The 72089-nt window shown below is 33.9% G+C and overlaps 8 protein-coding genes across 8 annotated transcripts in view; 7 read left to right on the top strand and 1 right to left on the bottom strand.

Moving 5' to 3' along the window:
• Positions 1-7887: 7887 nt before the first annotated feature.
• On the bottom strand, positions 7888-11671 carry LOC110703068. The gene is made up of 4 exons (XM_021880827.1): positions 11455-11671; positions 9932-9997; positions 8802-9331; positions 7888-8724 (listed from the first exon to the last, which is right to left on the bottom strand). Exons 1-4 carry the CDS (start codon positions 11669-11671, stop codon positions 7888-7890), a joined length of 1650 nt encoding a protein of 549 aa, XP_021736519.1.
• A 3693-nt stretch (positions 11672-15364) lies between these two features.
• LOC110703069 (F-box protein At3g07870-like) lies at positions 15365-16578 on the top strand. The gene is made up of 2 exons (XM_021880828.1): positions 15365-15893; positions 16061-16578. Exons 1-2 carry the CDS (start codon positions 15365-15367, stop codon positions 16576-16578), a joined length of 1047 nt encoding a protein of 348 aa, XP_021736520.1.
• Positions 16579-21637: 5059 nt separating this feature from the next.
• Positions 21638-22858, top strand: LOC110703070 (F-box/kelch-repeat protein At3g23880-like). The gene has a single exon (XM_021880829.1). The coding sequence runs from the start codon at positions 21638-21640 to the stop codon at positions 22856-22858; it is 1221 nt and encodes a 406-aa protein (XP_021736521.1).
• Positions 22859-27100: 4242 nt separating this feature from the next.
• Positions 27101-28378, top strand: LOC110703071 (F-box/kelch-repeat protein At3g23880-like). Its single transcript, XM_021880830.1, has one exon. It carries the CDS (start codon positions 27101-27103, stop codon positions 28376-28378), a length of 1278 nt encoding a protein of 425 aa, XP_021736522.1.
• Positions 28379-39222: 10844 nt separating this feature from the next.
• Positions 39223-40080, top strand: LOC110703072 (putative F-box protein At1g33530). The gene has a single exon (XM_021880831.1). It carries the CDS (start codon positions 39223-39225, stop codon positions 40078-40080), a length of 858 nt encoding a protein of 285 aa, XP_021736523.1.
• An 8178-nt stretch (positions 40081-48258) lies between these two features.
• LOC110703073 (F-box/kelch-repeat protein At3g23880-like) lies at positions 48259-49546 on the top strand. The gene is made up of 2 exons (XM_021880832.1): positions 48259-49314; positions 49490-49546. The coding sequence occupies exons 1-2, from the start codon at positions 48259-48261 to the stop codon at positions 49544-49546; spliced, it is 1113 nt and encodes a 370-aa protein (XP_021736524.1).
• Positions 49547-53078: 3532 nt separating this feature from the next.
• Positions 53079-54402, top strand: LOC110703074 (F-box/kelch-repeat protein At3g23880-like). Its single transcript, XM_021880833.1, has 2 exons — positions 53079-54140; positions 54313-54402. Exons 1-2 carry the CDS (start codon positions 53079-53081, stop codon positions 54400-54402), a joined length of 1152 nt encoding a protein of 383 aa, XP_021736525.1.
• Positions 54403-70569: 16167 nt separating this feature from the next.
• The window catches only part of LOC110703153 (F-box/kelch-repeat protein At3g23880-like), a 1907-nt gene continuing 387 nt past the window's right edge, over positions 70570-72089 (top strand). Inside the window, exons 1-2 of the mRNA XM_021880897.1 lie at positions 70570-70882; positions 71013-72089. The exon at positions 71013-72089 is cut by the window's right edge and continues 387 nt beyond it. Of these exons, the coding sequence (XP_021736589.1) occupies positions 71039-72089 (1051 nt within the window). The 5' untranslated portion in view covers positions 70570-70882; positions 71013-71038. The remainder of the gene's footprint in view (positions 70883-71012) is intronic.

The raw sequence follows: 72089 nt of genomic DNA on the forward strand, positions 1-72089 counted from the left end.
CACTTTTCATTTTGCACTAACTTTTGCACAGACATCAAGTTGTGTTTGAAGACTGGGACATAGAGAACATCCTTGAGTTTTAGCCCATTTTCTAGGCTTACAACTCCTTTATGAGTGATTCCTGATGTGTGACCTGTAGGCAAGTTAATTTTTGCTTCATTTCTGCACTTCTCTGCATTCTCCAACACCTTAAGATTTCCAGTCATATGGTTTGAAGCTCCTGAATCAATTATCCAGGTTGTGCTTGCTGCATTTGCATAGTGACAGCTTACCATTCCTGCATATGTGAACTCTAGTTTCACCTGATTTTCCCACACTTGGCCACATTTTCACCAACTGTTCCAGTTGAGCAGCATTGAAAGGCAAACCAGAAGTGCTACTGTTAGTACTTCTAGTTTCAGTCTGCACATTTGCAGTTGTTCTACCACCTCTACCAGTTCTTCCTCCTCTATTGTTTCTACCACCTCTGTAACCTCCTATGAATCCACCTCTACTGGTGTTTCCTTTGAAATATCTCTGAGATTTCGGATGTCCTGGTGGGAATCCTTTCAAATACCATCATTTGTCTCTCATATGTCCACCCTTTTCACAGTGAGTGCAAGTAACCTCTCCTGTCACACCTTCACTTCCTTTACTAAACATTGCCAAGGGTTCACTTTCCTCCTTTACAGCTTTTAAGATCACCCTTTGATTTTCTTCCTGATGCAGTGTGTTACATGATGAATCTACACTTGGCAATGGTGTTTGCATGAGTAAATGACTCCTCTGTTGACTGTAATCATCATCTAATCCATTCAAAAACTGAAAAAGCTTATGCTCATCTTGATGCCTGCTGAGAGCAGTGATGAATGCAGATATCTCCTCATTTGTGGTGGTGATAGCTGGTAAGCTAGTCATGCTTTCCAGTTCCTCCCACAAAATCTTCAATTGAGTATAATAGTCTGTCACACTCTTTCTAGACTGTTTAGTCTCATATATCTCTTTGTTCAACTGATACTTTCTAGACCCATTTGCAATTGCATACCTTTGCTCAAGTTGTTTCCAGATCTGTGAGCAGTTGCTAATGAACATAACAGATTTCTTTATTGAATCTGATACATTTCCCAGTATCCAGGCTATAATCGTATTGTTGCAGGTATCCCATGTTTCCTGTTTCACTCGATCACTAAGATCTCTTCTTACTGTTCCTGTTACAAATCCATATTTTCTTTTGGATCCCAGACTGATTTCCATCGATCTTTTCCAAGATCTGTAATTGTTTGAACCTTCCAACTTTTCTATGCTGATAGAGTTACTTCCATCAGATGGATGCAAGTATAAAGGACTTGTAGTTTATATTGTGGTAGACATAGCTATTTAATCAGCAATAATACAGCAGCTCTATTTATAAAGGTCTAAAATTTATGAGATTGTAATTTTCTTACAGATCCAACACAGACAATATTTATAAGAAATAAAGTTCTAAGCTTTAATACACGAATGCTGCTAATATACTAACCTCGTGCTCTGATACCATGATGATAATCAAATAATAAAGACACAAACTTTGAAGAATAGCAACAAAGTTTCCCTGTCATTCAGGATCATTTTCATTTCATGATTTTTGTGTGTCAATTTCTCTATGACTGCTGCAACATTCTCTCTGCCTTATATATGACAGCTACCAAATTAACCTAGGGAATTGGCTCACAAGCTACCACTAGGAAGATTACAGCTCACCACACTCTAGGACAAAAAACTAAAGGAATAAAAACAGAACAGACAAATTACAATAACAACAACATATGGAAATACTACTGCCCTATTACTGCATATTATTGTTCTCTATTTCATCACCACTTATTCGATAGATTAGTTATTCTTAAAAGACTAGATGATGATTAATAAAACAAAAATCTTGTTTTCTTAATAAGTCAATCTCCAATACTCTAAAAAATTATCAAGATTCTAGATTTTGTAAAAGATAGATTACAGTTCAGTTCAATTTAACAAATCTAATGAAGGGATAGTTGAAGTAAATATTTTTGTGTTAGAAGGAAAATACAGAGTTGCGAATTTTATAGTTGATTTTGCACATTTTTATTTAGACGTAATTAAGAGCGTAACTAATTTCCTTAATGAGTAAGGATGCAGTTAATTTAAACTTTGGAGCGTCCTAAAAAAAAAGGTTAGACTTTAGAGCCTCTAATTAGTTTATTATATATAGTCTTCTCTTGACTTCTTACATACTCTATTTTCTCACTTCCATATTTCACGCCTCTTTCCAAAATCCTCATCCAATCCAAGGCTCTAAACTTATTGCGCAATTCTTACAAAAACTTCGGGTAATTTAATCCGATCGCAAATTCATCACCATTTTAATCTAAACTATCATATCAAAACACGTTCAATTTTATTATTATTTTTTTTTCTTAATTATTTTAATCCTGACCCAATTCTAATTCATCAATTTCAGGTTTCAATTCAATGCAAGAAGTAAAAAAATCATTGAAAAAAATGGAGCAAACAACAGCAAAATCAGAATCCGAAACACCAACTCTTCCGGATGATGTAATAGTAGAGATGATTCTACCTAGACTTCCGGTAAAATCCTTAACCCGCTTCAAATGTGAATTGATGTAATTGATGGTGGATTTGAGGTTTAATTGTCACTATTGTTGATGCGCTTTAGTGTTGGTAAATTGAAGCGGCGTGGATTGAAGGTTGTGGTTGCGTTGGTGACTGAAAATGGTGTGGATGTGCGGTTGAGAGCTGGGCGGCGGTGATTGACTGCGGGGCGTGAAGGATGCGGCAGACTGAGCTGCTGTAGAATTAAGTGCGGTGGGTGGAGTGGTGAGAGGGCTACTGGTGGCTGCACTACTGTCCAACCAACGGTTAGAGGTAGTTGTTTTGCTGCTTGGTGGTGTGGCAGCGGTGAGTTGTTGGGTTGCAGGCGGCCGGTTTGGGAGTTGTTGTTGGTGGTGTAAAGGTTGGGACACAAAGGGATTTTCATAATTATGATTAAGTAATTCTTAAAAAATACATGTATTCTAAAGAATACATAATATAAATACAATTTAAATATATTATGGACCTTAAAAATAATTCAAAATAAAAATCAAAATACTTAATATGGGCCAATTAAATTTCGCCATATCAGCATATTGTGGTGTCATTTTTTAAGAATGACATTGTAGATTTTTTAATGGATATAGAGGTTTAAGATTGAAATTTCAATCATTATTTTGTCTTTAAAGTCATAATATTCGTAAGTGTTCGCTACAAATTTATAAAGATGAAAACTAATATGGTTTGATTGCATCATTTACCTAACCACCATGCTCAAAGGCGCCTATTCACGAGACTTTCATGAATCCAGGATGCAAAATCAATGGGTGCCGGAGCTGCTTCCAATTGCTCGGGAAACCCATCCAAAAAGCAGAAAAACGATGTATGTTGTTACAAATTCCTAAGCTATCTTAACAAAATCTTTCGTACTCTTCATCGTTTTTATCACAAGTATTTAAAAATCTTCACCACTATTCGATACATTAGTTATTCTTAAAAAATACTAGATGACGCTTCAATATAACAAAAATCTTGTTTTCTTAATAAGTCGATCTCCAATACTCTGAAAAATTAGGAAGATTCTAGATTTTTTAAAAGATAGATTACGGTTAATTTTAACAAATCTAATGAAGGGATGGTTGAAGTAAATATTTTTGTCTTAAAAGGAAAATACAGAGTTGCGAATTTTATAGTTGATTTTGCACATTTTTATTTAGACGTAATTAAGAGCGTAACTAATTTCCTTAATGAGTAAGGATGCAGTTGGTTAAACTTTAGAGCGTCCTATAAAAAAAAGGTTAGACTTTAGAGCCTCTTACTAGGTTAAAATCCCGTGCAATAATGTACGGTTGTTAAATATTTTTTACAATCAAAATATAAGGTATATAAAATATATCCAGCAATATTTTATTTAGGTATATATAGGATAGGATAAAAAAAAAGATTTTGCAATAAAAAAAGAGATAAGTGAAAAAGGCGGGAAAATTTTTCACAAGGTATTGACAAGTGTTATAGATGGATTTGCTATTAGTATAGGTTAACTAGGTTAAGTCCCGTGCCATGCACGATTATAATTAACTTTGCAACAAAAATTATAAAGAATGATTTTTTTTTTTTTTTTTTTTTTGAGGGGAATAAAGAATGGTTGTTAATTTAACAATAATTTATCCAAAAAAAAAAAAATTTGAGACAAAATAACTTGAATTTTAATTTATACCAAATGCGTAAAGGTTATTATTTTGAATTATTTTATATAAAAAAATTATTTAGTAATAGAAATTTAGAAGCTATTAGATTTTATATAAGAAAATGAAATTCTAAGCTTAGGTTAGTACTCGTGTATGTCTGAAGAAAAAAAAAAAGGTTAGGGCCTGTTCTCATTAACTGATCTTAGCCGAATTGAAATAAACTAAACTGAAATGAAATGAATATTTTATACACTACTAGAAATAAGCTAAATTCCGACGGAAAAATTCCGTCGGAAACACCCTGAAATCCGTCGGAAATAGGGTTTCCGACGGAATTCCGTCGGAAGAGGTTGTCGGAAAATATGTTGTAGGAAAAATGAACTTTTCCGACGAAAATTCCGTCGGAAACAATATTCCGACGAAATTTCCGACGGAATTATCCGCCGGAAAAATATTTTCAGGTACTGCAACAATCCGTCGTAAAATTCCAACGGATTCAATTCCGTCGAAAATTTCCGACGGAATTTCCGTCGAAAATTTCCGACGAAATTTCCGTCGAAAATTGCTTTTATGAAATTTTAAAAAAATACGCCGCGCCACCACGGGCACGGCGTATCACCACCTCCAACCACCAAAAAACCCAACATCAGCAGTCCATAACCACCCCACCACCCACAACCACCACATCTACTACTAATAACCACCAGATCAACCACCCACCGACAACCTCCAACCACCCAAAACACCCCTGTTAACCCCAACTACACCCACTTCCTAACCCTAACCTATCCACAACACCACCCCCACCCATACCCAGATCCACATCACCACCACCACAACCACCCTAACCTATCCACAACACCACCACAACTTTACCCTCACCCTGACCGAACTCTAAACAAAACACCCATACCCCACCCTCACCCATACCCAGATCCACCCACCTAAACACCCAAACCCGGACCCGACCGAACCCGACCCCACCTAAGCCCAGATCTCACAGCCACCACAAACCACTGCAAATGCTAAACGCACGCACATCAGCCACATCCACCACCACCACCGAAATCCATATTTATAAAAAAAAATAATCGGAAACAAAAATAAAAAAATTAAAACATAAAACATACCTGAAATTGAAATATGCTTCGAATTTCAACACGGAAACGGTTTAACAAGGCAAAATTCGGCCATGAAAAGTGTAGATCTAAACTTTTCATGGCCGAATTTGGCCTAAAAAACCTTTCAAGTAGTTGGTTGATGCCGTTTGTGTGTTGGTCGTTGATGACGGTGGTGTTTGATGACGGTGGTTGTGTTGTTGATGCCGTGGTGTTTGATGACGGTGGTTGTGTTGTTGTTGATGCCGTGGTGTGGTGGTCGAAAGAGGGGAAAGTACGGAGAACGAGAGGAGGGAGAACGAGAGGAGAGAGAACAGAGAGAAGAGGAAAGACAGAGAGGAGGAGAGGAGATCGAGAGAAGAAGATAAGAGGGAGAAGCAGAGAGGAGAACGAGAGGAGAGAGAAGCAGAGGAACGGAGAAGAGAGAGAGTGGAGAGGAGAAGAGAAAATAGGCGCTTCTCAAGTTTTAGGGTTTTGTAGCGGAAATGGTTTTTTTAAAAAATAAATAAATTATGTTCCGACGGAATATTCCGTCGGAAACTTACGACGAACTATCAATCCGTCGGAAAAGGTAATTTCCGACGGAAAATTCCGTCGGAAAATACAAAAATTCCGACGGAATCGATGAATTTCCGACGAAAAAAAAATACGTCGTAAATTTCCCTTTTTCCGACGGAAAATTGGGTCCGTCGGAAGCAGTCCGTCGGAATTAAGCTATTTTCTAGTAGTGTATAAGAGAAGGAAATTAGGAGCTGAACTGAATTGGATTGAATTTCAACGTATGAGAACAGACCCTTAGTACTCGTATACGAACTCATATACATTCGTTCTTATATTTTTGTTGACACACTTTGACCGGCATTAAATGAAAATTTAGTTGATTTTATATTACTTTAGGATATTTAGTATTCCGTAATCAACTTTTAAAAAATATATTTATAGTGAGTAGTAGCAGTTTTTATTTTAATTTTATTGCATAAAATGTGTAGAGTAATTAGATTGAAGTTTTCAATATATGGTTAGTTAAAATATTTTACACTATTCATGTGTCATCATTTACTTAATTTATTTTACCAATATACAATAAAAATATGATCATATAAAATGTTGTTGGATTTGGCATATGTCTGATTATATATATATATATATATATATATATATATATATATATATATATATATATATATACATACATACATGTAAAATCATAATTTTCAATAATCTCTAATAAAATATGTTGATAATTAAAGTTGTGTCTCGGCAAATGTGCAAATCCAATTCTAGTCTATAAAAAACGGAGGGAGTATAATATAATAAAAAATTTTTGTTAAGTTGTTTGTATAGACGTTGTGTATAATTTTAAGATTCATACAAATTACGCGACCAAAATGATTTTTCTATTTTTAATTAAAATAAATTTTATTGCCAAATGATTAATGTTGGAGCTTGGACGAAAAAATTGATACTCCTTAATATTATAATAATATTGGACAATGATATATTTCAATACCTTATTTTTAATCTATGTTTGTATATTTGTAACTAAAAGATTTTTTTTTTTTTTTTTGAAAACAAGCAAGCGGGATTTTATTATAATAGATCCATTTCTGCCAAAGTTATTAAACTTTGGGGAAAGGAGGACATACAAATACGTTCCGATGAGTTATAAGTATCCCAACGGGCCACATTGTGAGCAAGAACATTCCCGCTACGCTTAACATGAGAGCAACTAAAGGAAATAAACAAAGAACTGGAAAGAAACACATCTTCATAGAATAAGAAAATAGGAGCAGCTCCCTGTTGCCTTCCACAAATTGCCGATACCACTCTCTGAGCATCACTTTCAAGGACCACATGGTCGAAGCCAAACCTCCTCGCCAGTTGGATGCCATAAGCAGCAGCACCAGCTTCTGCAAGCTCAGGGCTCCACCTCGCCATGACCTTCTTTACCGCAGCCACCAAAAGCCCTCCAGCAGCATCACGAATAACCACTCCAAAGCTAGCACTCACCCCTTCCACAATATGTGCATCAACGTTTATTTTCACAGCAGGGGCAGCAGGGGGGATCCATCTTGCATTAGATACAGCAGTGCTAGGGGCAGGGGCACGATTACTAACCTTCACATTATAGCTCACATAATCTGCACATAGTTTTACAAATCCAATAGCTGTACTTACGGGGTCAGTCACTTCATTCTCGCTAAAAATAGCCTTGTTACGGCAGAACCACGCTGCCCACGCCAGTGCACAGAAGCAGCTAAGCATGGGTCCATCCAGTTTATCACACAGCCATAAAAACAAGTCAGAGAACGAATTTAAGGGGGCATCATTCAATAAATCCAGAAAATTGCTTTTCTCCCAGATTTTTGTGGCAGCCTTGCAGAAGAAAAGTGCATGAATATTAGTTTCCACTCCCCCATTACATATTGTGCAGCGATTATTGGTTCGAATGTGGCGCTTGTATAGAACATCAAGCACTCCCAAACTCCCCATACATGCTCTCCAAATAAAATGACATAACTTCGGGGGTCCTTTCAAGTTCCATACATATTTCCAGAGCTCAGTGTTGTCACTCCCATGGAAGAGTTCCCACGTTCGCAAATGCCCAAGCCTACGAAGCCAATACCCTGATTTAACCGAGTATACCCATCCTTGGTCGGCCACCAATACCTCATATCACACTGCCACCTCCTAGACAAAGGAATGTCAAGAATGGCTCTCTTGTCTCCCTCATTGAAATGAGCATCCAACACCCCAACATCCCAGCAGCCTCCATTAAAATCAATCAGCTCACACACACGAAGGTCCGGATTGTGATTTGGCAGAGGGGTTGGTACATAGAGCTGTCCTTCACCACGAACCCAAGATTCCTCCCATACCCGAATTGAGACCCCATTCCCAACCCTCCATTTCAATCCATCAAGAAGAAGTGATTTTGCCCCCCACATGCTTCTCCAACTATAACTCGGATCAAAGCCCCTTAGAGCCTCTAAAAAGTCAGAATTTTTATAATATCGAGCCTTCAAAATAGCATGTAGCAAGGGGTTACCTTCTTGAGAAAGCCTCCAACATTGCTTTGCAAGCAAAGCTTGATTAAAGCACTTCAAATCACGGAATCCCAATCCCCCCATAGACTTTGGAAGACATAATTTCTCCCAACTATGCCAATGCATTTTCCTATCCACCCCGTTCGAGCCCCACCAAAATCGAGCTAAAATGGAGTGGATTTCATCAATAAGACCATCCGGGGTTTTAAAAATATTCATCATGTATGTGGGAATAGCTTGAGCCACGACTTTTATCATTACTTCCTTCCCCGGGCGAGATAACAATTTTTCCTTCCATCCTTGAAGCTTCTTCCAGATTCTCTCCTTTAGACATGCAAACACGGCTTTTTTTATCTCCCTATTATAGTCGGCAAACCCAAATATTTTTCATGTCGAACTACCTCTCGAACCCCAAGAGCTGCCACAATCAAGTTTCGTTGGTCCAAAGACACACATTTGCTAAACGCGACTTCGGTCTTGCTTAGATTAACTTTCTGACCCGATGCCCTTTCATACGTATTGATTATATCAGCAATTTTAGAGCATTCTTGCAAATTTTCTTTAGCAAACACGATACTATCATCAGCAAAAAAGAGGTGAGATATTCTAGGTGCCCCTCTACAAATTCGAACCCCACTCAGAAGCTTATCATTCACCGCCTTAGAAATAAGAGTTGAAAAAGCTTCCGCACATAAAAGAAAAAGGTACGGAGAAATGGGATCACCTTGTCTTAGTCCACGGGACGGAGTGAGGGAGCCTTTGATCTTGCCATTATATTTGAAGGAGAAAGAAACACTGGAAAGACATTGCATTATTCGAGCTATCTTGAACCCAAACTTTAACATCACACTTTCCAAAAAGCACCATTCGACCCTATCATAAGCCTTGGTCATGTCCAACTTAAGAGCCGCCGTCCCATCTTGCCCTTCACCTTCATCGCATGAAAAACCTCAAAAGCCACAAGAGCATTATCAGTAATTAATCTCTTCGGAACAAAAGCACTCTGTTGTATGGAAATAATCGACTCAAGGAAAGGCTTTAGTTTATTTGCAAGGGTCTTCGAAATTATCTTGTAAAGCACATTACATAAACTAATAGGTCGATATTCCGTTATACTCTTAGGATCATTGCATTTTGGAATAAGCACAATACAAGTTGAGTTCACATCATTCAACAGACATTACCCCTCCACCAACTCTTCACAAACCGAATTACATCCCCACCAATAATATCCCAAAATTTATGGAAAAAGAGGGCATGCATACCGTCGGGTCCGGGCGCCTTATTAGGATGCATCTGAAATAAAGCTTCCCTAATCTCTTCTGCACGGAGTAGCTAATTTAGTACTCCTCCGTACTAAATTACTGTACGTATAGCGTACGAGTACATAATGTTGGATAAAATAAGAAACAAGTTAACAAGAAACATGTATGTAATTAAACAGTATTACATGAAAAGTAATTAAAACGAAAAACTGGAATATAGATCTTAACAGAAAAAAAAAAAGAAAAAAGAAAAAAGGCAGCAATACAAGCAACAACCACTTGATGATCAGCTGGAAAAACTACAAAACCATATTTATGATCAGTAGGATAACCTACAGAACCATGGGCATAACCATAACTTGATTGTTGTATAATAACAGGTGGTGGTGATGGTGTCCGATGGCCTCAGTCACCAAATAAACCACCAGACGAACAGCCAATGCCATTGTCGAGAACGGCCGTGACAAGCGTTGGCTGCACTACCATGATCGGTTGAAATTAATTAGTACAAGCTGTTGTAGAATATTTATAATTTAATTTAGATATAATTAAAGAGACGTGGTTTCTACGTACACCCATTTCATAATCAAAATTAAACAGACGTGCATTGGTTTTGTCGATCAAGTCAATGGCTCAATGCATTATGCATGCTTTCGAATAATATGGTGTACTATAGATTATGTCATTATCTTATGGGATCTCATTAGATTCATTAGGATGCAAATTTTCTAAATATATACAAGTAGTGCGGATTACATTTGTATAATTTAAACAAATATGTGATTTAAGATTTTAATGACTAAATAAGAGCATTAGAGATCACATGCATGTGAAGAACTTTATGAAACAGGAAAGCATTATTTTATTTACAATTTGACACTAACAGTCCCAGTTATGATTTACCTTCTTTAAAAGGCCTTAATTGTCGTTAAACAATTATGAGCAGTCCTAACTTTAGAGGAGTCCTTCTCAAAACAATCTCAATCAAATTTTTTAACCAATTTGACTGATTAATAGTGGCACTATGCATGCATGTCCTGTTTTCGTTATTAGGCTTAGTTAAAAAATAAATAAATAATCCTTCACTTCTCTAAACTTCCACCCCCTATGTTTAGGTCGTTGTACTGTGTTCTTTTCATCTTAAAACTATATCATTATTAAGTAAAACGACCGCTAAATATTCAACACACGTGGCATTTTTACTTGTTTGTAGGGTCATAATATGCTAGGGACTTTAAGAAATGCCATCCCAAAGTAGGTATTGTCATGAGTTAATAGATATATAGTTGGGATTGTTTAAAGAAGATTGTCCATAGCTAGGACATGTGGTGTAAATTATCCTTTTATTTATTACTAGTGTTTATACACGTGATGTGTGATTTTAATTAATTTTATACTTCTTTAAGGTCATTAGTAATAATTCTTCTTAAAGAACTGGCTATACACATCGTGCGCGTTGGATTCCTTAGTTTCAATAAAATATTAATCCACATATCAATCAATTTACGCTAATTTTAAAAATAATAATCTTGTCATCATTCATCAAATATCAAATAAATTAACAAAAAATAAATAGTAATCAATGAAATCATATTGTACACTTGCCGTAATATGCTGTATAGTAAGTAAAAGTAACACATATATAATGTTGAATGAAAATAAGAATTAAGAAACAAGAAACATGTAAACAATATTACATCAAATATAAAATGAAAGTTTCCAATATAAATTTAAGAGAAAAGAAAACGGCAGCAATACAATTATGGTTGTCCAACACGCACTTGAGCACCTGCTGGATAAACTCCGCCTGGATAAACTACTTCGCCTGGATAAACTTGAGGACCATATGGATCATATACTACTGGTACCACTTGTTGTTGCTGTACTATTACTTGTTGTGGTGGTGGATCCCTCTGGCAAGCTCGACCACCAAATATACCACTAAACGCACAGCTAATACCGTCGGCTAAGCCGCCGGCAAAGGCCGTCACAAGCATTGGCTGCATTATTACCACGGCTATCAATAACACCACCATACACTTTGTGACTTGACTCATTTTCTTTTTGTTCTAGCTTGTTATATCAAAGATTGATTGAATGAAGTTAATTAGTGGATCGAATTGGATCAACCATTTATAATAAGGCCAGATATGTTAATGTAGAATATTTAATCAAACAGTAGACGTGGTTTCCACATCCATTTCAACATAATCAAATTAAACAGCTAGACGTGCAGTAGCTGTTCCTCATCCATTATAATTCATAATAATGCATGCTTTGAAAATTAATTTCTAAGTATATTTCAATATTTGTGTGCCACTGAATAATTAACATGCTCTACATGATGGCTTTTAAACTTTTTATAACTAATTAATTTAACATGCGTTTACTCTTGAAGCTAAGCAAAGGTAGGCCTTGGTCAAGCCTTGGATGAACTTAAGCAGTTACAAGATTAGAGTTGAAGCGTCCGAATTGAATACCACATATACAGGCACGTAAGCGATTGGTTAAGTTATACTCCGTACTAGATTAATTTATCCAGGTTATTCAATACTCGTATAATTTTTTCCTCGTACTTGAGGCTTTTTCTACTATTTGTATAATTTGGCCTGATCTAGTCAGAGCGAGTTAAAACATGAGAATTGTATACCAAATTTAGCTAACAATTTATCATTACTTAAAGTTATACTTGATTAAGTTATCCAGATTACCCAGTTAATTATCTTGTTGACTTGGATTCCACCATCACTAAAACGTACGTACTCCGTTCATTTTATCACTACTCTTTATTACTTTATTACTCCGTAGTAGCAAGTTGTTACTCGGGTAAACTTTTATTTTTTTACTCAACGTCCATTATTTTTTTGGGCCCGTTATAAGCTGGCCACACCATGTAGCCACGTACAAAAAGATGTCAAACTTTTATTATTATTAATTTTTTTATTTTTTTTTTATAAAATACAAAGTGTTTTTTTTTTTTTTACAAGACTTGGTGTGAGGAACAAAGTCAACTATCAACGTTTACTGAATGATGTGTCATTGTGTCCAAACTCCAAAATCAGACCAAAAAATAATTGTAGTTGTTACGCCATCATCTTCTTTCAGCTTTCTTCAACTTCACTCACTCCCATGCGCTTCTCCAACATTCTTTCCTCCAACCTATTCACTAAATCTCCATACTTTACACTTTATACTTGATTCACCTTCAATTACAAAATCATAGTTGAATCCAACTGTTCGACCCCTTGATTTTCGGATTCAGATACCTTGTTTAAGGTCAGTTTTACTCTAATTTATGCTCAAATTTACTGTATTTAGTATGATTTATGATATTTGATCATTGCTTAGTTAGTTGAATTAGATACTTTGGTAGCTAGGAATCAAGATCTTACTTTCTGGTGTTTGACTAAACCCTTGAAATTAGTACTTTTACTGCAACTGATGATTAGGGAGACTTTATAATCATGTGAATTTGTGGATTTGAGCAACTGGGTTTTGCAAGATTAGGGGTTAATTGCATTTTCTGAAGTGGGTTTATTTCTATTTTGGTTAATTTGTATGAATTGAGTTGTTGATCATGAGGGTTTTGCCAATTTGGACTCTACATGTATTGTTGTTAGTGTTTCTGTTGATTGGGGGTTTACGAGTTGCGAATTTGATTTGGATTTCGTGGACGCCGAATCTGAGGTGGAAGATGATGCTGTTAGAAGAGCCCCCCAATATGATCGTTTAGATGAAGTGAAAAAAGCATGTTCTAAAGTCATATCTTCTGCTACTGAACTGAAAATTGATGACAATGTAATTGATAGGATTAAGAATGAGATTTTCTTTAATAATGGAGATTGGGAGCAAGAAGGAACTAATGCACCTTTGTTGCCATTTGATGATAGACCACCGAGAATGTCATCTAGTTATGATTATGAACTATACAACGCTTCTCGTTTGATGCCGCCGTATAAGCTTGTATCTTTCAAATTGACTGATGTTAGCAGTGCTCATCGGTCTAAAAGGACTGTAGCTGTCAATGGCTATCTTTATTTTGTGATTACCTCTAGTCTCCCTTTGGCAACTATGAGTGAACGAGTGCTTAAAGGCCCAGAATTTTCCATGTGGAGCCAACATTCTCAGCTTCTTATTAGTCTCCAAGGGGTATATGCTGAATCAAGAAAAAATGGTGGGGAGAAAATGCTGTGTTTGTTGGGTAGCACCATGCTGCCTTCCCGTCAGCCTGATTCTAGTGATTCAGGCTCAAGTGACAATCAGCCAACTCTGCTGCAGGATGAGCAAATCCTAATCGTTCTTAACATTCCAAAGAAAGCTAGTCTAAAGAACAGGGCCATTCAAGGTGAGGTGCGGAGTTTGAACTCGAAAACAAGTCCAAAGTACTTTGATAAAGTTAAAATCACATCTCAGATGCAGGCTAATGCTCGTGACTATGAATTTAACTCTGATGAGATTATAGCAAAGGCATGTAATCCATATCCATACTCGGATACTTCCATAAGTAGCGGCATAGAGCCCTACAAGGGTGCTGATTTTTGTTCAACACTTAAAAAAAATTCCATTAATGGGGCTTTTGTAGTTGTGCCTCATTGGCAATGCAATGGCACTGATGAATTTTGTAGCAAGTTTGGTCCTTTTGCTTCAGATAAACAAATAAACAGTACAGATGGAAGCTTCAAGGATGTGAGAATTCTTGTGCACAACATTGTCTGTGTAACTAAAAAAACAAGGATGTATTTTTTTTTTTTTTTTGTTTTTGAAAACAAGCAAGCGGGATTTTATTATAATAGATCAATTTCCGCCAAAGTTATTAAACTTTGGGGAAAGGAGGACATACAAATACGTTCCGATGAGTTATAAGTATCCCAACGGGCCACATTGTGAGCAAGAACATTCCCGCTACGCTTAACATGAGAGCAACTAAAGGAAATAAACAAAGAACTGGAAAGAAACACATCTTCATAGAATAAGAAAATGGGAGCAGCTCCCTGTTGCCTTCCACGAATTGCCGAGACCACTCTCTGAGCATCACTTTCAAGGACCACATGGTCGAAGCCAAACCTCCTCGCCAGTTGGATGCCATAAGCAGCAGCACCAGCTTCTGCAAGCTCAGGGCTCCACCTTGAAATAAGTATTATTAATAGTATATAGAATATATGTTAAAAAAAAAGTACTACGTATATTAATTGAGTATGATTGGATTAGATACGTTGTCAAAATAGAAATAAGTATTATTGTAGCTTATAAAATGGAAGTCAGTAAAATTTGGCAAAAAAAAAAAAAAAAAAAAAAAAAAAGGAAAGTGCAAAAAGGAGGGAAAATTATTAATGACATTGTGACAAGGGTCATCTTAGATTCGCTTTTAGTATAGGTTAATTGATAGATAGATTAGTTTATTATACATAGTCTTCTCTTGACTTCTTACATACTCTATTTTCTCACTTCCATATTTCACGCCTCTTTCCAAAACCCTCATCCAATCCAAGGCTCTAAACTTATTGCGCAATTCTTACAAAAACTTCAGGTAATTTAATCCGATCGCAAATTCATCACCATTTTAATCTCAACTATCATATAAAAACACGTTCAATTTTATTTTATTTTTTGTTTCTTAATTATTTTAATCCTGACCCAATTCTAATTCATCAATTTCAGGTTTCAATTCAATGCAAGAAGTAAAAAAATCAGCGAAAAAAATGGAGCAAACAACAGCAAAATCAGAATCCGAAACACCAACTCTTCCGGATGATGTAATAGTAGAGATGATTCTACCTAGACTTCCGGTAAAACCCTTAATCCGCTTCAAATGTGTATCAAAATTTTGGCTTACTACACTTTCAAGCAACAAATTCGCAAAAACCCACCTCAATATTTCATCATTATCCAACACTAAATCCCTCATTTATAAAGAGATTAATTGTTACCGAAGGCATAACGGCCGCTTTTTATCCTTTGATGAATGCAACAATATGAAAGAATTTGTCAACTTAGAGGACAGATATAATGGCCCGAGGTATGGACCTACTCCTCGGGCTACTCGTATCGTGGGCTCTTGTAATGGTGTTTTGTGCTTGTTTGATAGCGATTTGTTTGAGTTTGTTCTGTGGAACCCTGTAACGAATCATTACCACCTTGCTGGTGGGCTTGAACTTAATTATGTGCCAAATGATGATGTTACCAGTGTCGGATTTGGTTACATATCTTCTATTGATGACTATAAGATAGGTTGTTTAGTACATTCTGATGAGGGGGTGTGTCATGTTCATGTTTATTCACTAAAAACTAGGGAGTGGAAAGAAACGGCTTGTTTAGAGGCAAAAGAATACGTGCCTATAGATCGATGTTATTATTCGGCCTTAGTTGATGATATTATATACTGGCCTGACCTCCAGAAGCTAGAGTTTATAGGGATGAGAAAAGTCACATCGTTGGGTTGAACTTAGTCAGTGGACTATTGACAAAAGTCCAATTGCCGAATTTACTTACTAGGAATTTCGATGCTAAAGTATTCGAGATAAAAGGGAGTTTGTCATTGTGTTGTACCATGTATGATCATGGTAGACGACATACTACACGAGTTTATGATGTTTGGACTTTAAAGAATAATGGTGACGGAAATTCTTGGGAAAAATCGTTCTCAATCAATATCAAAGGCTTGACTTTACTTTACATATTTGAGACGGGAAAATGTTTGGTAACTCGAAACTCAAACCAGCTTATGCTATTTGATCCTAATGAGGCAACATCGAGTTCATCGACTGAAGGTGATGGAGAAGTTGCGGCTATTTGGCAGCGACGCAAAAGATCAAGAGGAAATTTGTCAAATTTCTATCACAAAGCTATAGCAGACGTCTGGAACTATACAGAGAGTCTCATTTCGCCTTGTGGTATATTTGCGTGTGGTGAATGAAGATGACGGCAAGACTGGAGAAAGAGTTGAAGAAAATGCTTAGGAGCCGAGGCATCAAGCATACAATTATATGTATCATTGTAATATTCGGGTGGTATTGTATGTTCTTAGCATTGTCAAAACAGTTTTACAGTTCGGGTTCGGTTCGGTATTAAATCGGGTCGATTTGAAATCGGTTTAAATGTATGCGGGTCAGTTTCAGTTCGGTTTAAATAGTTATCGGTTCAATTCAGTTTCGATTTATATAATTCGTTTGGGTTGTAAACGGTTCGGGAAGTAAATGGTTCGGTACAGCCGGGTTGCGGTTTGTTAACGGTTCGGTGTAAACGGTTTTTATACCGGTTCAAACAGTTTCGGGTTGGAAACGGTTTCGAGTTAGAAACGGTTCGGTTCTTTTTCACTTTAGTTTTATTTTGGTTCGGTTTGTTGACGGGTTCGCCTTTTATATGATTTAACGTTATTTGGATTAGTTCCATTTCACGTTTACTAAATTATGGTTCAGAACGGTTTTTTATTTCAAAAAGTCGGTTTTTAATCGGGTCGTTTGGATTCGGGCAGTTAAACAATTTTGGTTTGAAATTTCATAGTACTTGCTAACTAACCTTTTGCTCGTTAGCAAGTTTTATATCAATTCGAGACTTCATCACTTCATATTTAGGCATTAGGCAGTTTATTATATACAAATTCTCATCGATTTTAAAAATACATATCATGTTATTTTCAAGTTTAGTCATACTGATGTTACTAGTTTATTACGAAGTAACGTAGATTATAAAAGTTTAGTGTATTAATGAATTATTATTGTTTTACTATCACATTGTTAGTTGCTTCTTATTCAATCATCTAATTGATGTGTCATAATCATGATTTGATGAGTTATTGTGAGATCAAAATTACAGTTTGATTTATAGACAGTTCGGTTTATTAACGGTTCAGTGCAAACGGCTTGCACTTTGTTAACGGTTCGGTGTAAACGGTTTTTACCTCGGTTCAAACGGTTTTAGGTTGGAAACGGTTTCGGGTTAGAAACGGTTCGGTTCTTTTTCGGTTCGATTTGATTTTAATTCGGTTTAAAATTGGTTCGGTTTGTTAACGGGTTCGGTTCTTATACGGTTTGACATTATTCGGATCGGTTCGGTTTCGGTTTTACTTAAATACGATTCGGGTCGGTTTTCGGTTTTACAAAATCGGTTTTTAATCGGTTCGGTTTTCATTTGGGTCGGTTGGTTTCGGACAGTTAAACAGTTTCGGTTTGAAATTTGACAGCACTATATGTTCTCAATTGTATGCTAATTGCACCAACTTGTTTTTGGTCATAGGTTTATTATGTAGCTTTAATTTGAATAATTTCTATGTTTTATTAGGCGCAAAACTTATTTACTCTCTCCGTGTTTTAATAAGTGTTATACTTTGACGGGCACATAGTTTTAGGCAATTTAATTGAATTAAATTAAAATAAGAGGTGAGTGGGGTAGTTAGTTGGTGTATTAAAAAATTATAAAAGAAAGATAATGTAGTTAATAGTTTATTATAAAGTAATAAATGTGAGACTAAAATAATAATAATAATAATAATAATAATAATAATAATAATAATAATAATATAAAAAAAAAGTAGTAGTAGGTTTGTGTGGATACTATGAGACAAATGATTCAATTATAAAGCCTAAGGTTAAAAGTTCAACTCTCCAATCCATGCCAAGTCTAGTCAAAGGCCCAGTCAACGGGGCAAGCCCACTTAGGCCCAATCCTCCCATTAAGCTAAGGTATAAAAGCCATCACTCCTCTCTCTTTACATTCATTCACTTCAACGCTCAAGCAATTAATACTTTTGCATAGCCCTCTCTCTCTAAACACTGCACTAACTTTGGCATCGGAGGGGCTTCCTCGGCGGGCCAGCCCATAACTGATTCAATTATGAAGCCTAAGATTAAAAGTTCAACTCTCCAATCCATGCCAAGTCTAGTCAAAGACCCAGTCAACGTGGCAAGCCCACTTAGTAGGCCCAATTCTCCCATTAAGCTAAAGTATAAAAGCCATCACTCCTCTATCTTTACATTCATTCACTTCAAGGCTCAAACAATTAATACTCTTGCATAGCCCTCTCTCTCTAAACACTGCACTAACTTTGGCATCGGAGGGGCCTTCCTCGACACAACCCCGAGGCAAGTTTATGTGTGTTTACTGTGCAGGAAACCCTCGGCCCATCCACCACTTGGACCGAGTTTAGCCTTCAGCCCACTAAAAGGACTTGTCCGTATGTCCCATTGTTTTCACCTGAAACAACCATGTTTGGTTCCATAGTTTCTAAATGATTCATGAAAACATCAGCTTAGCTTCTTGGCCTAATTTATTTATTTACTAGATAAAAGCCCGTGCGATGCACGGTTCTAGTAAATCTTTTTAATTAATTTAAGATTTTTTTTATATGAAGATCATTCATCGGATATTTGAATATAATTCCTAATATCATAAGATATTTTTTTTAAAATTTTAACACTAAAGTTATCTTTCGTAGGTTTATTTATTTTACGTGGCGCTTGAATTTAAAATGCCAAACCTTATTCTTTAATTTTTCTTAATATAAAATAAATGACAAATCATTTTATTTATTGATTAAAATAAGTCCTTTGCAAATGCGTTTTTTATATACTCGTTTTGTTTCAAAATGTTAGTCTCATCTAAAATCTTTTAACTATTAAAAAAATTAGGAGGAATCTTCTAAATTTCTCTTTTTATATAAGGAAAAACATAGTGATATGAGATTTAATTTTATTCGTTTCGATGAGTACATTTTTAATATCTAATTTTTATAATATTTGCTAGGGAGAGATTAAAGATATTTACGATTAAATATTTACATCCATATATGTAAAAAAGATAATTATTAGTTTTATAAATAATTTAAATTTTAATTGTTCACTATTAGTTATTTTTACCTAGGTGGCAAAATTCTTAAATCTTATTCGTCACTTTTTCTTAGGTGGCGAGTGAATTTTTTAATTCTAAAATAAATTATTAATCTAAAATTTCATTGATCAAAATAATATCTTTTCTTATGTGGCGCGTCGAATGCTTCCGAAAAATGTCTACTTTATTTATATATATATTAGATTTATTTTATTTATTTATTTATTTTATGAGAAAGGGTAAAACAATTACGGCAAAGTTACATCCTGAGGGTTATCACCCCTATTTAGATTACCAATGTCACTAGCTAAACTATTAATACATATATTTGGAGAAACTAGTATAATACAACGCTGGTTCAAAATATTTAGAGTATCTCTAGCATTCTTAGCCAGGTTGTCTGTCACTTGGTTCTTGGCCTAATATAATGCTAACAATTTGTTTTTAGAATTGTATGCTTTTTTTTGGGCTTAGTCTAAATAACAGACTCCTGATTCTAATTGTAGAATGTATCACCATAAATTTATTCACCTAAATCTTCATTATCAAAGCTGTAATAAAACGAGAATATCATATGTACTACTACTCCCTTCGTGTTTTAATAAGTGTTATATTTTGATCGGCACATAGTTTTAGGCAATATAATTGACTTAAATAAAATAAAAGGTAGTTGGAGTATTAAAAATTAAAGAAGAAAGATAGTGAGGTTAATAGTTTATTGAAAAGTAATGGATGTAAGAGAAAAGAAATAAAACTAACACAGTCGTATTTAATAAAAAAAAAGTACTGTTGGGTTTGGGTGGGACCGTGAGATGAGAGAGATTATATTTAAATATAGCTTTTTGCTTAAAAAAGGAAGTGTAACACTTAATAAAACTAACACAGTCGTATTTAATAAGTGTAACACTTACTAAAACACGAATGGAGTATATGAGTGTCAATTTGCAAGCCGCCGGTAAGCTCATCAAGTCATCATTATTAATATGTTTTGGACCTATGATTTTAGGAAGCATCTATTTTTTCTGTCCAAAAAAATAAATGAAGAAAAAATTAAGCATCTATTTAATGTGTCTAATTATAAAAATTAAAGCTAGTAGAGTAGAAGAAAAAAAAAATAATTAATAAAATAAATAGGGAAACAAAATGATGAAATTGAGTTAAATGTAAAAGCAGATGACTTTTTTCATTCTGAAAAGATTGATGTTCTCATATTAAATCTTCATAAAATATTATTATCCAGTTGAAAATATATGAGACATAGTCTATCATGTATTCATGTTTAAATATTTGATAATAACTTTTTTATTCGTAAGAATTTTGAGGGTGGTGTTACAATCTTGTTAGAGATTGTTATTACTAATGCCAAAAATTTTGTTTTTTGAAATTGACATTTATTTTTAAAGAAAATTGTAGTATCATTTTTTTAAAAAAGTTGGAATGTATTTCTTAATGGTTTAAAAATATTTCGTGCTTTTCAAATCTTCGTCACAAGCATTTAAAAATCTTCGCCACTATTTTGATAAACTATTTATTTCTAGCTTAATAAATAAAGTAGATTACGTTATATACAAAACAATTTTTTTATTTCCCTACTTAATCGATCTCCTATATTACGGAAAAATTAAGAAGATCATAGCTAGGTTTGGTTGAAGATTTGCCATCAATTTAGACAAATCTAATTTGGGGATCGTGGGAGTATCATTATTGATTTAAGAGGAAGATACCATCGCGAATTTAATAACAATTTTTACATTTTTATCTACGCGTAATTAAGACCGTAACTAATTTTCTTTATCCATAAAGATATTTTAGGTTAGAGACACTCTCATATCTTGGGCTCTTGGTCTACTATATATATACTCTTCTTTTATCTTCTTACACACTCAGTTGTCTCATTTCAATCTTTACAACCTCCTTCCATAGCCCCAATCTGATTCAAGGCTCTAAATTTTCTGCGCAATTGTTTCAACCTTCAGGTAACTTAATCAGATCTGAAATTCATCCCCATTTTTATCTAAACTATCATTGAATTAAATTGTTATTATTATTGTTATTATTTTTTTAATCTAACCCAATTCCTCTTTTCAATTTCATATTCATCAATTTCAGGTGTTGATCAAATGCAAGAGGTAGAAAAATCAGCGAAAAAAATGGAGCAAACAACAGCGAAATCGGAATCCGAATTACCAACTCTTCCGGATGATGTAATAGTAGAGATGATTCTGCCTAGACTTCCGGTAAAACCCTTAACCCGCTTCAAATGTGTGTCAAAATTTTGGCTTTCTACAATTTCAAGTAACAGGTTCGCAAAAACCCACCTCAAATTTTCTTCATTGTCCAACACCAAATCCGTCATTTATAAGGAGCTTTACAGTTTTCGAAATCGCGGCTCTTATTTATCCTTTGATGAACGCTACGATATGAAAGAATTTGTCACCTTAGATGATAAGTATTCTAATAACAATGACCCGAGGTATACTCGTCGGGCTCGTGTCGTGGGTTCTTGTAATGGTCTTCTGTGCATGTTTGATAGCGATGTTTTGGAATTTACTCTGTGGAACCCTGTAACAAAACAATACCACAATGCTGGTGGTCCTGAATTTAATTATGTGCTAAATGATGATGTTGCCGGTGTCGGGTTTGGTTACATACCTAGTATCGATGACTATAAGATAGGGTGTTTAGTACATTCTGAGGAGGGTGTGTGTCGTGTTAGTGTTTATTCACTGAAAACCGGGGAATGGAAAGAAACGTCTTGCATAGAAGAGAAAGGGTTCATTTCTATAGATCGACGTTATTACTCAGTGTTAGTTGATGATACTATTTATTGGTCCCCGATAGTCAGAAGAGAATCTGAGGATCAGGAAAGTCATATCGTTGGGTTGAACTTAGTTAATGGACTATTGACAAAAGTCCCATTGGGAAATTTGCTTACTGGGTATTTCGATGCTAAGGTATTCGAGAGGAAAGGGTGTTTGTCATTGTGTTGCAATTCTGTTGTAATTGGTAGAAGACGACGTACTAAGCATGTTTCTGATGTTTGGACTTTAAAGAATAATGGTGACAAGCAATCTTGGGAGAAATCGTTCTCAATCAATATCAAAGGCGTAATTTTGCTTTACATATTTGAGTCTGGAAAATGTTTGGTAAGTCGACACTTAAACCAGCTTATGCTACTTAATCTTAGTCAGGCAGAATATGTAGAGGTTACTGTAATTTGGCAACGTCATAGAAGAGGACATGTCTATCACAGAGCTATAGCAGACGTGTGGGACTATACTGAGAGTCTCATTTCGCCTTCTGGGATATCTGCGCGTGTGGTGAATGAAGATGACCGTGAGACTGGAGAAAGAGTTGAAGAAAATGCTTAAGAGCCGAGGTATCAAGCATACAATTATATGTATCATTGTAATATTCTGCAGATGGTTAAGTCCTCAATTGTTGTATGCTAATTATATGCTAGTTTTATAGACTTATCATTAGCTTTGGGAGTTCTCTAAACAATTTATGCTCCATAAACAGAGTTCTACATTTACTTTTATGTAATTTGAATAACTTCTCTATTTAGGTGTGTGAAACTTATTGAGAAATTGGCTGTAATACTTTGATTATCTTGTTTTAAGCAGATTTTGATACCTATCTGAATTTTTCTTTCATAAAACCAAATACATACGTTTGGCATTGTTGTGGTTTTCTGTTTTTTGATTTTTTGTTCTCTAAAAGTATATGATATAAGTCCCATAATGAATCAAAAATCATATAAACTTATTAAAATTATGATAATTATGAAAACTAACAAAAAAGTGGAAACTCCTTTTTCTTGTTACCTGTTTTTGGTTTTAAAAAAAACAGAAACTGAAAACCAAAATTGATGCCAAACAAGTCGGGCCTGTTTTAATGTAATAAAGTATGACCAATACTGATTTAAAAAAAAAAGTATGACCATATACTTCATAGTATTTTCTTTTGCATATACAACTAGTAGGGCTGTCTTAAACATTTTGGAGGCCCTGTTTTAATTTTTAAATTGGGTTCTAAAAGAAATGGGCCCTGGTCTACTACATTTATGTTCCTTATATTAAGCTTAGCCTTAAGTACACCTTTATTTACTAGGATGAATTTATTTTAACTTTATTTTGGATGCAAGGGATGGATTTAGTTAACGGACATTTAAATAACTTAATGATGCTGATTTTAAATAGCTTAGCCTTAAGTACACCTTTATTTACTAGGGCTAAATTTGCAAGCGGCCCAGCTATTGTAAAAATTGGTGCTGAAGAGATTTTAAGCCTTCTTTATCCCTACTTAAAGAAGAGAGATATTTAACTCCATCCTTAATTCCACGAGTCCTTAAAAATTTCCCATTAGCTCAATGTACATGTTTTTAATTAGGCTAGTTCAAAACTTAATGATTTCATGTTAGTTCCGTTGGAATACTTGCTTCAAATTGTTGGTGATTAGTTAACTCCTTAGTAATTAGTTTGTGTTAGTGGAGTCATAATATTAGTGGTTGGGTTTAGTAGGTTAATGTAAGGCATGATAGATTATGATGATAAGCTCATGTTACTTTTAGTTAAGTTTTGCTATATACATATGTATTGATTACAAGTTAGTTATGTTATTATTTCCCCTCTCTCGTGTCTATTTATAATTTCAGCAAGTTCAAATGATTTCAATTAAGGCTAGATAACCTAAAAACACATTAATAGATACACTCTAGATTTGGTCAATTGGTCGGATTATTGGTAAAAAAATGACCCCTAATGACAACTTGGTAAAATAATTTCGGATAGTTTATTAAGAAAAAATTATTCTCATTCCGCACTTCCCTTAATAAAAATAATCCCATGCAACATTTGGCTAAATATATCTATTTTTTATAATAGCTACTTGCAAATTGATAGGCGTGTCGCGTACCTATTAAAATAACCGAACTATCTCTACTATGTAGTTGAGCAAGTAAGGGTCGAATTCAAGAGACTAACTGATTCAAAATTTCAAACTAATCAAATTGACTTGAATTAAAGCTAAGCAAGTAACCAAACAAATATATGAAATAATACTAAACTGAATTCTAGCAAGAAAATAATCAAGAATAACCCAAGAGCTAAAGACATCTAGGAATATGTATACCCACTAATACAAATCGATGCACCATTCTACAAGACGGGTTCTCCCTATAACAATACCAAGTGTTTCTTTCGATTAACAAGTGGCTTCCCTAATAAGCAATCGTACCTGTTGTCATGGATCATACATATTAAAGACATTGAGAACGACACCCTATTATAAGTCCTAGCAAGAAAAATTAGCTATCCTAATGCATAAAGGCTCTTACTTTTAATTAGGGTTCTTAAATCAATTAAGACGAATCAACTCTCGTTGCAAACCTAATCACATTCAATTACACTATTCCTAGTCGCTTATTGATAATAAAATCATCCCTAATGAAGAAGAATTATAAATTAATAAAAATGGGAATTGAGAAACACATCAATCCATATTAAGGTTTAACCCAACCCTAGATTATGAAACTACTCAAACACGATAATTAAATAAATAAAATGAACAATAAGAGAAAACATAATAACAATAATAATGGGAGAATAAAGGAGAGGAAATAAATTCTTGAATTGAATTACTAGAAGCTTGAAAGTAAATGTTCAATGAACAAAACTTAAATAATAAAAGAGAGCAAAATAACACACGTAAAACTAAAATGACGCAAAACTCAAAATCATAAAAATATGAAAAATCTTATTGATTTATCTTCTTATTAACCTATTTATATCCTTATAAAAAACTAGAAAATTCTATCTTATTAGGACTCTAAACACATTGTTAAAAGAACGACCACCAGCAGGTTAGTTGTGGCTGCGAAAAAATTGCCACAAGCAGGTTGTGGAGTAGGATGCCACGCCTCCCATTGCACACTAAACACTTTCTCTAGCAAATCAAACCACCATCAAAGCTAACAACTAGCAAACTGAGCCATTTCCTACAAAAACATAATAAAACATACCAAGGAGAGCAATATTGAAATATAAAAAACAATAGCTCTAAAAGAGTAAGAGAATGGAAAAAAAAAATATGATCAAATATAACATATAAATCAGGTACAATATTGTATTATCAGAAATGCTGATTTTAACTTTATTTTCGTTGTTGTATTTTATATTAAATTCACTTATTAATTTTTCACTTAAAGTGCCGACCCCTTTTTAAGGATTAAAAATTTGGAGGAAAAAAGGGTTTATATATTTCCACTTAATTTTTCCAACCCCTTATTAAAAAAATGAAAAGTGGGGTTGGAAAAAAAATTGGGTAATTATGGAATTGGAGAAATAATAAGAGATATAATATTTATTTAAAAATTTAAAAGGGAAAAAATAAGTAAAATAAATAAGGCATTTTAAGGAGGGCTTTTTTTTTCCTTGGAAAATTATACTATAGATTTGTTGGTGCAAATGTCTCTTCAATTAATTTTAGTGTTAAATTGTCACTTAAGATCATTTTTTTTTACTAAATTGTCGTTCTTGTTAATGACTTTTTGTAGTTCTTGTTATTAACAAAAAATAATGTAACCAAAAGATAGATTAGTCTTTCTCAAAATAGATAAACTCATGTTTTTTTAGTTGTGTTGTAGCACATAATCAACACAAAAAAATCATAAATAACTGAGGCAGTTCATTTAATTTATACCTGCGAAATCACTTTGAATAACTAGTATTTGTTATTAATGTCATTGAAATTCCCTTCCTCGTACCCTCTAAATTATTAGTATGTGTTTAAATTTTATCGCAACTCATCATTTTCTAGATTGCACATTTAATAAGTACTACTCTGCACCTTAGTTTAGATATGAAATTTTAATACCGTATTTAATAGTGATACGTAGTTTCAATATTTTCTTTAAGAGAAAAATAAGTTGTAAATTTTGTGAATCATTCCCAAGCAGTACATGTATACAAATTAAATGCAACCACGGATTTAATGCATCATTTTACAAATTATTTACTTTCAGACATTGTTGAGAGCAATACCATTTTTGTTCACAATATACCGTTCTAATATTATCTTAGAAGATACAATCTTATATTTCATTAATGCGTGATTGGTGCACCCGGGTGCACTACACTATTTTTAGGATTTCATAATTATATCTCCTCATTATTCAAACATTGTTGTGCGCAATATGGCCAATATCCATTTTATTACTCTCATCAGCAATGAGGCTCTTAACTTGACCTAATTCTACCCTAATCCCAAAATATATAACAAGTCAACAACAAAAATAAGGTTGACTTGACCATTGACTAAAAATATAAATAGTCTTTCTCTTTCCTCTTTCACGGTCACTTTCACTACAAGCCGCCACCCTAACCCTTTCATTGAAACCTGAAATTCAGCATTCTCATTTATCATCCGATCAACCCACTTAATCTGCGCCACTACTCTTCAGGTACTAATCTACTCGCAAATTATTCACTAATTTCATCTAAAATTTAATCAATTCAAAATCCCCAATTTATAATTTAAACTTAATTAATCCTTGATTTTTTTTTTTGTGTATTTTCATTTTATTAGTCCAGTTTTTGATCCGATCTTGCAAGATGATGAACAACACATCAGCGCAGAAATCGAAACATGAACCGACATACGCAACTCTTCCGGATCATCTCATCCAGGAAAACATCCTCATAAGACTGAAGGTAAAACCTGTAATTCGCTTCAAATGCGTTTCCAAAGGATGGTTTTCCATGATATCAAGTCGTAAATTTGCAAAACAACAATTTGAATTCCAGTCGTCTTTGAACGATCAAACCCTCATTGTTCAGGAGCCGCAGCGTAATACTGAAGAAGATAAGTATTATTTATCCTTTGATGAAAACTACAATTTAACTGAGTTTGTTGGATTGAAGGAGAAATGTCTTCCGCGTAGTTTTAATCCTCTAAATACTTGTGTCGTTGATTATTGTGATGGCCTATTGTTAATGTTTAATGAACAAACTATGCGCATATATGTTTGGAACCCCGTGACAAACCAATGTCGCGATACTAATGGTCCTGTTGCTCTTGATAAGGTAGATGATTATCAAATGAAGTGTGTCGGGTTTGATTATGTACCGTTAATTCATGATTATAAGATAGGGTGTTTCATGTTATATATGAATATTTCGGTACATGCTCTTATGTTTTCTTTTAAGACCGGGTTATGGACCGAATGGGCTTTATTAGATGACTATTATGAAACGTTGGAAATTTATGGAGATCCCTCGGTGTTTGTTGATAGTAGTAAAGTCTTTGTTGACGATACTATTTATTGGGCTCCGAAACGTTTGTCCAATGAAGGAGATGAAGAGGAAATCTTTGGGATGGATGTGATAGCAGGGGATATGATGTTTGTCCCAATTGTACATAGAGAACATTGGGAAACCGCGAAATTATTTAAGATGAATGGGAGATTGGCATTGTGTTTGATTGGAAATGGTGGTAATAAGACTGTTTGTAATGTGTTTTTGATGAAGTTAACTGATGCTGATGATGGTCATACGGTTGAAATCGCTTCATGGGAGAGAGTATTATCTCTCACATATATTGGAGCGGATTTTGTGTATTTATTTGAGACAGGAATGTGTTTGGTAAGTAACATATCGTTATCTTTATCTTTATCTCTATCCTCTCAATTTCTTCGGCTTATGCTACACGAGCTTAGCCAAGTATCATCACAAGAACAAGAACAAGAACAACCCGATGAAGGTACTATTGTTTGGGAATCAGTAGAACGAGGAAACTTGTGTCGCTATTTTTCAGGGGTTGCATTGGGCTATTGCGAGAGTCTTTTTTCGCCTTTTGATCCATACTTGTTGCAAGACAATCAAGATGGCTGATTAATTGGCCGTGAGAATTGATATTGATTAGCAAAAGGGACTTAATTATAAAAGCCAATAAATTATCATTTGGTATGTGGTTTAGTTTGTGTCATTGTAATATTTAGTTGCTTTTTTAGGCTCATTTTTAGTCCAATTTTACAGTAATTTGTTATTGTTAAGTCATAATCCAGGCATTGTCATGCCACCTTTGTAATAGAGATTATATCTTGCTTTGGTTAACCGCGTAAAATTAATTGAAATATTGATTGTAGTACTTCTGTTGTTTTGGAGAATTTTATATATTTATTATTAATCTTAGAGCTGTCAAAAGTTGACTCGGCCCGAAATACTGACTCAAATCCGATTATTAACCGACCCATATGAACCCGAAAAAATGTGACCCAAACCCAACCTGAAACCAACCATAGACCTGAGTTGACCCGAGTATGTGATACCCGAACCCGAACATGAACTGACCTGGAGATGACCCGACCCGAATGTAACCCGTAAATTATTGACCTGATCCGAACACAACTTGAACCGAAATTAACCCAAACCCGTTTAAATACGTCAAAACCCCAAATTAACCCGACTTGTTACTAACATGACCTGAATTTAACCCGACCCGAATTTAACCCGGCCAACCTGTTACAAACCCGACCCGAAATCAACCAGACTTGATATTAACCTGACCCAAATTCAAACCGACTTGTTATTGACCCGACCCGAATTTTACCAGACCTATTACTAACCTGACTTGAAAATTCAACCCGATCTGTTATTAACCCGACTCGAAATCAACACGACTTGTTATTGACCCGACCTAAATTCAACCCAAATTGTTCCTGACCCAATCACCTTAAATGCAATTTAGACCACCTTATTATTGTTGATTAAATTATTTTGTCTAGGGAGACCAAGTCGGTCCAGGCCAGCAAAAGAAAGGAGTATCATCCTCAAATTTAAGAGTTAAATATAGTATATATTTGTTGTATGGTCAAAGGAGATAATTATCTTCCTAAATTATTGACTATAATTCCCTAGTATATTGCCATATATATATTATAGTCAAAGGAAATAATTAGCTTGATAAAAATCACAATTATCTATTTATACTTAATTGAACCCGAATATGACCTGACTTGGAAATGACCCGACCTGATTGTAACCTGCAAATTATTGACTTGAACATAACCTGACTTGAAGCCGAGAATGACCCGACTTGAAAATGACTCAACCTGATTATAACCAGCGAATTATTGACTTGAACCCTAGAATGACCCGACTTGAAAAATGACCCGACCAGATTATAACCCGCAAATTATTGACTTGAGCCGAATCCGAGTATCCGACTCAAACCCGAGAATGACCTAACCTGATTATAACCCGCAAATTATTGACTTGACAAGAACCCGAGAATTACCCTAACCTGTTTTAACCCGTGAAAACCCAAATTAAACCCGACCTATTGTTCACCCGACCCAAATGTAACCTGACCTGTTATTAACCCGATAAGAAATATGACCCGACGTGACCCTACTAAAGTATGACCCAACCCAAACCCGACCCGCATAGGTTATGGAATTACTCCGAATTGACTCGACCCGAGTTGACCCGACCCGAGTTGACCCGACCCACTCTTACCAACCCAAACCCGACCCGTTTACCCGAATTGACAACTCTACCCGAAACTTCCAAAATTTCTCAAAAAGCGTGGATATTAGTCTTCAATTTTGGAATTTATTGACTTTTTTTCACCTGGAAAAAAAATTACCGAAATGTTTACCATGGTCCCTAATATCCTCCGGGAGTCCAATTGGCTGGATGGAACCACCCAATTTGCCTTTAAACGACCAATTTACCGGTTTATAACTTGCACCGATTTCATTAACTCAAGCCTACCACGAACATTTATGACAACATATAATGATCATATATGGTTCCAAACGATATTATATGACCCTGAGATGTACCCCCTAAAATCTCAATGCTTTTCAACACCGGGCCCCTAAACATTCAAAATTTCTCATAAAGCGTGGATATTAGCCTCCAATTTCGGAATTTTTAGACTTTTTTTTCGTCCGGATATTGCCGAAATGTTTACCATGGTTCTTAATATCCTCCGGGAGTCCAATTGGGTGGTAGAACCATCCAATTTGCCTTTAATCAACCAATTTACCGGTTTGCAACTTGCACCGATTTCATCAACTCAAGCCTACCACGAACATTTATGACAACAAATAATAATCATATATGGTTCCAAACGACATTATATGACCCTGAGATGTATTCCCTATAATCTCAAGGCTTTTCGATATCGGGCCCCGAAACCTACAAAATTTCTCAAAAAGCGTGGATATTAGCCTTTATTTTTGGAATTTTAAGACTTTTTTCGCCCGGATATAATAATTTCCGAAATATTTACCATGGTCCCTAATGCCCTTTGGGAGTCCAATTGGGTGGGTGGAACCATCCAATTTGCCTTTAAACGACCTATTTACCGGTTTATATGATCATATATGGTTCCTAACGTCATTATATGACCCCGAGATGTATTCCTTAAAATTTCAAGGTTTTCGACACCTTGCCCTAAAACCTCCAAAATTTCTCAAAAAGCGTGTATATAAGCCTTTAATTTTGGAATTTTTTGACTTTTTTTCGCCCGAAAATAAAAAGTGCCGTAATTTTTACTATGGTCCCTAATATCCTCCGGGAGTCCAATTGGGTGGGTTGAGCTATCCAATTTGCCTTTAAACGGCCAATTTACCGGTTTACAACATGTACCGATTTCATTAAATCAAGCCTACCACGAAAATTTATGACAATATATAATGATCATAAATGGCTCCAAACGGCATTATATGACCCCGAAATGTATCCCCTAGAATTTCAAGACTTTTCGATACCGGCCCCCGAATCCTCCAAAATTTCTCAAAAAGCGTACGTGTATATTAGCCTTCAATTTTGTAATTTTTGACTTTTTTCGCCTGAAAATAAAAATTTCCAAAATGTTTAACATGATCCCTAATACCTTCCGAGAGTCCCATTGGGTGGGTGGAACCATCTAATTTGCCTTTAAATGACCAATTTACTGATTTACAAATTGCACCGATTTCATTAACTCAAGCCTACCATGAACATTTATGACAACAAATAATAATCATATATGGTTCCAAACAACATTATATGACCCCGAGATGTATCCCCTCGAATTTCAAGACTTTTCGACAGCGGGCCCCGAATTTTTTGGAATTTTTTGACTTTTTTTCGCCCGAAAATAAAAATTGCCGAAATGTTTAACATGGTCCCTAATATCCTCCGGGAGTCCAATTGGGTTAGTGGAACCATCCAATTTGACTTTAAACGGCCAATTTACTCGTTTACAACTTGCACGAATTTCCTTAACTCAAGCATACTACGAACTTTATATATAATGATCATATATGGTTCCAAACGGCATTATATGACCCCGAGTTGTATCCCCTAAAATATCAAGACTTTTCTACACTGGGCCTCGAAATCTCAAAAAAAAAAATTAAAAACCGTGGATATTAGCCTTCAATTTTGGACTATTTTGACTTTTTTTCACCCGGATATAAAAATTGCCGAAATTTTTATCATGGTCCTTTATACATTTCGAGAGTCCAATTGGGTGTTTGGAACCATCCAATTTTCTGTTAAACGACCAATTAACCGGTTTACAACTTGCACCGATTTCATTAATTCAAGCCTACCACGAGCATTTATAACAAAAAATAATTGTTATATATGGTTCCAAACGGCATTATATGACCCCGAGATGTCTCCCATAGAATTTCAAGAATTTTTTACACCGGGCCCTGAAACCTCCAAAATTTCTCAAAAAACGTGGATATTAAGCCTTCAATTTTGGAATTTTTTGACTTTTTTTTGCCTGGAAATAAAAATTGCCGAAATGTTTATTATGGTCCTTAATATCCTACGGGAGTCCAATGGGGTGTGTGGAACCATCCTATTTTCTGTTAAACGACCAATTTACCGGTTTACAACTTGTACCATCTTACCGGTTTACAACGGCCAATTTAATTAACTTGCACTGAACCCGACTTGAACTGAAATTGACCCTGACTCATTTTAACCCGTTAATACCCGAATTTAACCCGACTTGTTACTAACCTGACCTGAATTCATTCCGACCCGTTCCTAACCCGACCCGAATTTAACCAAACTTGTTACAAACCCGACCCGAAATCAACCTGACTTGTTATTAACCTGAACCAAATCCAACCTGACTTGTTATTGACCTAACCCGAATTTTACGAGACCTATTACTTACCCGACCCAAAAATTCAACCCAATCTGTTACTATCCCGACTCGAAATTAACACGACTTGTTATTGACCTGACCTAAATTCAACCCAAATTGTTCCCGACCCGATTTTAAATCACCTTAAATACAATTTAGAGAACCTTATTATTGTTGATCAAATCATTTTTTCTAGGGACACCAAGTCGGTCCAGGCCAGCAAAAGAAAGGAGCATCATCCTCAAATTTAAGAGTTAAATATAGTATATATTTGTTGTATGGTCAAAGGAGATAATTATCTCTCTAAATTATAGACTATAGTTCCCTATTATATTGACATATATATTATAGTCAAAGGAAATAATTAGCTTGATAAAAATGATAATTATCAATTTATAGTTAATTAAACCCAAATATGACCTGACTTGGAAATGACCCGACCTGATTGTAACCTGCAAATTATTGACTTGAACATAAAGACTTGATTCGAGAATGATCTAACTTGAAAATGACCCAACCTGATTATAACCTACAGAATATTGACTTGAACCAAACCCGACTTGAACTCGAGAATGACCCGACTTGATTGTAATCCGCAAATTATTGACTTGAATCGAACCCGACTCAAACCCGAGAATGATCCGACCTGATTCTAACCCGCAAATTATTGACTTGAACCGAACTCGACTCGAACCCGAGAATTACCCTAACCCGTTTTAACTTGTGAAAACCCGAATTAATCTCGACATATTGTTCACCCGACCCGAATGTAACCCGACCTGTTATTAACCCAGCCTAAACTCGAACCAAAGGCGATAAGAAGTATGACCCGATGTGACCCGACTCATGCATGACCTAAACCTAAACCCGACCCGCATAGGTTATGGAATTAATCTGAATTGACCCGACCCGAGTTGACCCGACTCAAACCTGACCCATTTACCCAAATTGACAGCTCTAATTAATCTTATTGTGATAAGAGGTTATGTTTGGATGCACTAAAAAAGATGGCTAAAACCTGAACATCTATCAACTAACTTCATTTTCCCTCAATAGATTTGCAAGCATCCAAATTAAACATTGAATAAATTGATATTTAGTAAATAGGTTAGCTCATTGGCATGCATCAATCAATACATAATACTAAAAAAGACACAGTGTGTCATTCATGGTGCTATTTTTTCTCTTCAAAATTCCCTAACCCTATATCTTTTTTTCCTTTCATTTTTCAAGCTAATGTCACCTATAATTTATACACAAATTTGATAACTACTGCTAAAACAAAACGTTGCAGACGTCATCACTGTCCACATATCACACTTATAATCAATTTTTTCCCGTTTAAATGCATGAATGATGCCATCTCTCTCTCTCTCTCTTTTTTTTTTGGTTGTGGAACTACCCTGGCCTATTTAACAATTTTTTAATATTACAAGTCTTTACATTAAAAGTACAGCCTATTAATTTATCCTAAAAAAAATAAAACAATTATAAATAGCGCACTAATAACTGGGCTCCTACATTGAAATATTTATTAAGTGACATTGAACAAATATATATTATATCATAACTCGGTGATCTAAAAATGAAAATCTAAATTATTTAAACTACAAATATATTTGTACAAGGTGCATAGTTCTTATTTATATTTACCATTTTTTTAAATATAAAAATTATATAAATAGATTTTATATAAAACGTGCATCGCACGAATTATAACCTTGTTATACACTAAACCGAGATAATTTTGATTCACATAATTTCCATATCCGTTATAAAATATGTTTTATATATCTATTACTCCGTATGACATATCTTTAAATAAGATAAGACACCATATTTTATTTTGTAAAAATATTTATATATTTTAAATAAGGTAAATTTGTAACAATATTTAAAAAAAAAAAAATATTTGATGAATCCCTTAAATATAAAATATTATCTTTTAAAATTAGATAACATAACGAATTAGAGGAAATTAACAATTTATTTTAAAAATAAAAATATTAAATGATATAATACGGACCTGTTCACATTTACTTAATTTCAGTTCAGTTCTGTTAAGCTCCAATCAGTTCAGTTCAGCTCCTAATTTTCCTCTCTCATAAAATATTCATTTCAGCTCAGTTCAGTTCAGTTTAGTTTAGTTCAGTTCAGCTCCAATCAGTTCACTTAAGTTCAGCTTAGTTCAGTAAATGTGAACATGCCCTACATACAAACAATCAATATTTGTTTTAAAAAATACAAACAAACTGTGCATCGCATGGGTTTCATCTTGTCTAATACCATTATGAATTTATTTGTTTCATTAATGGTTGACAATATTTTACATATGTAATTAGCCCATGTATTAGCTGTTAGTTGAAACGAACACTACAAGAGGGGGGGTGGATTGTAGTTGAGTTCCTAGTGACTACTTTTGCAAAATATAAAACAGAATATAAAGGAACTTTGCAATGCACACATGATTTTACGAGGAAACCTTCCAGGGCCCAAGTGGAAGTAAAACCTAGACCCTTTTAAGGAATTTCCAGATAAAAACCAATCCACTATAATAGGGCAAACCTCAAGTTACAAACCTATTGTATGACATACCTTTACTCACAAGTTTCAGATTGAACCTGCTACACTTGAATTCACTCGCACTATCACAGTAGTACCTCACAGCTTTTACACTCAAAGCTATCTTACCTGTATGCAATATAAATTTCATACACACACACACCCAATAACCCAGCCAATTACAGAAAATATAACATCTAGAATATGTTAGGCAAGCAATGCACAAAACCCGAAACAATTATGACAAGATTAAAAGGGTGGCAAACTTACACAAATTAAGCTCAGAGATTTCTTCACGCAAAACTCACAAAAAACTTATGAAAATGTGATCTCTACTATTTATACAAGATTAACTCATATAGCAAGTAGGGTTTTTCAAAAGATAATTAAGTTAATTTAACTAAATCACAAAATAAAGTTTTATGTAAATATTTTAAGAGAAAATCTTTTCGGAAAATAAGATAAGATAAGTTATAGCAAAAACAATAATATCTTTTGTTAAAAACAGATTTTAAGAAATAAATTATCTCGAAAATCTTTTCTTAAAATCTATCTTTTATCTTTTTCCGTTTAATTAAATTTGCCAATTATCTTGTCATGCTTCTAATAAGTTTCGTGCATATCTACTTAACATATTTAACAATAAATCTAGAAGATAAAATCTTAACTAAATTGATATTGATGTACCCGTTTCTGTAATATTGAATTACTTGGGCTTCACGCAGACCAGGACCAAGTTCCTGTTGTCACTCTTCCTCCAGTCTTCAACTGGAACTTCGCAAACTAAGTTCCTTCCAGAAATTACTGTCTTCAGCTTGCATCCTCCAAGTTCCTGTTAGGGACATTCCTGTTAAATTAAGGAACTCAGTTCTTGTTAGAGAACTCTTCTTCTATATTGTTTGACTTTTCTTCAAAGGTCTCTTCATGTCTTCTTAGCTTAAGTTACTCTTCCACCTCCAAGGTCAACTTCACCTGTACTAATTAAACACTTATAAACCTTTATGAGTTGAGTTTGTTTTACTTGAAGTTCATCATCATCAAAACCTTTAAGGTTCAATATTAGTCCTATCTTGTTTGATTAATTATTTATATTCTTGATACTATTGAGAATGTGTCATTCTACATGTTGGGTGTGGTACAAATTTTAATTCATAGGCCCTTTGTTTGGTGGAGTATTTATACATATTCTAGAAACTTACAGAAAAATTAATCAAGATTAATTCATGCTTAAATTTTCTCTAGAATTATCTACTTAATCGTTCTAAAGAATTTTTGACATTAGAAGCAACTAGAATATATGGTTCGTGAACAATTTAGAATATTATGGCTACTAGATTGATGAAGGAAAGTCTGGAATCTGTTAGACATTTCTTCCAAGATTCATCTTCAACTATAAATAGGTCATGTGCATTAATTTCAATCAAGGCATACATACACAAGAAGTCATAATTATATAGATTCTTAAACAATCAATCTACTATTTTGTACCACTATAATTTCATAATTAGTAATTATAGTTCGCTCTACCTATTGTTTTTAGATTGAAACATTTAGTTGCAGATTTAGTTAGCATGTTAGATTTGGTTATGTATCGTCTATTGATAATTATATGATAGTGCGTGTATGATGTTATTTAAGAATTCGTTACATATTGTGTATCTTTTGAACACTAGTTTATGTAATGAGACAGCTTTGATACATAAATATGTATTATGTAATGATGTTTAATATATCAAGCAAAAACCTCGACGTTTGTCGATAGCAGTAAGGAAATTATTGATGATCTTAGGATTCACAATGTTTAGTCGATGAAACACCATGATGATCGATATTTCATATTTTGATGTGTAACAGAGGTAAATTTAGATATGTAACTTATCTATCAACTGATTTCATTGCACTCAAGATATTGGAATGTGTCCGAACATAAATTAAAGTATTCTATTGATATCTAGTAGCTACCTTATCTCGTTGGTATATATCTATTCCTTTTATGAAAATTTTGTTTTGTAAAAGGTTAGCAATTTTACCCAAATAAAAGTAAAAATGACACAGTTGAGAGTAATAATGACAATAGATTGGCATTTTGATTTAGATGAAACTTCACCCAAATGCATTCGCTCAATTTCATACATACACACTCGCCTAAAACCCATCATCTACTCTAAGTGGAAACTCCATTTAGGTTTGCGATTTGCAATTCCTTAAACTACACAATATAATATGTGATTTTAAATATTATTATTTTAGAGAGAGAAATATGGATGATAATTTATTTATGAATATTGAGATTATGCATCATTCATGTGTAAGAAATAAATAGTCATAAATTCATATACACTTGGTGGCACATCGATTCCCTCTAAACACTTTTGATAGATTTATATGGTTTCACAATCTGCATTTTTATTAACAATGTTTCTTGGTGTAAATACTAGCACTAATTATAGGGAAAAATATACATTACTCAAATCTTTAATTTTGAGATTATTAAGAGTGACAATTTTTTTTTTCCTTTCTCGCTTTGCAGTATAATCTTTCTGATGCAAACAAATTAAATGCGCGAATTTAACAGTTCAATCTACGCATTATTTACATATCGAAGCTATTCAGAACATACAATCGATTTTCTTTTCCTTTCATATGTACACTTTCATCACGTCGAGAAGCAAACCAACTTTGAATTTCTTAACTTATTCCAACAATTATTTGCCTTTTATCATCATTGAGAGAAATCCATGTATTTTCACAATAAGCAACTCCTTTCACGGTACAATCTGCGCTTTTATTTATCATTATTTTAGAAAAGCAAATTTGGTAGCTAAATTTACTACTCACTCTAAACACAATTTACGTCTTTGCAATATTGAGATCATACATTAAGCATGTTTTAGGAAAAAATATAGTCCTACATTCGACACATTATTTACCTAGTGACACTATTAATAGCGGTTTCCTATTTTCACACCTCGCACTTTTATTAACAATATATTAGCAAAATGAATAAATTCACAAAATTTAAAACATAATCTACACATTCTTACATTTAATTATGACATTATTAAAAGTGAAATCAATTATTATGTTTTTTTTCTTTAGATTGGGTAATGGATATAAATGGCTACAATAGACGCGTATAATGTAAAACGAGTAGAAGCCTCGACGTTTATTTATTAATGGCAGTAAGGTGTAACTAGAATTTTATGATTTCATGGATTGGCCCGGGGATTGATTTGTTATGATATTTTTTGGAAGATTTTTGATAGTATTTGATTTTTTGAAAGTTATGTGATTATAATAAAAGACGGAGTGGTTTTATTTTAGCCTTTTTTTAAGGTCATTTTAAGGGAACACAACGACCTTCTCTTAGCTTATTTAATAGATCGAGATTTATATTTTGACACATTTTAGAACGATGTATGTTTCCTTTCATAATAGTATACAATGCAGTTTAAGCAAAATCTTAGAAAAGCAATACAACCACGGATTTTACAACAAAATTAAAAAAAAAATATTTACCTCCGGACACCATGGAGAGCTTTATTAAATTATTTTCACAAAAAGCAGTTTTATTATTGTCCTATAAGAAGCAATTCAATTTTTTTTTTTTTAATTTCACACATTTCACACTACTCATTTTTAGAGTTTGTTGTGCGTAATGTACATTTTTTATTTTTTATTTCTTATTTTTTGGAAGGGAAATATCCATTTTCTTAATATATTTAATTCCTTAACATTGAAGGGAAATATACAATTTTATAATTTCGTCAGCAGTGACGTTTTTAGGTCCTGTCTACTCTACAAACTTGACCTTGACCATGACCTAATTCTACCCTAATCCCAAGAACAACATCATAATATAAATAGTCTCTCTCTTTCTTCTTTCACTGTCATTTTCATTACAAGCCGCCACCCTAAACCTTGCACTCAATCCTCAAATTCAGCATTCTCAATTTTTTTTTTTTTTTTTGGGTGTTTTGATTTTGCAGGCCAGTTTTAGATCTAGCGTTGAAAGATGACGATCGCCTCATCGCCAAAGAAATTGAAGCTTGAACCAACATTCACACCTCTTCCGGATCATCTCATCGAGGAAAACATCCTAATAAGACTTGAGGTGAAACCTCTAATTCGCCTCGCAGGCGTTTCCAAAGGATGGTCTTCCATGATATCGAGTACTAAATTCACCAAAGAGCACTTAAAACAGTGGTACCCCTCGAACGATCGATCTCTCATTGTCCAGGATGATCGTGATACAGAAGGAGAAGATAAGTATTATTTATCCTTTGATGAAAACTACAATCTGAATGAGTTTGTTGAATTGAGGAATAAATATCCGACTTATTTATTTAAACCTCTAAAGTCTTGTGTGGTGGGTTCTTGTAATGGTCTATTGTGTATGTTAAATGAGGAAACCATGCGCATCTATGTGTGGAACCCTATGACTAATGTGGTCCGCGATACTATGGGTCCCGCCCCTCATTTCTGTAGGTCGGAGGATTATGAAGTGAGGTGTGTTGGATTTGGTTATGTATCGTCTATTGATGAGTATAAGATAGGGTGTTTGATGTTTTATAAGAAAACATTACTTTCTCTTGTGTTTTCATTAAAGACTGGGAGATGGGCTAAAAGGCGTCAGAGAAAAAAGCATTATAAAAAGGTGTTAGCATGTATAGATAGGGAAACCCCGGTGTTTGTTAATGATACTATTTATTGGATTTCGGATATTATAGAAGATGGGCATAGCTTCCTAATTGGATTGGATTTAGTTTATGATGATATGATATTCCTCAAAACATTCGTAAATATCCCTCAGGGATTCGCAACTGCAAAACTATGTTACCTTGTAATAGAGATTATCTTTTTCTTTGGTTAGTCGCGTTAAATTAATTGAAAAATAAGTTCTAGTACTTATGTTAGCAAAAGTTTCAATGTTTCTCATCTTGCTTAGACAAAACTAATGTTTGGATAAGTTAAAATCGGCTATACATGCATCTATCAACAAACTTCTTTGCCCTTGGTAGATTAATATGTATCCGAACACTGAATAAACCATTCTAATTGATATTTAGTAGAATGCTTAGATTATTGGCATATATGCTCTTCTTATAAAGTTTTTCTTTCGAAATAAATGGTTAACAATTTCATAGATTTGACTAACACATATATTAGTCCCAACTTAGTTTCCTCCTAATACTGTTGAGAGTAACGTGTGTCATTCTACATTATTTTCCTCCTGATATTACTGAGAGCAATATCCATTTCTTTTCACAATTTTTTCTATCATTGATCATAGTATAAGAGAGGCAAATGTAAGTAGTTGGTGATTCCATATCTTATGCTACATTTTACTAACTTTTTGGCACTGTTTAATAAGCGATATCTAATTCACAATTTATTGTAGAGAGGTGAACATGGTAGATACTTTTATTATGAGTCATGCTACAAAGCATTTACGTCTTTGCACTATTGAGCTGATGCATTATCCGTGTCTTAAAATACAATATAGTCATAAAATTTTAGCTTGGCCAACACAATATTCACCTCTTGACATTATTGAGATCAGAGTAGTATCTATTTTCACAATTCGCACTTTTATTAGCAATGTTTTAGCAAGATAAATACAGTTGCAAGTTCTATAATACAATCTACGCATTCTTACCTCTAAATTTGACATTAATAAAAGTGTCACCGTTTTCTTTCTCAATTTGCATTTTTATCATTTTTTTTTAAAAATGCGCAAATTTAATTGCACAATCTATGCAGAAGTACGGTTGGATCGGGGGACAATTTTACAATAGCTATAATAAAACTGTAGTCATAGTAAATATATACTTTTGATCTTTGTCATTTATTATTAACAGTACACATTCTATCTCAGCCACTCATGATATTAACCAAGATTGAACCAAATATTGGTTAACACTTGAAAACTTCTCATTGTGGCTATAAAAAAGGCATCCACTGTTGAGAACATGCAACAAATATCCTTTTCTTTACATAATGTACACTTTTATTACGTACAAGAAAGGAAAAAATTCATCCACTGTTGAAAGCATGCAATAAATATTCTTTTTGATATTCTTCTCATGACCAGCCAATTTTAGAACTTTTCCCTTTGTAGAAGTGGAGACAAAACAATTTTAGAATTTGTAATTAAGAGGATAGTTCATTGTCCTTACTTTCCTCACCACTTTGTTCTATTCCATCACCTATGATCTTTCCAAAATCTTCAAAACCTTATGACACAAGTAAGGGCATTTTCAATTTTCTTTTGTACCATGCGGCTATAATAAAATCTTAGATAAGCAATACAACTATAGATCTCATAACTTATTTTAAAAAAAAAATATTTTCTTTCTGACACTGTCGAGAATCCATTTATTTTCACAATTTGCAAATCTTTTAATTCTTCGTGTAATTTGCACTTTTATATATCATTATTTTGGGAAGGAAAGTAGGGCAGCTAATTTGTGGCTCATTCTACACATTTCATTTTTTGCATTTGCATTATTCATGTCTTAGAAAAAAAAACATAGTCAAAAATTCAATTTGTAACTAGGTCGACACATTATTTACCAATTCATGGCGTTATCTATATTTTCATAATCAGCACATCTATTAACAATGCTACATTCGTAAATTCTACAACACAATCCACACATTATTACGAGTTATACTCATTTCAATTTTATCATTCTCTAAGAGAAGCAAATAAATGCGAGAATTTACTACCTCAATCCACGCATTAATTACGTGATGGGATTATTGTATGTTATTATTAGATGAGAATATTGAAAAATTTTAATGTAATTTGATTGTAAGTTTGAATTTGATGCTAGCAATTATTGAATGTTATTAGATGGTATTATTGAAGAATTACCTAAATTAAATGTTATTAGATGGGATTATTGAAGATTTTAAGGTCAAATTGCTTTGTTGATTTGTCTACTGGCTAATTGGTGTGCTTTACTTAAAAGTGTCACAGATAAGGAGTACCGCCGATGAGGAGTGATAGACGTGTTGGAGTTGTTATTGATGAAGAGATAACACAACTTACACATACTTAATTTTAATTTTGACATTATTATTAAGTGACATCCTTTGCAAGCATTTTCATTCTCGATTTGCATTTTTATAATTATCTTGTGGACGCAAATAAATTTATGAATTTAGTCGCTCAATCTACACATTATTTACGCCTCACTGAGAGCATGCGATCAATATACTTTTTCTTTCATAGTGTACAGTTTTCTAGCTCATTGTCTTGCATGGATAAATCAATTTAGGTTGCATAATTATGGCATTTTATGCGTAAAAAGACTTTGTGGAAAGCATTTATGAAGTTGTACTGGCTGCGTCTTATTATTTTTAAGAACCCATGAAATAACTTAGACATAATAGAGTAATTTGGATCGGCTTTTAATAGAGAACTGAAATGCTTGGTGACACATCTTTTTCCGCTTGACACTAGGCCTGGTTATTGAACAGGGCTACCCAATGGCAAAAGGGTCGGACTTATAATTAAAGGGTTTTGAACTTTTGACCTTTTTAATTTTAATGTACAGGGCTTTAATAGGTTCATATCTTATAAGGCTTTATGGGATTTTCAATTAGAGCCCAATAACTAAAAGAAAATCTAATAGGCAACCCAATAAGAACAATGGAAATAATACTCCTACACAATTGAATACCACTATACCAGCTTCAATAGAAGCGAGCGCTTACTCTCTCTCCTCCATTGAAGTCACTTCTCGGTTTTCTCTCTTCCATTGAAGCAGTTTCGAAGTTAAGATGATTTTGGTTTTTTTTTTTTTTTTTTATTATTATTATTATAAGTTATCGAATATAAATTTTACAATCTAGTGGAATGTTTGCTTATTTAATTTTATTTTAGAAATCACATCGTTATATTTTGTTGAGATTTTAGGGGTTAGAATTCTTGATTTTTCATACATGAATTGATGATTTTATTGTTACTTGAAGAAAATGCAAAGAGCCCAATCGGATAATACATTTTCATTCCTAATTTCAATGAATCAAGCAATATTATGATTTCAGAGCAGCAAACCTTAAGGATTTGAGACACTTTTCCATCTGTTAGATGCCTTATCAAAGACATTAATATGCCACATTTGACAAAAGTCTATTTGAAATAGATATATGTAAATTAATAATTGGTATACACTAGACCCTAGTGTAGGTACCATACCCTACACCCCCCCTCTAAACGATGTGTTTAACAATCTCCCTCATATACCCACTTTCTGCAATTGTACAGTAAAAATCAAACCACCATTTATCTTTTTTCACTTTCTCTCTCCTCACCCATTTTATGCATTTTCTCTCTCTACACCCATTTTCAGCATTTTCTAATCCAAAATTTTCAACAAACTTTGCGACAAATTATCCAAAAAAGTTGTTCAACTGCTACATACTTCAACAAATCAAGGTCGAAATTCAAAGGAGTAAGTGATTTTGTTCATATTTAATTCGAAAAAGAGTATAAACCCTAATTTTTATAATTTATTGTTACAATTATGTTACAGGAACATTTACTATTTTTAGTTTTAAAACTAGTAATTTGAACAAGTACATTTTGAATTTTGAGTATGAAATATTTCATTTTTTTTATTGCAGTATGAAGGAAATAGTTTCGGAGAAGAACATCAAAAAAAATCTGGAGAAAAGTAAGCATTAATTAAATTAGTTCGTAGTGGTTTTTTTTTTTAAAAAAAAATTATAAATGTTCATTTTCATTTTGATAAATGTTCATTTATATATTAGTATACAATCATTCACATGTTAATAAATGATTAATACAAATATTTATTTATATATTACTACATAGTCATTGTAAAAATCTCCTATTGTAGATCAAGGACTTTTAAAAGATATTAAAACTTATGGTATAGATGTTAACATTTCTACAATTCCGAGGTAATATATGAACATATACTGAATTATAAATGTTCACTTGTATATTTGAATCTATTTGAGTTTATATTTGACTTTATATGCCAAAATAAAAAATGTTCATTTTTATGATACGTTATGCACATTTATGAAATGCATAAATATTCATTCATGTGAGTTGAGAAACTGACTTATGCATACTATGAAATCTTTTGATCATATATGAAATTCATAATGTTCATTTACATATATAGTAATGTAAATCAATTTAAGTATTATACTATAATCTTAGCAATTTTTATTGAAGAACTAATAAATTATATCTGTACATTCTTCAGTTTTGTTGCAGAGCGAAGGAAACCGTTTCAGAGAAGAGAAACAAATATTATAGTTCGCAGTTATTTTTATTATTATTATTATTTCTTTTTTTTTATATTTTCATAAATGTTCATTTTTCATTTTGTTAAATGTTCATTTATATGTTAGTATAACGTCATTCACATTTTAATAGATGATAAATGTTAATTTACGTATTGATAAATGTTCATTTTCAATATGTATAAATGTTAATTTACGTATTGATAAATGTTCATTTTCGTTCTTATTCATGATCAACAAGTAAATGCATTAATTTTAAAATGAATATGTGCATATACTTAAAAGTTCATTTTTATACTACTAATTAAAGCACCCAATTATATCATGAATTAGTTATTTTAACAAATTTAATAAGGAATTTCAATAAGAGTGCGTGCTATGTTGTAGTTTTCATGGAAATGATTCTTACAATTACAATAAGGAGTGAGTGCTACCTTCAAAAAATTTCAATAACAAGTACAAAATTATAAATTTTATACATTTTTCATCTATAATAATGTTCCTTAATTAAATGTTCAATTATAAATAATTGTATGTTCATTTACAACTATTAATAAAATATGTTCAGTTTTAAAATATTATATGTGCAAAATGACGTCACTTGGAGAGGGGGGTGTAGGTAGCAGAAGCTACACCGGGGTGTAGTGTAAAATTTTCAGTAAATTAAGTGGGCAATGGCCCATAAATGACCTGCATTGACCCTGACCCACTAAATGTTTCCCTTGAACCGCAACTAACTCGCCTCGCTAATGACCCGCCTGTACTCCTCTTGTGTGTGTTCAGCTATGTAGTCCGGAGGTTGCCTTGAGATTGGTGGTGGTTGCCCTGTAATTTGTTAGCAGAGCGTGTGGGCATGATCCAGTGTGTGGTGGTTTGTGGTCGGGTGGACCTTGTAAATCGTGGGGATCAAGTGGGTATGTGCGTGGCCGAGAGCGAACCGTGGTAGTTGATTGTGTAATCAAGCGACGGGTCTGTGGTAGTAACGTCGGTACTAAGATGGGCTAATAACAGATTGGGGCTATCGTTCGAGGGGAGGCCATGAGTTTGTGGTCCTAGGTCTGAGGGGAGGATTGTTGGGAATATGCATCCTAAGTCCCACATAGAAGAAAGGAGGAGGAGGACAACTCCTTATTGATGAGATGTTCACTACACTAGTATGAAGCCTTTTGGGTTGTTCCCAAAAACAAATTCGTGCGGGTTTGGCCTGCCCAAAGCGGACAATATCATACTAGTAGGTGTTATAAGTACAGAAGAAGTCTAGAACAAATAGTATTGAAATATTAAGTAAGATCGAAAAGATGATCTTACAAACAAAAGAACAAAACCAGTGTGTCGTGATACAAATCATTGACTTGAAAACGAAATTCCGGCGCAACCACGGTGCTTAATTGTATTCGCCAGCACGTTTCCTAAGGTTAACACACCACTTCCGCACAAAGGCACTTTTGGGTGGAAGGTTGGAGTCGAGTATCTTATGCCAAAAGAGAGATGTAGTGTTTAAGCTATTGTGTTTTGTATATATTTCTTGTATGTGTAAAAATCAGAAAAGCATCCACCAATTTATAGAAATGAATGATTGAAGAAGATGAAAGATCATGGAGTAATTTTCTATGAAAAGGAAATGAAATCAGAAATATTATGGTGATTAAAACACCATAATCAACCTCTTAAATGGAGGGTTACAAGAAATCAAACAAGAAGAGGAATCCAAGAGAACTGTTGGAGTTCAACGAACAAACACGCGACCGATCGAACAGATACTCCATTTTTTCCAGACGTCTTCTCGCGCCCGGTCGGACGGGTCTCGCCCGGTCGGGCGCCTGGTCGGGCGCCCAATCGGGCAGCGGAACTTCAGAATTTTACGACTCTTCGCAGGGCTCGCCCGATCTGGCAACAGAACTCCATAATTTTATGACTCTTCTCGCGCCCGATCGGGTGATGCCTGCCGGTCGGACGCCCATATCTGACCTTTTGAATTTCCTTTCTTTATTGCCAACAGTGGGTGTGTGAACTTGTGCGGCGACACTAACAAGTGGTATCAGAGTCGACAGTTTGGTTGATGCCCAGGAATAATTTAGAGTAACATAATTTTTTTCGCTTCTCAGTTTGCATTTTTATCATTCTATTGGAGATGCAAAAAATTGTATGAATTTAATAGCTCAATCTACGAATAATTTACATCTCGACACTGTTGAGAACATGCAATCAATATCCTTTTCCTCTCGTAATGTAAACTTTCATCGCGCTGAGAAGCTAAAAAAACCATAAATTTAACTTATTCCAACAATTATTTACCTTCTTACATTATCGAGATCAATCCATTTATTTTCACAAAATGTATGTTCTTTCACTGTGCAATTTGCGGTTATATTTATCATTAATTATATTATAAAAGTATATATGGTAACTAAATTTACAACTCACTCTAAACATAATAAGTGTCTTTGCAATATTAAGATCATGCATTAACAAAAAAAATTTAAATTTATTTTTTAAAAAAAAATCGTAGCTTAGTCAATTTACCTTGTGACACTATGTTGATAGATCAGATCTATCTATTTCACAACCCACATACACTTTTATTAATAATATTTAAGTAAGGTAAATTTATTTGCAAATTTTAAAACACAATCTTACATTTAATTATGACATTATAAACAGTGACATCAATACTTATATATGTTTTCTTTGAAGACTAGGGAATGGAAATAAATGGATGTGATAGATACGCATAATGTAAAACGAGGAGAAGCCTCGATGTTAATTAATGATAGTAAGGTGTAACTAAAGTTTTTATATTTGATGAATTAGGGATTGATTTGTTAAAATTATTTTATGGGGAATTTATGTCAATATCTAATTTCGAAAGTTATTTAATTATGATAGAAAACTATGGATTATTTTTTTTTAGCCATTTTTTATTATTATTGTAGCTTAAGCCAAGGGCACTAAGGTTTTTTTAAGATCGAGAACACAACTTTCGTCTACTATTTTAAACAGCAGAGATTTATAATTTGAAACATTTGAGAACGACGTACATTTCCTTTAATTATAGTACACATTTTTATCAAAATCTTCAAAAAGCAATACAACCACAGATTTTTAATTATAACAGTAAGATATTGTTTACATCCTAATCTGATACCATCGATTGCAATATCCAATTATATATATTTCACAATACATAGTTATATTATACTTTTTTATAATTCCAAAATTTCACGCTATACATTATTTAGTACTTGTTATTTTTTTTAGAAAACACATTATTTAGACTTTGTTGTGCGAAAATCAAAATTTTTTTTTTTAAACACGACACTATTCATTTTTTTCTTAACAATGAAGGGAAATATACATTTTCATATTTTCGTGATCGACGACTTACTAGATCGGTGCAACTCTACAACCTTGACTTACCTAATTCTACCCTAATCCAAAAATAACAGCAAGAAATAGGGTTGAGTTGACCATTAATATAAATAGTGACTTTCTCTTTCCTCAGTCACTCTCACTTTCAATACAAGCCGCCACCCTCGCTCTTACATTCAAACCTCAAATTCAGCATTCTCATTTATCATCCGATAAACCCAATTAATCTGCGCTACTGTTCTTCAGGTACAAATCTAATCGCAAATTATCTACTAATTTCATCTAAAATTCAATCAATTCTAAATCCCCATTTTATAATTCAAACCTAATTTGTTTTTTTTTTTTCGGGTGTTTTAATTTTGTAGGCCAGTTTTTGATCCAACATTGAAAGATGACGAACACCTCATCGCTGAATAAATTGGAATACGAATCCACACACACACCTCTTCCGGATCATATCATCGAGGAAAACATCCTAATCAGACTTGAGGTGAAACCTTTAATTCGCCTCAAATCTGTTTCTAAAGGATGGTTTTCCATGATATCGGGTACTAGATTCACAAAAAAGCACTTAAAATTGTGGTATCCCTCGAACGATCGATCTCTCATTGTCCAGGATGATCGTGATAATGTCGGCGAAGATAAGTATTATTTATCCTTTGATGAAAACTACAATGTGAATGAGTTTGTTGAATTAAGGAATAAATATCCTGCGTTTAAATTTAATACTTGTGTGGTGGGTTCTTGTAATGGGCTATTGTGCATGTATAACGAAAACATTATGCGCATGTATGTGTGGAACCCCGCGACTAACCAGGTTCGCGATACTTATGGTCCTGTCCTTAGTAACTGGGATGATTTTGAAATGAGGTGTACCGGGTTTGGTTATGTTTCCTCTATTGATGATTATAAGATAGGGTGTTTGATATTTCACAACGAAACATTGGTTATTTTTGTGTATTCTTTGAAGAATGGGTTATGGATCCAAAAGCCTAAGACAAAATGGTATTATGAACTGTTGTTTGAATATCTACATGAAACCTCGGCGTTTGTTTGTGATACTCTTTATTGGTTCCCTAATCGTATAGAAGATGAGAGACACTACATAATTGGATTGGATTTAGTTGAAGAGGATTTGGTAATCATCCCATTATCAATTCGTTTTCCTGGCGAATTTGCGACTGTAAGATTATTTCAGATGCAAGGGTGCTTGACATTTTGTTTGATTCACGGTGATAATGGTACGAATCATTGTCATGTTCGCCGTATGACTGAATATCGTGACATGGGAGATGCGATGAAGTGGTCAATTGCGTGGGAAAATGATGATGAGTTAGATCTTAACTACATAGGAAACAATTTTGTTTATTTATTTGATACAGGGAAGTGTTTGGTAAACAAGATATCAGATCAATCTCAACAGCTTGTGCTACATGAACTTAGCAAGGTACCATCATCGGAACAAGAGGAAGAGGAAGGAGAAGAGGAAGATGTAGCAGAAGAGGAAGATGAAGCTGAAGAAGAAGAGGAAGAGGAAGAGGAAGAGGAAGAACCTGATCTCGATGAAGGTATCGTTGTTTGGGAATCAGTTGATCCAGGAAGCTTGTTTCGTTATTTTTCAGGGGTCGCCTTTGCCTATTCTGAGAGTCTTGTTTCACCTTTTGGACATGGCTGATTAACTGATCAGAAGAGTAGATTCTCAATAGTAAAAAGGACTTAATTAGGAGCCAACTAATTAATAATTAATCAGTGTACGGTGCTGTTTATTTTGTGTCATTGTAATATTTAGTGTTTTGATTTTAGGCTCAATTTTAGTCCAATTTTATTGTTTCTATTTGCCAATTTTAATATGACATTACTATGTTACCTTAAAATAAAGATTATCTCTTGCTTTAGTTAGTCGCGTAAAATTATTATTATTTGTTTACAATAACTTACCCAGTTTGAAAAATCCATCCCGAACAATTATGAAAAATCAATTGTTTGATGATGAATTCGATTCGAAAAAACCAACCCTAGATTCTGACAGATCTTGTTAATCAGAAATCACAATTTAATCAATAATATAAAGAGATAGTGAAAAAAACATACAATAGGGAAATCAAAAGGCAAGTATGATTCGTCTTCAAGGAAAGCTCATAAGCCACTTTAATAGAGAAACCCGAAAGAGAGAGGAAATCAACAAAGGAAAGAAAAACCAGTGAGAGGTGATTGAAGAACGTGGTATAGTTGAACCTTGGATCGAAGGAGAGAGAAACCAACAGCGAGGAGACGATTTTCTGGTTACTCCGTATTATCGAAGGAAATAAATCAAACTTTCCCTCAAAATTCTCTTCTCTAGCTGATGAGGACGAAATAAAAGAGATCCCTAAACATAATAATTATTATATAATTTATTTTTTTAAAGTATAAATAAATTTTGGGGGCATTATCTTTCATCAGGTCAAATGACCGTTGACATGATGAAAAGGTTACTTTTTTTTCTTAAATGCCATGTGTCACAACTTTATTAGTATAAAAAAGACCAAAAAAAAAAAAACACAACCACCTGATCACCTCCATCCCACCACAGCCCCTCCTCCTCCTCCTCCTTCCCTAGCCCCACTGGAAACTACCATTTCCCTCCTCAACCCCACTGAAAACCACCGGATTCCCTCGAAACCACCAGCAACCTCACTCTCTTCCCCCGAAACCAACTACGGCCTCATTTCCTTCCCCCAAAACCACTCGCAAGGAGACCCACCCCCTTTCGCCAAAAACACCATATCATATTCGCCCCACCAGAAACGTCGGCAATCCAAGCCGACAGTCCTCCCCCATCTAGTAAAACTCCTATAACCCTCGATTCCGACCACCTCCTCCCTTCTTCCACTTGAATTCAATTTTTCAATCCCAAATTTCGCAAAATCCCTAGGATTTGCAGTTGCACCAATTTGTAAAATTATGTCAAAAATTGAATTGATTTATCGTCAAATGGCGGAGGAATATGGCGAGGAGAGAGAAATTCGGGTGAAAGCGATTCAATGGAGTCTCGTTAGAAGATGATGGAGATGATTCAGAATAAGGGATGGGGTGGCTGGAATCAAGGGATGCTATTAGAGAAGAGGGGAGTTTTATGGGATGGTGGAAGGTTGCCGGTGTTTTCTAAGGGCGGGGGAACGACGAGAAGGTGCTGGCCTGGGGTGTTTTCGATTTGACGGGGGAAGGGCAAGGGGTGAGGGTGTTTTTTGGTGGGGGAAGCGTTGATGGTGGATTTTCTTTTTCATTTTTAATTTTTTATTTTAAAAACTGTTAATAATTTTTTTTAATTCTTTAGATCAATTAGGGATTGACACGTGTCAAGTAACCTGTTATATTAGGTCATTGACTATTGTTGATCGGCCATGACCTGATAGAAGAAAATGCCTCCTAAAGTTGGGATTATTCAGGAATAATCAATAGTTTTGATTAATGAAAGTAAATTCATGACTCAAAGTTGGGATTAATAATAACAAATTTTTCTAAAAAAAACCCTAAATATTTATTTATTTATTTATTATTTAATAAAATACCGATGGCTTTTAATAAAATATCGATGGCTACAGGCCATCGGTAAAAATACCGATGGAAAAAAGTCATCGGTATTTAGTTTTTACCGATAGCTTTTAGCCATCGGTGAAAAAGTAACATCTTATTTTTAAAAAAGAAATAATTTATCGATGGAAGAAATCCATCGAAAAAATTATACTGATGGTTAGGCCATCGATATTTCTCAAATTAACGATGGCTTGAAAAAGCCATAGGTAAATTATTTTTTACTGATGGCTTATACTAGCCATATGTATTTCCCATCGATAAATGAGCTTATTTTAGTAGTGGGTGTGACTACGAGCTGCCATGAATTTTATAACTATTACCAAAAATTAGCAACTTTTGATGCTATCGAGAGGAATATCCACTTATATTCGCAATATGCAATTCCGTTCACTGCATGATTTGCTTTTTTTAATTTATTCATTTTGCGAAATTTTTATCATCATTTTATAAAAGCAAATTTGGTACCTAATTTTGCGACTCAATTTAAACATAATTTGTGTCAATGTAATATTAAGATCGGATGAATTTATATATTTTCACAACCCACACTTTTAACAAGTTGTAAATTTTAAAATACAATCTACACATTATTCTTACATTTAATTACGAAATTATAAAGAGTGACATTAATTCTAATGTTTTCTTTGAAGACTAGGGAATGGAAATAAATGGGTACGATGGATACGGATAATGTAAAGCGAGGAGAAGCCTCGGAGTTTATTAATGAGAGCAAGTAAAGTTTTTATATATATTTGATGAATTATGGATTGATTTGTTAAATTTTTTGTTTGGGAATTAATGGCAATATCTTTTTTCAAAATTTATTTAATTATAATAGAAGATGACGTATTAGTTTTATTTTAGCCATTTTTTTGCTATTGTAGTTTAAGCCACGGCCGAGGTACTAAGGTTATTTCAGGAGAACACAACAGTCTCCCATTATTAGCTTACACAACAGAGATTTATAATTTGAATCATTTTAGAACGTCAGTTTCCTTACATTATAGTAAGCAATTTTATCAAAATAAGCATAAAAAAGCAATACAATCACAAATTTTATGACAGTATTAAAATTATTTACATCCTGACACCATCGAGAGCAATATCCAATTAAATTTCACAATAAGCGGTTTTATTATAACTTTAATTATTCACAACTATCACACTTCACATTATTTATACCTTTTTACTTAATTTGTTAAGGAAACACAATATTTAGACTTTATTTTACTTAGTATCCAATTGTTTTGTCAATAATGCTAGATAGTGCAACTCTACAAAACTTGACATAATTTTACCCTAATCCAAAAAACATCATCAAAAACTAGGGTTGACTTGACCAACCATATAAATAGTCTTTCCCTTTCTTTATTCACTGACACTTCCATTACAAGCCGCCACCCTCACTCTTACATTCAAACCTGACATTCAGCATTCTCATTTCTCATCCGATCAACCCACTTAATCTGCGCCATTACTCTTCAGGTATTAAATTAATCGCAAATTCATCACTAATTCAATTTAAACATAATCAATTCTAATTCCCCAATTTTAAAATTCAAACTTTTTTTTAATTATTTTTTTTTCTTGTTGTGTTTTCATTTTGTAGGCCAGTTTTTGATCCAACGTTGAAAGATGACGAACACCTCATCGCCGAAGAAATTGGTATTCGAATCCACACACAGAACTCTTCCGGATCATCTCATCCAGGAAAACATCCTAATAAGACTTGAGGTGAAACCTTTAATTCGCCTCAAATCTGTTTCAAAAGGATGGTTTTCCATGATATCGAGTACTAAATTCACAAAAGACCACTTCAAATTGTGGTACCCCTCGAACGATCGGACTCTCATTGTCCAGGATGATCGTGACACTGTCAACGAAGATAAGTACTATTTATCCCTTGATGAAAACTACAATCTGAATGAGTTTGTTGAATTGAGGAATAAATATCCTGCGTTTAAATTTAATCCTCAATCTACTTGTGTGGTGGGTTCTTGTAATGGGCTATTGTGCTTGTATGATGAAAACATTATGCGCATGTACGTGTGGAACCCTGTAACTAACCAGGTCCGCAATACATATGGTCCCGTCCTTTGTAAGTGGGATAGTTATGAAATGAGGTGTGCCGGGTTTGGTTATGTTTCGTCTATTGATGATTATAAGATAGGGTGTTTGATATTTTATAGGGAAACGTTATTTATTTTTGTGTATTCTTTGAAGGCTGGGTTTTGGACCCAAAGGCCTAAAAGAAATTGGTATCGTGAACTGATGTTAGAATATTTAAATGAAACACCGGCGTTTGTTGGTGATACTATTTATTGGTTTCCTGCTCGCATAGAAAATGAGAGAAACCAAATAATTGGATTGGATTTAGTTGAAGAGGATATGGTAATCATTCCATTAGCAATAAACTTCGCTGGTGATTTTGCAAATGTAAGATTATTTAGAACACAAGGGCGCTTGACAACTTGTGCCATTATTGAGGATAATGTTGGTAAGAAATTTTGTCATGTTCGCAGTTTGACGGAACATCGTGATAAGGGAGATGCGATGTCGTGGGCGATTTCGGGGGATAGTGATTTAGCTATGAGCTATATGGGAAAGAATTTTGTTTATTTATTTGATACAGGAAAGTTCTTGGTAAACAAGATATCACATCAATCTCAACAGCTTATGCTACATGAATTTAGCAAGGTATCATCATCGGAACAAGAACAAGAACAAGAACAAGACCAAGACCAAGACCAAGACCAAGAGCAACAAGAGGATGAAGAGGACGAAGAGGAGGAGGAGGAGGAGGAGGAGGAAGAGGAAGATGAAGAGGAAGATCTACCATTCAGTGAAGGTACCGTTGTTTGGGAATCAGTTGATCGAGGAAGCTTGTTTCGCTATTTTTCAGGGGCCGTCTTTGGCTATTCTGAGAGTCTCATTTCACCTTTTTGACATGGTTGATTGATTGATCATGAGAGTAGATTCTGAATAGTAAAAAGACTTAATTAGGAGCCAATTAAAAAATAAAGTGTCCCGTGTTGTTTGTGTCATTGTAATATTTAGTGCTTTTAGACTCAATTTTAGTCCAATTTTAATGTTTGTATTCGCCAGTCTTAATGTGACATTACTATGTTACTTTATTATAGAGATTATCACTTGCTTTGGTTAGTAGCGTAAAGTTATTAGGATTATTAATAAAAAAGTAAAATAAAATTCAATGCTTCTTAACTTGTTGTGACACAATAGTTGGTTCCTACAGGCGCCTGTACGGTGCAACGTACAGTCATTTTGTAGGAAAGAACATGATATATAAAAGTAATGAACATATAGTTATATTGAAAAGAATATACTATTAAAATGTAATGAACATATACCTAAAGTAAAAATAACATACTATCAAAATGTAATAAACATATACCTAGTGTGAAAAAAACACATTTGCACCAAAAAAATAAATAAAAAGAACGTATGCTTATGTTCATTGATCAGTCAGTGTAATGTACTTTATTTGCAACATAATGATCATTGCTTAATGTGAAATGTTTATTAAATTTTGTCTTCAGATTAGGGTGGTTATATATAGATAAAGTTTATTACATAATATTATCATGTTCTTTATTAATATTACAGATGTTCTTTAAATATGAAAAAAATATATAAAATTGGATGTTCGTTACAAAACAACTATATGTTCTTTACAAAATAGTTGCATGTTTTTTTTTGCGTTTTTTGGCTATACCAAGCAAGGTACAACCGCTGCACCTAAAAATTTCAGTTGTGACAGAGCTAATGTTTAGCTTCCTCAAAAAAAAAAAAAAAAAAAAAAAAAAAAAAAAAAAAAAAAAAACAAACCAATGTTTAGATGAGTTAAAAACGGTTAAATCCTAAACATCGATCAACTAACTTCATTGCCCTCGGTTGATTAGCATGCATCCGAACGTTGAATAAACCATTCTAATTGATATTTGATTAGTAGTATGCTTAGGATGTTGTGTTAGATGTGGCCCAAAATTTCATATGGACCAAGTTTTAAAGAAGCCCAATACGATTCTTCTTGCTTCTAGAGTATGTCAAATATTCTACAATTATGTTGATTATTCTAGAAAAATGGTCAACTTTCTAGAAGCAATATTATCATGCAAGGAAATCCAGAGAATTCTTCATACATCTTGAGGCATCCATTTCCACCGACCTAACCAACTATAAATAGTTGGAGTTTGGCTCATATTGAGGCATCCAACCAATATACATTCAACCTCCATACAAATTTACTCACCCACAAAATTACTCATCCATTTACACTAGTCTCCCTAGTTAATCTCTTGCTTATAATTTATTCCACTATTCTCTTTTCTTTTATTTTGAGAGTTTTAATTGTAAGAGTTGTATCTCAATACCCTTTTATTGAGGTAACTTTGTACTCTCATTTTATTATAGCGGAATTTTTTTGTGCTCGTCATCGTGGTTTTTTTTTTACCTCTATTTAGAGGGTTTTTCCCACGTTAAATATCGTGTCTCTTTTTATTGCTTATCTTACATTTTACCTTTAATTTCTCGTTCTATTTTATATTTCCGCTGCGTGCTCATACCCTAACATGTTGGCATATATCATGTCTTCTAAATTATTTATTTTTTCTTCGAAATAAATGGTTAACTATTTCACAGATCTAACTAACCCATATATTAGTCCTGACTTCCCTAAAAAAAAAAACAAATATTAGTCCTGACTAATATCTCCTCCTAATATGTTGAGAGTAGCGTTATTTACCTCCTCAAACTAGTAACAACAATATCCATTACTCTTCAAATTTTTTTTATTTCATCGATATCATATTACTATTTATGTCTAGACTCTATTGGAGGTGGGACACTGTAGTGCCCCGACTCCACTTCTAAAAGAAAAGGGTTTCTAGTTTCCCTCCTAAGTGGCAATGTGCCATGGGACAGATATTCCATACAGAAGATGAAGATATAAGAAATATTAAATCCCTTTGCATTGTCTTAAGCCTGTAAAAGCATGCATTTAATTGTCTTGAAGTTTTATCACTAGCCATGACTTGGAAGTGTAGAAACTATAAAGGGAGAAGGGAAAGAATTACAAAACTAACTTGTATTCATCAATTCAATTAAAACTAAGTACAATAAAAGCCCTTATATAGGCATAACAAATTAAGGAATAGCATGACCCATATTCCCACGTCTAACTTTAATAAAGCACAGCTAATTAACCCACTAACTCCACTTAACTCCACATATTCAACAAACTACTCAAACTAACAAAACATGTTCCTATCCTAAATTATAGCAACTACTTTGAATCAATCCAACAGGAAGGAAGTAGAAGAAATGCACCTCATCATCAATATCTCAGGCTTATAAACCTAATTATGGCTAGACAAAACTTAATAAATGGTCACTCATTCCTGACATAGGCCTTTTCAAGTGGTCAATTTTTAGAGCAAACTATCATTTGGAGCCTTATTTGGTTTTTATTGAATGCTGGTTTCAGAGGGAACTATGTAATTGTTTTCACAACCCCTCCAAGGCAGAAAAATACATAATTTGATTACGTGAGATGATTGCATTCAACCTTAGAAGCAAACTGCTTTTTAATATTCTTTGCTAGCAGCAAATACATATGTACTATTGTACATTTTACATAAAATCCATAATTGTAACTTAATTGCAGTCTACACAACTACAAAATTAACAAGTAGCCATGTTATAATGCATTCAAAATTTACTAAAATTGTTGAATAAGATAGTAAAATAAAGTATTTTTAATTGAAAATCTTCCGAAGAATAGTGGGAGTTCATGGATAGAAACAGTAGACTATATATGCTTCTTAGCTCTATTTAAATAATTAGATAAATATATCTAGTGATCTAGATAAAATTAGAAACTCGAAAATAACTGGGAATTATTAGATTATTAAAGATAAACTAGGAGAATAAAATAGAAAAAAAAAACCTACCTAAATTAAATTACATAAGATAGTATTATGGGAGAATTTTAAGGCCAAATTGCTTGATTTGTTCGTCGGCATGTTGATGTACTTTACTTAAAAGTTTCATATAGATGAGGAGTACTGCCAATAAGGAGTGATCGCTGTTTTGGGGTAGGTATTTGATAGAGTATAAAACATATTCCTGGGCCTCAACTATAAGCTTAAGCTTTTGGTTGAGTTGGTCCTTTAACATGGTATCAGAGCCAACATGACATAGAGGTCACGGGTTCGAATCTCATCCGCCCCTCCTTTAAAGTGGAATTAATTTGCGCTGGGTATGAGAGAGTCTGTGCTGCATCCACATTTCAAGCCCAAAGGGCCTTTCATGTGAGGGGGAGTGATAGAGTATATAACATATTCCTGGGCCTCAACCATTAGCTTAAGCTTTTGGTTGAGGCCCAGGAATATGTTTTATACTCTATCAGTATTGATGAAGAGATAAATCAAGATTTTACAAACCAGTATCCAACCCTCATCCATTACTAGACTCATACGTTACTTAATGTCCTCTTCATCCATTTGGATCAGATTTTTCATCAGTAATCATAGTTTTTTTTTTTTTTTTTTAAGAGGAACTGAATTAAAACCATAAATTAGAAAGTTTTACAAACCAGGCCTGAAAAACAGACCAAATCATAATCCTACCCATGACTAATGGGGGTCAAAAGATAGATCAGCTACAACCTGCTATCTAAAGTTAGTGCCAAAAGACCAAGAGTTATTAGAAGCTACATAGTTTAGATTTACAAAATGATTCAAAACATCCTCCTTAGTTTCCAAACCAATTGACTGATGCGGAAGAACCTTGAAAGTTGTCCTTGCCAGAGTATCTGCTAGCTCCAGAGCCTTCCTCCTTACATGCTGGAGCTTTCCCTTTCGCAGCCCTTGGATCAACTCCCTGCATGTCATATAATGGAGATACATGTCATCCGGTTTAACCTGAGAATCAGTTATTCCCAAAATAGCTCTTTCGCAATCAGAGAAGATGGAGATGTCCTCCCATTGCTTCTCAGCAGCCCACTGGCAAGCAGCCATATAGTTGGTGCATCCTGATTGAGATTGTCCGTAATTGAGATTGTGTCATTCTACGAGATTTACATCCTGATACTTGCTAGTGAGAGCGATATCTATTTTTCGTTCACAATTTTCTCTTTCATCGATCATAGTAAAAGAAAAGCAATTACAATTAATAATTTCATATCTTATGCTACATGTTACAATTTATTCGACATTATTGGGAGAGAGGTATCTAAGTTATTTTCACAATCTACGCTTTTATTTATCATTATTTCAAATAGGCAAATATGGTAGCTAATTTTCTAACTCACCCTACACATAATTAACGTCTTTGCACATTAAAATCACGCATTATCCATGTCTTAGATTTGCACTAGCACCTTTTTTAAAATATCCCTAGAATCCGGAGGTTCTATCCAAGAGCTAAGTAAGCAAGCAAGAAGGAGAGGCTAGAAAAGGCCCCGCTTCCTCTGCTTGCTTTCATGTAGTTTATTGCGGCTAGACTGGATTTCTTCTTGTCTTTACTAGAATTTTTAATCTCTCTCAATTTGAAAATCCAGGATTTGACCAAAAGTGTGAAAAGCTGGAGGACTTTGTCGTTCCACTTCGGGTTTTTGTGTTTTTCTTGGGTTGGTTTCCTGGTCCTCGAAACGCCAACCTACTTAGCTATAAATAAGAAAACATCTTAAACTGGCAGGCCCTTCCATAAGTGGGTTATGCCCCTCATCTTTTTGCAAAATGCCGCTCCACGGTAGTAAAGTCTCATCTTGTGTGTTGGCTGAAGTGACAATAGGTCTACTTCGGTTACAACTTGATCTATGGTGCGATCAGACCAAGTGCGAGATTGGATCGAGAAATCAAGCAGGAAGGTCAGCCCTTGAATTTATGGCTAAGTTATTAAGACTAGCCGGGAGCAGTGTTAATGAATCCCTTAGACAGAATGCTTGGTCAATATATTATTTACTTCTCGATGATATTGAGAGTTTTATCTATTTTCACTATCCGCACTTTTATTAATAATATTAATGTAAATTATATACAATCGTACATTATATAACACAACCTGCACATTGAGTTTATTTCTTTCTCAATTTGCGGCTTTTTCAAGCTATTGCTTCGTTTGAGATGAGCGAAAGTGCAGATGATGTTGATGGGATATGATAGAATGGTTCATCTTCTGAGGTTTCACTATCAAGTCAGCTATGGATATAATTCGAGGTGAAGTTGATGAACAAGAAGATGGAAAATGGGATGTAATCTGGAATAATCAAGCGCCAAAACGTGTAAGGATGTTTCTTTGGTTAGCAATCCAAGATCAAGAGATGACGAATAAAAATAGATTCATTCGACATTTGGTGGATGACCCCAGTTTTCAAGTGTGTAGGGCCGTTGAAGAAAAAACCGAACATTTATAACGCCAGTGCCCAACTGCGAGAGTTGTTTGGAACAAGTTAGGAATTAGTTTTGGTATGAGAATGGATTTATCTTTCTAAGAATGGATTGTAAGGAATGTTGATGTGAAGCAACATAGGGGTGAAGAGGGATGGTCGTTGATGTTTGATGTGACTGTTTGGTGAAATTGGAAATGGCGTAACTCAAGATGTTTTGAAGGGCAAGCTGCACAAATTCCAATTGATCAAGTGGCATTTATATATGCTGGTGTGGCTACGGTTAGAAGAGCTTGGAAAAGGCATATGAAATTTCATGCCCCAGCCAAGAGAATTAGAGAGGAAATTTCTGTTCATTGGCTACATCTAAAAGAGGGATGGGTGAAGTTAAATTCAGATGGAGCAGCGAAAGGAAATCCAGGAAAGGCTAGGGGTGGAGGTTTAATCCGCGGACATATCGGGGAATTGTTTGAGGTCGATCTATGATATTAATTGTGGCGCTTGTACGTGCACTAAGGCTAATTACTTTCTGTGCTAAAAAGCTTGGCAATAGCGAGGAATGCGAGTCACTAGAAAGTGCAAGTTTGTGTGGACTCATAGGTTGTTGTTCGAATGTTAGTGGAAAATAACTTTCCTAACTCTGCATATATACATATCGTTCAAAAGTGTTGTGCTCTTATCTCTCGTGAGGGGTAAGAATTCTCTATCGAGCATTGTTATTGTGAGACAAATCGAGCAGCAAATTTTGGTTAGCCAATTTTGGGGCAGAGGCGTCTCAACCACTCACTATCTTCTTGGATATCCTGAAGGATCTTGAGGATGTTTTATTAGAGGATCTAGGCGGTGCTACAAAGCCTCATATGGTGCCTGCTATGGGTAGTCTGCGTTAGTTTGCCTACTGTTCTAGTAGTTTTTTTTATTTTTTCTTTTTGTTTTTCTTTTCGTAGTTTTATATTTGTTTTTCTTATTCTGGGTTTGGCCCTCTTTATCTCCAAAAAAAAATATTGAGTTTATTAAGTGGCATCCCTTGCATGCATTTTCTTTGTCAATTTGCATTTTTATATACTTCTTATATTTATAGACGCAAATAAATGCACGAATGTAATTGCTCAATCTATGCATCATTTATGCCTCAACGCTGTTGAGAGTATGCAATCAAAATAATTTTCCTTTCATAGTGTACACTTTCTTCGCAGGGGGGTTCTATTTCATAACCTGCACTTTTATTAACAATCTCTTAGCAAGGTAAATACATTTGCACATTTTATAACACAATCTAAACATTCTTACATTTAATTACGACATTATTAAGAGTAACATGAGATCAATTCTTATGTTTTCTTTGAAGAGTATGGAATGGAAATAAATGGGTATGATAGATACACATAATGTAAACTGAAAAGCCTCGAAGTTTTTTCACTGATGGATTGTGGATTGATTTGTTAGTTTGGGGAAATTATGACAATGCCTGATTTCGAAATCTATTTAATTATAATAGAAATAGACATAGTGGTTTTATTTAGCCATTACGAGAAACAACAGTCTCCCATTACTGCGCATACAATAGAGATTTATTATTATTTGAAATCCGAGCACATTTGAGATAGATTAATGTTTCCTTTCATTATATATAGCATGCAATTTTATCAAATCTTCAGATTAAAAGGCAATTCCACCACGGAAGTAGAAGAAATGCACCTCATGAATATGTCAGGATTATCAAACCTAATTCTGGTTTGACAAAACTTAATAAATGGTCACTCATTCCTTACATAGACCTTTTCAAGTGGTCAATTTTTAGAGCAAATCACCATCTGAAGCCTTTTTTATTTTTAATTAATGCAGGTTTTAGAGGCAACTATGTAATTATTTTCTAAGGCAGAAAACTACATACTTTGATTACGTGAGATAATTACATTCAGCGTTAGAAGCAAACTGCTTATTTAATATTCTTTGCTAGTAGCAAATACATATGTACTAATGTATAGTGTACATACAAGATCCTGAATTGTAACTTAATTATTGCAGTCTACACAAGTACAAAATAAACAAGTAGCCATGTTAAATTTACTAAAATTGTTGAATAAAATAGTAACGAAAATCTTCAAATGAGTAGTGAAGGTTCATGGATAGAAACAATAGACTATGGGTCTGTTCTTCACCTTATTTTCAGTTATTTCAGGTGCAATAAGTTTAGATAAGTTCAATTCATGTTCAATAAGTTCCGATAAGAATTACCCAAGTACAAATTACAACTAAAATAAGTTTTAATAAGATCTAATAAGTTCAGATAAACTCATGTAAGTTCAGATAAGTTAAGATAAGTTCAAATAAGTTACGATAAGGTAAATAAAACACGCTCTATATATGCTTCCTATCTCTATTTAAATAATTATACAAATATACACTACTAGATTTCGGTCAAATTGCGACCGTTTTTATATGACTGTCATTAAAACGGTTGCAAAAATTGAAATCTGCTACCGATTTTTACGCGATCGCAAAATTGCGACCGTTTTCTAAATGGTCGCATATTTGTGACCGTTTTTGGGACATTAAACGGTCGTAAAGCTATTTCAACTTTTTTAAAAAATAAGATACATTTCAAAAATTATTCAAAATTAATTGAATCTTTTGCAACCGCTTTAAACGATTGCAAATTATGTTAATTGTGATTGTTTATCAAACGATCGTAATTAGCGACGGCTAAAAGTGGTCGCAAGGATGTTATTTTGGTTTTTATAGAAAAATTACTAAAACAGATGCAACCTAACCTTAACTTCTTGAAACGCCGCTCCTCTTTCATTTTTTTCTTTCTCTCTCTTATTCTCTCTCTTTTCATGTTTCTCCTTGTCTTCTATTTCTCTCTTCTCCTTCTCTTTCTCTTTCCTCTTCCTCGATATGTCCTCTTCCCCAATCAATCCTCTTATCTTCTTCCCTGGTCTGTCGTCTTTCCTCTTCTATTTCTCTTTACTCTTCTTCTTCTCTTTCCCCTTCTCTGGCAACGTAGGTGGTGTTACGAGTGCGGAAAAATCTCCGTAGTGGTTTGATGCTTAAGTGGTGGTGTTAAACAAGTTAATGGTTTTTAAGGTCGAATTCGACCATGAAAACTCTAGATCTACACTTTTCATGGTCGAATTTGGCATTATTAAACCAAATTCGATGTGAATTTTAAAGTTAACTCAAGGTTTGAGGAATGTTTCTGTGTTTATTCTTCTTTTTGTTTGATTTTTTGTTCAATTTTGTTTGATTTATGTTTGAATTTTTTGGTTGGTTTTTGTTCGCATTTCCTTGTTCGATTGTTGATTTTTTTGGGGTTGAGTTCTCTTTGGGTTTTGTGGGTTTGATTTTTTGGTTTGATCAAATTTCCTTGTTTGAATTTTTTTTTTTGATTAATTTTTGTTGTTTTGATTTTCTTGTTTGAATTTCCTTGTCTGAATTCTTTTTCTGGTATGATTTCTTTGCTTGATTCTATGAGTTTGAATTTCTTGATTGAATTTCCTTGTTCGAATATTTGATTTAGTTAATTATTGTGGGTTTTGTTTGATTTTTGGTTTGCTTTTCTTTGATTTTTATTTCCATTTTGTTTGATTTTTAGTTTATTTATGTGAATTTTATTGATTTTGTTTGATTTTTGCTGGTCGTTTGTTTTCAGTTTTTTTCCCTGGTGGGTGAGATTTATGGGGTGGGCTTGAGTTTTCATGTTGAATGATGGAGTTATGAGAGGGGCTGGGTGAGATTTATTGGGTGGATTGGTGTTTTTGAGGTGGTTGCACTACAAAAAAAACCAGTGAATTGCGATCGCCAGCACCGGTCGCAATTTTTGAGGAAAACGGTCGCTAATTAGAATTGCGACTATCACTGGTCGCAAAGGCACGGTCGTAACTTAACTAGTCGCAAAAAAAAAATTGCGGCCACTTGGCGGTCGCAGATCAAATTGCGACCGTTTTTCGTATTATCAACGACCGTTTTTTAAACTGACGTAATTTGTTATTTGCGACAGGCAAAGCGGTTGCAATTGCTGAAAATTATGACAATCACATTAATCATCAGACTACACCACAATATATCAACAACAACATCAATGGACTTCAACATTTCATCATCAAAATATAAACAATTATAAATGTAAGAAAAATTAAAATTGGTTACCATTTAACTCAAATTAAACCAAATAAGACTTCAGAATAACCATATTAACCCTAATTCAATCAAAAAAATGAATCAAACTCAATTCCATAAATAAAGTGCTTCATTAATCAATCCATAATAAGGTAAAAACAGTAAATAAATTTTTAAAAAATAAAATAAAAAAAATAAACAAAAAAACAAAAATTGCATGAATTACCTAATGACAGTTGACGGACGACGGACGACGGAGGAGGCTAAGATAGAAGGAGGAAACCGGCGAATTTTCGCCCTGCACACTTTGATTTGTGACCAAATTTTAGGGTTTTCGCCGAAACTAACAAAATTCAAAACAAAATTAGGGTTTTCGAACAAATTAACTAAATAATGAAACCCATCGACTTACCTTGATACAATCGTCAGAAAGCAAAGGAAAGACGGCCTGGAGGGGAATCCGGCGACGTTGGTCTGCGTGGGGGTTGAATTGAGACCCAAAGTTAGGGTTTTCGAACATATTAACTAAACTAATGAAATCAAAAACAAAAAAAAAATTGAACGGCATACCTGTGTCTTGCGTCGCTGGCCGGAGACAGGCGTCGGTGGGAACAACGGCGGAGCAGCGACCGTCGTGGTGTTCTCCCTCTTCCCCCTTCTTTCAACGTTTCTTTTCCCCTTCTCAAAAAAATGAAACACAATTTGGTTTAAATTTATAATTTAAACCCTTACGACCAGCTCTACGACCGTTTAAACCGGTCATAATTTTTTTTTAAAATAAATTAATTCTAATAATTGTAACGACTGTTATAACGGCCACAATTTATTAAAAAACGGTCACAATAAATTAAAATTACGACAAGCTATTAAACGGTCGTAAATAATACTAATTGCGACCGCTTTTTAGCCAGTCGTAAGAAAACAGTCATAATATGACCGAATTTTAGTAGTGCTGGGTGGTGTATTCAAGGTGGCTAGTGGTGTTTTAGGGTGGGCAGTGGTTGTGGGGCTGGCTGTGAAGTACAAGAAGTGGGTGCATTTTTTTTTCTTTTTTTTTAAAAAGTTTTAGTGACCGCTTATGACGGTCGCTAATTTGAAGATTTGCGACCGCTGATAAACCCGGTCGCAATTACTAATAACTGCTACCGTTGTCTACACGATCGTTGAAAATGATAAAAACAGTCGCAAAAAAATTTGCGACTATAACCACGTTACGACCGTTGACAGTCACAATTATTTTCAACGACTGTTTTTGTATTTTCAGCAACTGTTAGAGGCGGTCACAATCTAGCCAAATTTTTGTTGTGATATCTAGTGATCTAGATAACATAAGAAACTTGAAAATTATTAGGGATTATTAGATTATTACAGTAGGAGAATAAAATTAAAGAAATAAAATAGAAAAAAAAAATACCTAAATTAAATTATATTAGACAGGATTATATTATTGAAGAATTTTAAGGCCAAATAGCTTTGTTGAATTGATCTGTTTGTCGGTACGTTGATGTGCTTTACTAAAATGTCTCACAGATGAGGAGTACCGTTGATGAGGAGTAACCTCTGTTTTAGAGTAGTTATTGATGAAGAGATAAAGGAGTGATGTGGAAAAATTGGAAGTGTTTTGATTTACATATATAATCGAGTGGATAAATAATTGGATGATGGATCACTAGAAGAAAAAGCCAATTTAGCAACTGAAATTTGCAACTACCATAATATTTAGTCGCAAAAAATTATTTTGCGACTAAAAAAAACAGGTAGTCGCAAATTTTGCAACTAATTTTTCAACAGTTGCTATGTCGTCTCTAATTTGTGACTGATAATTGTAATTAATCTAATATTCAGTTGCAAAAAATAATTTTGTGACTGAAAATACAGGTAGTTGCAAATTTTGCAACGAATTATTTAATAGTAGCTATTCTGTTGGTAATTTGCGACTGAGATTTGCTACTACCCTATATTCAGTCGCAAAAAATACTTTTTGCGATCGAAAGAGATTGGAATATTTAGTTGCAAATCTTTAGTACTCCTACTCCGTATCAGTTTGATGTCCATACTTTTCAAAGAATTAATTGTTTTTTTTTTAATTTAGGAGAGATATTTAGGTTTACTCAAATTAATCAAAGGCATTGAAATGCGCGCTCATCTTCACTTCACTTTCACGGGAGTACCTTTGTTTATTATTCTTAAATAAAGGAAAAATATACAGAGTATTGTTTTCTGCTTCAAGAAGTAAAACCTCCGTTTACAGGCTTAATCAATTTACCGCTTATTGCTTCGCCGAGCACCGCACCAACGACCACCGCTCCACCGACCATCACTCCACTGCTGCCCACAGTGATGAACGTCTACAGCACCACACCACTCTGCTGTGCCACCATTGGAAGGTTCGAATTTTTCTTGTCATGGAGTAATTGGATTCCGATAATTTGTAAATATAAGAACATGGATCTTTTGAATGATAAAGTAAATTTGTAGTTTTCATCACTTAAAGAAAATTAAGATTCCAATTTTAGGTGATTGAATTTTTTTTTTCAAAGTTCTAGTTTTAGGGATATAATTCGATCGATTCGTTTAAACGCAAATAATTCAGTCGAAATGCAGGAAGTTCAATCAAATTACACTTAATTTTGTCAACTTTACATTTATTTTAGTATTAATAAAAATGATTTTAGTCAAATTAATCTTACCTAAGTTCAATTTAGAACCCTAATCAGATGAAGAACGAGAAATACTTTGCAAAATATTTTAGAAATATTGTTTTGTTTTGCTTTTCTTTAATTAAAGGGTTCGCATGAGATCTTGTGATTGAAATGATTTGATGATTAAATATTGATTATTGTGATCGAAAGACATGTATTAGTTGTTATTTATGCATGGGTTTTGTGTTTCGTCTTGCGAAAACCTGACTATGATTTTCATTGAGGAGCTCTGTTCTGATGGAAATCTTGTCCTATTGCATTTCCTTCGCCAAAGAAAGCTCGGCCGTTCTCAACTCCGCTAGGAGAGGAGGCGAGGGTGCTAGAGTTAGAGAAATATCGCCGGAGTCTGTACCTCTGTCCCTCTCTTTGAAATCTTATAATTTTCGTGCCTGTTTTAGGTAATTCGTAATTTTTGTCATTTTCACTTTGGTTTCTTGGTTATGATTGATTGGGAAAACTTCTTCTTTATCGGGTTATTAGAATACTATAAGCTAAATGAGATTAAACTCTCTGATAGTCTGATTTTGCTATTTAAATTTGTAGAACTAAAACAACTAAATCTAACTAAAACAACAATATTAAACTCTATGAAGTCCACTTATCACTTTGTTTTATCATATCACTCGTTGTAATTAATCTTGTGTTTCTTACAGCTACTAAGCAATGGAGCCAACTACTTGAGGTAAATTATCCTTTGAGATAACATTTCTAGCAAAGTAACTAATAAACCTCGATATTGTGAGAAACTAATTGACAGCGGACCACTCCCTAATCCGGGCATTGCATAGTTTTGCAACCTCCTCCCCCAATGTACATGTTGGTGGTGATGAACTAAAATCTGTTCTCACTATTTGAGGTTCTGTTGCTGGCTTGCTGCTCCCATAATCATTGCTATTGTTGTTGCTACTTGCTGTTGTTGCTGCTTTGTTATTGCTGTTGCTGCTGCCAAATTGGTGTTGTCCTACTGTCGCTACACTGCTGCTACTAATGCACTAGCCATTGAAGCATATTGATGAATATTATCAACTGCCTCGTTTTGCAGTACAGTATAAATTTGTAATTTTTATACTTGTAAATTATAATATAGTGTATATTGTATTATAAACAACATATATAGTTTCCAATATTGTAACATTTATGTATATATAGAAAATCTATCATTAACTTTTAGTGATGTTATATTGATATCAATGATACGCGTGGGTACCTAATGTTTTTGACCCTGCTATTGTTCATCCCTAAATTAGTCACAAAATATTAATAGTTAGTTGCAAAATCTAGCAACTGAAAGTATGTTTTAGCGACTGATTGGTTAGATGTAATAAATTGGACTTAGTAGTCGCTAATCTATCGTGAAAAATTGGTCTTCATAGTCGCAAAAATTTGGTCTTTGTAGTTGCTAATCAGTCGTAAAATATTGGTCTCTATAAACTTAAATATTTAGTCAAAGTAGTAGCTAATCTGTTGCTAATATTTTGCGACAGAAAAAATTTTGTTGCAAATATCATCAAGTTAGTTACTAAATAGAAGTCGCAAAGGCGTCGCTAATCCGTCGCTAATCCGTCGCTAAAATTGCGACTTACTTAAAATTAGTTGCAAAAATGGATTTGCGACGAGGTGTTTAGCGACTGACCAAAGTAGTCGCAAATCCGTCGCAGATCCATTTTAGCAACGGATTAGCAACTACTTTTTCCGTCGCTAAATTGGTTTTTTCTTGAAGTGGATGACTTAGAGCTGTACCAGAATCCAATTCTCATCCATTCCTAGACTTATCCGTCACTTGCCTCTTCATCAATTTAGATCGGATTATCAATTATCGATAGTGGGTGCATCGGGTTATTGGACATTTAAAAATTTGTATCTGTAATTGAGATTGTGTCATTCTAAAAGATTTACCCCCTGTGATACTAGCTAGTGAGAGTGATATCCATTTTCCATTCATAACTTTTTCTTTCATCGATAATAATATAAGAGAAGCAATTACGGTTGTTGATTTCATATCTTATGCTACAGGACGTTACAATTTTATGACACCGTTGGGAGAGGTATCTAAGCTAATTTCACAATCTGCGCTTTTTATCATTATTTCATGTAGGCAAATATGGTAGTTAATTTTCTAACTTATCCTGGAAATAATTATTAACGTCTTTGCACATTGAAACCACGCATTATCCATGTCATAGATTGTAAAAATATATGCTTCGTCAACACATTATTTACTTCTCGACGATATTACAGTTGTATCTATTTTAATTTAACAATCCGCAGTTTTATTAATAATTTTAATGTAAAGAATAAACAATCGTAAATTCTATAACACAACCTACACATACTTATCTTTAATTTTGAGTTTATTAAGTGACATCCCTTGCATGCATTTGCTTTCTCAATTTGCATTTTTATAATTATCTTATAGATGGAAATAAATGCATGAATGTAATAGCTCAATCTACGCATTATTTATGCCTCAGCGCTGTTGAGAGCATGCAATCAGTATAATTTCCCTTTAAGAGTGGACACTTTCTTCGCAGGGGGTTCTACTTTCACAACCCGCACTTTTATTAACAATCTCTTAGCAGGGTAAAATCATTTGCACATTTTATAACACAATATTTTTTTTTAACAAGAAGAAAAATGATTTCATTAATAAAAGATAGCCAAACGACACTTACAAAAAATTCCTAGGAAATATAAAATTCCAACACAAGTAAAAATCACCTTAGAACTAGTTACATCACAGATTCGATCAACGATCGCCTTAATAAAAAAAATTCATCCGAAGCAATACAATCTGTGAGTTAGCACTAATTCGGCTTGAGATCCATGGAAGAGTAGTTGTTTGGATGAAAAAATTCATATGATCTTCTAGATACTTTCGAAGACGATGAAACCCTAAATCTTCAAACTTTAGCAAATGAACAAACAAAGAAAATAACCCTAATTGAATAAACACCATCATAAAGATGGGATCCAGTTATTAAAAACAATTAAAAAGTTTTTTGGGGCTTACCACCAGTAAAAACACCGGTGAAATCCCCTACAAAAATTTACAATTGAGATCAGAAGAAAATAGATGAAAAAGAAAGAGAGAAAAGGAAAAGAGTGAAGGAAAACCTTCAAAAAAGTAGAAAAAAAAATCTATTCTTACATTTAATTATGACATTATTAAGAGTAACATGAATTCTTATGCTTACTTTTAAGAGTACAGAATGGAAATAAATGGGTATGATAGATACGCATAATGTAAATCGGGGAGAATCCTCGAATTTTATTAATGATAGTAAGGTGTAACTAGAATTTTTTTTTTTTTTTTATTGACGGATTGTTGACTTATTTGTTAGTTTGGGGAAATTATGACGGTACCAGATTTCGAAAGTTATTTAATTATAAGAGAAAAATACGGAGTGGTTTATCTTAGCCATCTTTTACTGTTGTAGTTTAAGATAGGGAAACTAAGGTCATTTCAAGGGAAACAACAGTCTCCCATTAGCACATACAATAGAGATTTATTATTTGACACTGCACATTTGATACCGATTTATGTTTCCTTTTATTATAGTATGTAGTTTTATCAAAATCTTCAGATTATAAAGCAATACCACCATGGATTTTAAGAAATGAAAAAATAAATAAATTATCTCCTAACACCAGAGCAATATCCAATTATATTTCACAACTGATTCTCGAGTTATGCTCGATTTTTGAAAATAACAATAATTGAAATATAGATCGAAGTTAGTTTCTAGCGAATTGTAACTTGGTAGTTAATTATAATACTAATCATTAGATAAATAATAAGTTTCTAGACAAATTAATGTAACAAATACACATTTTGTAGACCCATTAATTATTATTTTTAGGAAAAACATTATTAGACTTTTTTTTTTTTTTTGAAATAACATTATTAGACTTTGTTTTCCGTAATATCCATTTTTTTCTTAATAATGAAGAAAAATATCTCTGGTTTCAAAAAAAAAAGAAAAATATCTCCATTTTCTTCATTTCGTCAGCAATGACGTACTATCTACAAAATTGACCTAATTCTACCCTAATCCAAAAACAACATCAAAAATATAAATAGTCTTTTTTTTATTCATTCACTGTCACTTTCATTACAAGCCGCCACCCTCACTCTTGCATTCATCCTCAAATTCAGCATTCTCATTTCTCATCCGATCAACCCTCTTTACCTGCGCCACTCTCTTCAGGTACTGATTCAATCGAAAATTCTTCACTAATTCCAATTAAAAATTCAATCAATTGCAAACCCCTAATTTTATAATTTAAACTCAATTAATATTTTTTTTTTTTTTTTGTGTGTGTTTTTTCATTTTGTAGGCCAGCTTTAGATCCAGCGTTGAAAGATGATGAACAACAACTCATCGCCCAAAACCATTCCGGATGATCTGATCATGGATAACATCCTAACAAGACTTGAAGTGAGACCTCTACTTTGCTTCAAGTCTGTTTCAAGAGGATGGCTTTCCATGATATCGAGTCCTGAATTCGCCAAAAAGCACTTTGAATTGATGTTCCCCTCGCACGATCAAAATCTGATTGTTCAAGAGGAGCGTGATTCTGAGGAAGAAGATAAGTTTTATTTATCGTTTGACAATAATTACAATCTGATTGAGTATACTAGATTGATGAATAGACATCCTACTCTTCGATTTAATACTCTAAATACTCGTGTGGTGGGCTCTTCTAATGGGCTATTGTGTATGTATGATGAAGATAGTCTGCGCTTGTATGTTTGGAACCCTGCGACCAACCACTGCCGCGAGACCATTGTTCCGTTGGCTCGTGGTAGGTGGGATGATTTTCAAATGAAGTGTATTGGGTTTGGTTATGTGTCGTCTATTGATGATTATAAGATAGGGTGTTTTGTGTTATATAATCAAACTTTACAAATTCTTATGTTTTCATTGAAAACTGGGATTTGGACACAAAAGCCTCAGACAGTTCTATACTATCCATTGTTGTTAACATTTGAAGATGAAAACCCGGCATTTGTTGGTGATACCATTTATTGGATTCCTCAACATTTGAATCCAGAGATAAACTACATAATTGGGTTGGATTTAGTTGAAGAAGATATGGTGTTTATCCCAGTAATAGCAAGATTCCCCGGAGATTGGGTAAGTGCAAAATTATTTCGGATGGAAGGGTGCTTAGCCTTATGTTTAATTCAGAATTATGCTAATGATGAAAAGAGTATTTGTCATGTTTGGAAGATGAAAAGGGAGGAATATGGTGAAGAGGCATATGCGATTTCGTGGAAGAAAGTATTATGTCTTAACTATGTAGGAACGGATTTTAATTTTTTATTTGAGACAGGGAAGTGTTTGGTAAGTCAGATATCATATCAATCTCATCGGCTTATACTACATGAACTTAGCAAGGTATCGAAACCAA

The sequence above is a fragment of the Chenopodium quinoa genome, unplaced genomic scaffold, assembly GCF_001683475.1.
Source record: "Chenopodium quinoa cultivar QQ74 unplaced genomic scaffold, ASM168347v1, whole genome shotgun sequence".
NCBI classification, from domain to species: Eukaryota; Viridiplantae; Streptophyta; class Magnoliopsida; order Caryophyllales; family Amaranthaceae; genus Chenopodium; species Chenopodium quinoa.

What these genes read in the sequence shown, in the direction of transcription:
- LOC110703069 (XM_021880828.1), top strand. Translation starts at nt 15,365, where the DNA reads ATGGAGCAAACAACAGCAAAATCAGAATCCGAAACACCAACTCTTCCG. An exon ending in TATTGATGACTATAAGATAG is followed by an intron (nt 15,894 to 16,060) that starts GTTGTTTAGTAC and finishes CCTGACCTCCAG; the next exon opens with AAGCTAGAGTTTATAGGGAT.
- LOC110703073 (XM_021880832.1), top strand. Translation starts at nt 48,259, where the DNA reads ATGACGAACACCTCATCGCTGAATAAATTGGAATACGAATCCACACAC. An exon ending in TGCTACATGAACTTAGCAAG is followed by an intron (nt 49,315 to 49,489) that starts GTACCATCATCG and finishes GTTATTTTTCAG; the next exon opens with GGGTCGCCTTTGCCTATTCT.
- LOC110703071 (XM_021880830.1), top strand. Translation starts at nt 27,101, where the DNA reads ATGATGAACAACACATCAGCGCAGAAATCGAAACATGAACCGACATAC.
- LOC110703074 (XM_021880833.1), top strand. Translation starts at nt 53,079, where the DNA reads ATGACGAACACCTCATCGCCGAAGAAATTGGTATTCGAATCCACACAC. An exon ending in TGCTACATGAATTTAGCAAG is followed by an intron (nt 54,141 to 54,312) that starts GTATCATCATCG and finishes TTTGGGAATCAG; the next exon opens with TTGATCGAGGAAGCTTGTTT.
- LOC110703068 (XM_021880827.1), bottom strand. Translation starts at nt 11,671, where the DNA reads ATGCAGCCAATGCTTGTGACGGCCTTTGCCGGCGGCTTAGCCGACGGT. An exon ending in AGGCGGAGTTTATCCAGCAG is followed by an intron (nt 9,998 to 11,454) that starts GTGCTCAAGTGC and finishes ATGGTTCTGTAG; the next exon opens with GTTATCCTACTGATCATAAA. An exon ending in CAGCTCTTGGGGTTCGAGAG is followed by an intron (nt 8,725 to 8,801) that starts GTAGTTCGACAT and finishes GCATGTCTAAAG; the next exon opens with GAGAGAATCTGGAAGAAGCT.
- LOC110703070 (XM_021880829.1), top strand. Translation starts at nt 21,638, where the DNA reads ATGGAGCAAACAACAGCGAAATCGGAATCCGAATTACCAACTCTTCCG.
- LOC110703072 (XM_021880831.1), top strand. Translation starts at nt 39,223, where the DNA reads ATGACGATCGCCTCATCGCCAAAGAAATTGAAGCTTGAACCAACATTC.